Genomic DNA, 72,089 nt, shown 5'->3' with positions numbered 1-72,089 from the left:
CCTCCAAGATCTTGTGCTTCAGCTCCTTCTTCACAAGTCTGACTTCCAAGCTCGTGTGCATCAGCCTCATTGTCATGCCCACGATCCTCATCACCTATCATTCTATCCCTCTTCGAGGAACACTCGAGCTTAGGTTTCTAGACCTAGGTGCAGCCTCTCTTGGCTTTACGAGTCTGAGATCCATGCGTTATGAATCTTTCGATGTTTGTGGTTGCATCATTCTTAGAACCGGCTTTTGGGCCATCCATTCCATCGAGTCTAGGTTTCGGCCTAGATTCCTTCTTTTCGGTCATTGAAGGCCGAGACCATCCTTTGCACGATTTTAGTAGCCGTGATTTAACATAACATGAAGAAATAATAGAGAACTCATTGCGGCTAAATCCCCGAACCGCGAGATCGTATAAGGGGCATTCAACCATCTACTTCACTTACTTGAAACCCAGCCATCATTCATTCCTATGGACTCTCGAGGCCATGATACTATGCTCTGTATCGGTGGGGTCGGTTGGTGTCGCGTCGGTTTATATTTTCTTGGGATAGCGCCCTAGCAAGCTTGGTTTTCTCATAATCTACCCGTCGGCGATTTTCAACGTGAACAAACAAAATCACACTAAGAAAAAATGATGATGCATATGATTTGTTCAGATTTCTACTTCTACTCATTTCACCATGCGGCTCTTTGGCCAACTGCTCCATCTTACTTTCCCAAGAGAACTCTTTTAGCTTTCAAAAGCATGCTTTTATATCCCTCCTTCTATCTCTCTACTGTATTCCTCTAAAATATAAGCGCATGTACTTTTTCGCCTATATTAAGCCATTTACACCAATCGCCTCATTCCAAATACATATTTTCATCAATAAATCATCTATTCAAATATAATAATAAATAAAAACCATAATAATTTATAACTTCAATGAAAGTATAAATATTTTAAAGTATCGATTTTTACTTTATGAAATACCCTTTCAACTTAAAAAAAGTATGCATCTATATCCCTCTATATGTCTATTTAATTATCAGTTTTTAAATGCATTTTTTCATGAATAATATATACATATACATATATACACTTAATTATAAAAGTGCAAAATTGCTTTTGGTTTATCCACATTCGTTATTTTTCATTTTACCCCATTTTATTTGTCTTTTCCCACTTTTATAATTCCTAATCTGACCCTTATATCTTTTCATAAAAAGCTATCTCTTGCGCAAAATAAATCTCATCATGCCCTTGCACTTCCTAACATAAGGTAATGGTGCCCCTTCATGGAAAGCCATTTAAATGCCATCAATTCTTGAAGTAATGGTATGATTTCATTTCATTCAAAATAACAATCGAACTACCAACAAGGGTTGGTTCAAGGGATTCGGCGCTTGTTCCCCTTAAGCAAGGTCTTGAGTTTGAGTCTCGTGAATGGAGAAAATCCTTGATTGTGAGAGTTTTACCTCTTAGTGGATCGACCCGAATCGAACTGGATTAGTCGTGGCCCGTCAGGCTTCCGGATACCAAGGCACATACCAAAAAAAATAACAACTGAATTGCACTCACTTTTCTTGAAAGGGACAATGAGAAATTTTGTTGTCTTGCAACATTTACATGGAAAGTATTCTTCTTCCAAAAAGGGACGATCACGTGACGAGTAATTTAAGCAACTTTTTCCTAACGTTTCGCAGATATGGAGGACTCTTTGTTTGAGAGGAAAGCATTTTCTTTAAGGAGAAATTGTCACTCAAAAAGATATAGAAGATCAAAACTCGATGAAGACATGCAGCAACAACCAAAGATTAACTTTTCACAGGTTTTACCCCTTAATTGGCCGTAATTCTATTTTTCAAAAAAAAAATTTCTTTTAAAATGTTTACAGAGAGAAATAATGGTGTGACACAGTACAATGAAAATTTATTGTTCAAAACACAAAACCGTCCATTTTCCATTTCTCTCTCTATTCTATCCCTCTCTCCATCCCTCTTTGTCTCATCCTTCCCTTTCTTTTGGCCAAGCCAGTATTATGGACATTGGCTGGGGGACGTGATCAAAAGTGAATGTACACATGCAATTATATATGTATGTATGTCTTTTGAAGTCAATGATTAAATAGATTGATGTATTTTTTAAGTTTTTTAATGAAGTACCTTTTCGATATCTCTAGTTAGGAGATTTTTTTTATCAATTTCAAGGAGCTTACTGAGGAGAAAATATACAATTTTTATTTCCATTTTTAAAAATTTTTCAATCTTATTTAACATAATTTTTCTTTATTTATTCATTACTTAGAAACGACTGGTATATTTTATTCTTATTTGTTAGTTGGCTAGTCTTTTATTAGTTGTAAAAATTAAACTTTAAAATGCAACGAGTGCTTATCCATCTTTGGAGGACAAACTATTTAATTTTTTCGTAGATTCAATCAGTTATAATTAATCAACCGCATATTTTCATTTTCGAAGAGTTCATTGCATTGATAGAATGACGAAATAATATGTTTCCCCGGAGAAAGCTTTTTTTATTTCAACTTGCACCATTTGATATCCAAAATCTTAATGGATTCTGACAAATCTAGGTACGAGCTTAGGTGATCTTCAAATACATTAGTTGCATGGATGTACATGCTTTCAATAGATAAAGGTTGTTCTGGGTAACGAACGGACATTTGGTTACGGGAAGATTGATTTCAAAATCTATATTTTGTTATGGTATATCCCGAAATGATTATGATGGGTGATATGGATGGAGAGTCATTATAGAGAAACTTTCAGCATTTTTTTTGGATTATTATCCATATAAATTTTATCTAAAACGAGTTCAAGAGTTCTCGATGAAATATTCACCAAAATTTTACCGAATAATATTTCATATTTTATAAATAAAATATTGTTCAAACAATTTACCGATGAAAATTTTGTTGAAAATATGTAGAAAAGTTCTCGCCAAAAATATTTTTTCAAAAATAAAATATATGTTGATGAAATTTCCATCAGAAACATTAACAATAAAGTCGCTCATGGATTCATATATTTCTTGCAGAAAATTAATTTTCTTGGAATAAGGTCGCTCGCCATAAGGTTTGTAGACACCCCATTTTGGCCCGGGGCATGAAGAGGGGATCGTATGAACAGAAATGAGGTTAGTGGCAAAATGATCAAGTCAACCCGAGCCCAATCAGGGAAACCAGCAAAAAGGGCTCAGAAATGCTTAACAGAGCAAAGCACTATAAACAGAGCAAGAAACATATGAAAGACAAACAAAAATCGATTCGGTCGAACATGATCAATGAATGTCAAAAGAGAGTCAACGGTCAAACTAGACAAAGTCAAAGTTAAGGTTGACAATCGGAAGACCCGACCATTAGTAACACTGGTGGCATGTACTTTTTCGACAATTGAAAACTGATCGAGTCCAGCCAAGGGCAGTCAAAGGGTCAATTGGAGAAGCCAAATCAATTGAGATCAAAATTAGTCAACATTGGTCAATGTTAGTCAACCATTGGCCAACAAGGTAACCACATCAAGGCCAATCGGGCAAATTACTCATCTGGATTCGGATTGAATTGGAATTTTTTTGGTAGATAGGGTACGTCGAGATATCCACTCTAGAATTTTTTGGTGCGCATAACTCATTGCAGATCCCAAGATATGATTTTCTGAAGTTCCCAATTAGGAAAGTGAAGGCCCAAAACACTCCTTCTCTGCACTTTAGGACTTGATGGAACCACCTAGATTAATGAAACAATTCATCCCGAAAATGTTTTTCTATTAAAATCTAACAAGTCATTGACGTCTGGGCACAAAAATCACCCCAAAAGCTTATCGAAGCCGGGAGATAAAATTCCTGGAAGTTGGGATGTCAGGGAGGTGGATCCGAATTAGCATAGTTTAAGATATAAATACATATTTTGGGTTTGATTCGGGTCCAAATGGCACAATTCTCGAGGCTAAGACATGCGTAATTGAGCTAAGATTGATTTAATGGGTATCCCACCCCAATAATTTACCCGATCCGGGTGAACGAGAATTTAAAGTGAATTATGCGCATAGTGATGAACGGTAGACGGACTCACGACATCGGGGGAATAATTCCTCTAAAATCACTCAAGTCATATTTACATGCAAAGCCAACTTCCATGGATTCTTGACTCCTTGAGCTACATGCCTATGAAAAAATATTGGGGTGTTATGTAGAGAATTTAGCCCAGAATTGTCGATTAATTCAAACCTATCCAGAAACAACCCTTATGGAGGAACAAATTTTTCCACACGCTTCGTGAAATTGAAACAAGCTGAAATTTGCATGGCGCGTGCCTTACACATGAAAATTTTAGATAAAGATGCCATCTTGGGTGGGAGCAACTTAGTCTTTTCCTTTAATTCGCTGAAACCCCTCTGCCCTAATCAGAATCACAGACAACCCTTAGATCAAGGCCCTTCGCTCTAATCACCATCAATCCATCATATTTAAGTGGAAACTTACCCATTCTGCAGGGGAGCAGCCTCATTCCATCCCAAGTCTGAAAATATAGATTGCTCAAGGAGGAAACCCTCTCTTCTCCTTTCTTTCACGTAGAACACAAAACAGCCACAGCTCTCCCTGGCTTTCTCCACCCGTGGCCATTCAAGGCCAACTACGGCCACCTCCACCACCCATAGCCCACACGACCATCACAGCCAAACTCCTCTCCACCTCCCTTGCCCTCTTCCGGTGGTCATTGGCCATGCATCAGCTCATAACCAACCGTCTAAGCTTGGAACCGAGAGCTCCTTGGAGGCTTGCTTCATCGATTCTTCCCAGATAATCACCGCTTCTCCCTTTCTTCTCTCTTTGCTTTGTTCCTAGGTATACATTGAAGGCTTGAAGGTGATTAGAGGACCAAAGAGGAGCCGTGGACAAGCCTTGCAAGCTGCAGTCATCCCCAAGTCGAGACAAGGTCGGGAGTCCCGTAGTGTGGTGCTTCTCTTGCTCGACTCCTAAGACCCCCTTAAGAGAGGTATAATACTCTTACACTTAGAAACCATGTTTAGGGTCTTGATTGAAATGATGACGTGATGGTATGGGGTGTTTGATATGCAGGATAATGAGCTCTATGTTTAGCCGAAGCTTATTATGTGTAAAGCCGAGACTAATTTCCACTTGAACCTAAAATCGGAATTGTATGAGCTAGAATGCACCCACATGAACATTGGCCTAACTATATTTGGCTTAATGAGTAAGAAATCGGGTTAGAAATCAACTCATGAGCATGAATCGGATTAAAAGAGGGTCTCGGCCCCTTGTACAGTTGGTCGAATGCTAATAAAGAAGGAGGGCTCGGCTTAATATGATCATTGATGAATCGTTTGTAGAAATTATGTTTAGGATAGGTTTGATTGATCCCGGTGTTCATATGGTTGGAATGAAACTCATTGTGTTCTTCATGTTCGTGTTCATGTTCTTGAGTTGTCGGGCATTTGATGAGTTTGAGTTAATATGGATGAGTTAAGATCTTGAGTTGTCAGATATAAGTGTTTGTGATATTTTGATCCATAAAAGCATGTAATAGGATAGATTTAATTGTTTGTTAAATCGGACTCACACGAACCGGTCAAATCACTTATATTTGGTTTAATGGACTTAAAAAGAAATGGAACCGGTTTAATGTTTAAGATGGCCTTGATTTAATGAACCCGCTTCAATTGTGTTGTGTGATATGGGCCCGAATCCATATATTCGAATGAGAGCATTATATTTGAAAAAATGGTCCAAACGCTCAAACCATTTTCGAAATAACTAAGTCGGTTTAAGTGAGACCTGGACATCGTGTTACGGTAGACTCGAATCAACTCTTCGAGACCCTCATTGGATAAATTAGAGTCAGTTAGTTTCTATTTTAGTACAACGACTTCCGGTCACAAACCGGATAAATCCATCGAGCTTATATCGGGCCCCAAGCCCATTTGAATTCAATGGGCCGATCCGTACCAGTCTCTGGCCCTCAAAAGGGATCCAAAACCATTGTCTTCAAAATCACATAGACTCGATGAGATTGAGTGAAAAAAAAATTAAATTGGACCGAGAGAAATCGGAAATTAAGTGGAGGGGATTCGCTTTGGGTTTGTTAGGTTCAAAATGGATAAAAAAACCATATTGAAAATAGGTGGACTAGGCTAATAAATGGATGCGGGTTTGAATATGAATTAAATTTTTAAAAAAATTGCATAAAAATAGTTGGGCTTTAATTGAACAAATGGATGTGGGCTCACTCAAAGGCCCATTCCCATTAAAATTATGTAAATAGATCATGTACGGAAAATTAATAAAAAGATGCATATAGGAACACTAATAATGGGCCTAGTCAAATCATAGGAAAATGAAAGGGCTCGGGCCTATATAAGGCCCAACCCAAACTAAATTGAATCATCATGCATATTCATATAGGATTTGGCCCATAAGGAAGCCCATAGTCCATTAAAGTATGATTCATGCATATTCCAGCCCAAACCGGGCCCATGAATATATTTGCATATAGGTTACAAGCCCAAAGCGAGCCCAAACTACTTAATTTCTATTAGACCCGTGAGAGAATGTGCGGTGATCTAATTAACTCGATGAATGATTAAAACCGGCAAACATTAGATAAGTAGAGGATCGAAAGGGCATACGACTTGGAGATCGTGTGTAATAGATACCCCGAACCTATTCTTTGGTTCAAGACCGATCAATAAAAACATAGATGGTATAGTTGGGTACAAATCCTCTATCTTTGGGCGACTAATCGGCCCGGGATTCCAACAACCCCAAACAGATAGTGACGACTCCCTCACATCGATCAATCTAGTCGGAGAGTGACCCAAGCTCCATTCTATGTACGGATCCAACGTTCGCATTGTTCCTGAGATCACGCCCCAAATTTGATTTCCTATATGGACTATCCTTGCTTCTGTTGTATATGTATGTATATGATTCTGTTGTATATGTATGTATGTATATTATGTGCTATGATGTAATTGTAATGCAATTATACAATTCTCGTGCTAGGGAAGAATAATCTTTGGATGGACTAGTTGTCATCTTCTTCCCTGAAATTTTGCTATCATTCCTGAGATCACGTCCCCGATTTTCCTACTTAGACTTTCCTTCCTTCTTTTGTAAGATGTAATCGTAATGCAATTAACATAATTCTCGTATTGAGGAAGAATACTCTTGGATGGACTAGACTAGCTGTCTACTTCATCCCAGAGATCTCGTCATTATTCCTGAGATCACGTCCCCGAATTTTCTTGATTTGTTTTCTTGGTAATCCTTGGTTCATTTCATCTTTATCTGTGAAGATGGTTGGGTCGTGGAGCATTTATGTGATGTGAACTTGAATACAATTGCCCATATAACAATGTTCCCTACGTGATTGTAGCAGGGAATTAATACCTTATTTTACAAATGCGTAGGATGCGTATGACACCTTATTTTCATATATATGAACAAGTTTATCATCAAAATAACATTACAAACTCCGTGATGCATTTATATATGCAATTCCAATAGTTATGTGTATGTGTATGATGGTTGAATCGAATGATTCCTTTATGGTTAGGATGAACTTTCGTTATTATTCTGCCGGGATACAGGACATAAATCACCGAATTCAGGATTTGGGTCATTCCCTTTCAATCGCTTCGAAGTGCTTGTTAAAATTCATAAAGAGACTTCAGCATACCTCCATAAGAGGGAAAAAGAAAAGAATCTCACCGATACAGTTCGTCTTAAAATAAATAACCAACAAAATAGTGGAGTACATATTGATTAATTCCGAGGGGAATCATGGAGCGTTCGAAAGGGTATTGTTGTCGGCAACATCATGTGCTGTTGAAGTTACTAAGGTCGCAGCATTTTACACAGAATTGGGGTAGAGTACCCGAGCAAAAACAATCAAGTCCTGGGGGAGGCTTGAATTCATCGATGCAATCTTGCGTTGTATTGCATGGGGTTGCCGGGCAAAAAGCTTCCGCCTTCATCCCGATTAACGAATGGCCTATCCAAAAGAACAATGTGACAGCACTGTGAGCATATATATATATGTGTGTGTGTGTGTGTATGCATATATTAGAGTTGAGTAATATATATAATCCTTTTGAAATTTGCTCTTTCTATATCAAGTATGCATAATTGCAACCGTAAATAGCTAATATATACATGTATCAACAGAAGCACAGTGGTCGATTAGTGTACCTGGCAGAAATGCATGATATTTATCTCATTCTAATTAATTTAAAATTATTATAAGCATGAAATATCTACGTACAACAAGTAAATAAACGCTTAATTGCTTGTGATAAATGAAGAATGAGGGATACCTGCGATCAATAAAAAAACAACCAAGAGTTGTGCAACCAACTTCTTCTCCATTTTGCTGTCGTTATTACCCAAGGCCGTTTTTGTTTGCATCAAATTGGGAATGGTGTTGTGCCTTGCTTCTGGTTATGTATGGCCCTTTTATAATGCACGCGAGCAATAATTACTAGCTTTGTTACGTACACATGCAACCTTAATTAGAATCCATATATAGATAGGCAAAAGCTTACTGTTTTTTCTTTGGCCACTACACAGAATCTTATTTGATTGCAACATTATCTTCTGAAATCTTCTCATTCCATTTCAATCAATGTAATGCAATTTTGCTACCCATATATTCGTTCAGAAATATTTACTTTAATGCTTTAATATATAGATTTAACTATTCATACATGTCTATACTATTAGATTTAATCATCTATAAATGTCTATACTATTATAGAACCAACATTTGAATAACTTTCCATTTCCGAAAAATCCATAACCAAAATAAATATAATCAAGGACAGACACATAATTGAGGACATAATAATAATTTCATTTAAATAACTACCCATCTTTATCCTATTTTTTCTCCCACTCCCTCTTCTCTTACGTACTCTCTCCTCTCCCCTCCTCTCCTCTCCTTCAATAACTTCTAGCGTCCCATTTTTTTTTCCTCTTTCTTTTTTTCATTTTCTGGTTACAAACTATGAGTATAAAGATGGTTGAATGGGTTCGGCCAACTATACATTTTATTCACCTAATCCCAAAATATAGTGACAGCGCCTAGCATGGTTTTGAAATCTAATATATATAGAAGGGGGCAATCCGCGCTACCCGCAGAAACAATACATAAGAAATACTACAAAATTAAATGAGTATTTGTCGACAACTTACCTCAGAAGAAAAGAAAACAAGAAAGAAAAAAAACAAAAAGAAAATATCCTACGTGAATTCATCTAAAAAAACTCCATTGTAAAGATGACGAAGTAAAAGTTTGGGAGGAGTCCACCGAAAATAGGGGAGGAGGAGAGAATGGTGGAGAAAATAGGGCAATTTCAGAAATAGAAAGTGAGGCGAAGGGGGTTGTTCATGCTTTATAATAGTGGATATATATATATATATATATATGCATGTATATATTGTTATTGATAGAGAAATATACATTTTTTTGTTAAGTTAATAAAATAAAATAATAGGATAATTCCTTTTATTACAATATGAGACAGGTGTAAGTTTTTATTAGTTTTCTTTAGGTGATGACATATGAGGTATCTCCAAATTCTATTTAGGCATTGATTTGACCCTAATCATGAGATATTTATAGTAAGTTTCAAACTCTTACGTTGAAGGTAAAATCTACATAGTGGTAGCACAACTTACCAACCGTAAAAAAATGAATTATTTTTCCATGATCACAAAGATTATATTTTTTTTTCCTAGATACAATTGGTAATTAAACAACCTATTGTTTGGTATGTACCACTCAGCACTAGGAAGCCTAATGGCTCCCAATTAATCTAAATTCAAGCTAAATGGACCACTAATTAAAGGATAGACCTCTTGCATTTGTGATTTTCTCCATTAATGAGGGTTGAACTTGTGACCTTATTTAAGAAAATAAGCATCCAACCCCGGAACAAACATAAGAAGGTTACTAAATAACATACCAATTTCAGAAATGGATTAGATGTTTTGCCATATTGAGAAAAACTAGTGATGCTCCGGAGCATACTTGCTAGAAATAAAAGAGTAAATAAAGAAATGGTCAAACTAATGTTTTCCCACCACTTAACGACGACCCAATAAACGACAGCCTCAGAGATTTTTACTACCAACCTAAAAATAAACTTGGTCCTGCCTTACAAGAGCAATGTAATAAAGCTCCTCTCCGTTCTCATCATCAATTTATGCTTAAGAATTTCGATAACAAGTGAAAAACAGAAAAGTTTCATCAATGGCCAAATCGTTGAACGCAATCGTCCTCCTGGCCTCAGCTGTCTGCTTCTTGTCCCTCCTGGTCGAGACCACTCTTGCCGATTCTCGCTTCTTTGTGGAGGGCAGGGTCTACTGCGACACCTGCCGCACGCAGTTCGAAACCAGAGTCAGCGAGTATATGGAAGGTATGAGCAGGAGCCGCAAAAACAAGAACATATTGATTTCGATGTACCATTCGTGAAATTACGGCTTCGGTAATGGAGGATTAGCAAAACTCTCATTCCCTGAATGGTCGACACAGTATATCTTAATTTAGGAAGTTATCGCGAAGCAATCTAATGTAGCAACTACTCTGATATTTTTTTCAGGGGCCAAGGTGCGCCTCGAGTGCAGAGATCGTGAAGGCGGGAGCCTGACATACAGCGTCAACGGCACCACTGGTGCAAACGGAACATACCACCTCCCGGTGGACGGCGAGCACGAGGACGAGATATGTGAGATCGTACTCGTAAAGAGCAACATGGAAGGGTGCGATGAGGTCAGCCAGGACACGTACTTGAGGAAGAGCGCCAAGATCAATCTCACGTCCAACAACGGCATCTCCTCTCCCGTTCGAATTGCAAATCCCCTCGGTTTCATGAAGAAGGACCCCCTCCCGGAGTGCGCTGAGGTACTCAGGGAGCTCGGCATGATTGCTGATAGTGTTGCATAAACAAGGGCACATAGACATCATCGATGCCTATATTTTTGTATATAAATAAATTGAGTAGATTACTACTATCGCCATCCGCTTATTTATTAGTAACCGTTTTTATCCTGACATATTTTTGCCACCAATTAGCCCCAAGCGTTGGCATTTCGTCTACCATTTATACCCTTCTGTAACGAAAAAGTAACAGAAAATATAATACCGTCCATGAATTTTCTGTCACGGAGGTTAACGAGTATAAATAGTAAATGGAATGCCAACGTTTAAGGCTAATTGATGGCAAAAATATGTCAGAAACAAAAATGATTACTAATGAATAAATGGATGACAACAGTGGTATTCTACTCAAATAAATTAGTATGTTGTATGTTAGTTAGGAGAAGGGGGTTTTTGTACCCAAATAACCAAGCATTTGGAAGCTTGGATTTGTAGAGCGGGCAAAATTCAGTCCTCTTACTCTCTACTTCGTGGTAGTCGATATTCAGTTCTTTTACTTTTTACTTCGTGGTAGTCGATATGCTAATGTAATGCTAGCATGTTGGCCGTTGTTCCTCGTATGTACAAGAGTTCCAAGTTTTCACTTGTGTATGTCATTTTTCGAAATCCCCTATATTACTCTTAGGTATTCTATGGTCAGAGTGAATAATTTCCCTTCGGTTTCAAACGAAAACAAAGACAGTGTCGTGATAGAATGATCGGAAGTCATAAAAAAGATAACAACTCAAACAGCTTCTTCCTCACATGAATGCTTAATCTGATGGCTGATAAGCGTCATCCATCAAAATGGATCGCAGTACAAAATACGAGTTAGCCAGTTTCCCTATTAAAACACCTCAAAGAAAAGAAAGGGGAGAGTTCAAAGCCGTGAGCCCCCGGCAATTCCATGTTTACTTCTCCGATGAGTTTGGTCCCCGCTTCTTACCGAACCCAACAACTGTCCACAAGAAAGAAAAGTTTAATGGGATAAGAAAGCTTTATCTTTCGATCCATTACAGATATGAATCAATAAGATAAAATTGCCTCACATGTCGTCGAAGCAACATCATGCAGGTCAATGGGGAAAGAGAAGAAAAGAAAGAGCAATATCATTTCACAAACATTGCACAGCACAACAGTGGTAGGTATGCGCAAATGCATTTCATAAAGGCCGACTCAGAACCAGTGAGATATTGGAACCCAAACAGACTATTCCATCTCTCCGTTGATTAGTTACGAAAGGTAAGCCTCGTTTTGTCAACACTTTGCACAGTTAATAAGTTCGAGATTAGCCTCTTGTTTGGATTGCGGGAAATGGAGGAAGCGTGAAGGGGAGTTTGTCTAGGATCCCCCCATTCTGTTGACTACCCTCATCTTCGTTTCCCTACCTCCGTATCCTCCGTTAAGTCCGGACCGAATAACAACAAACTCAGATATCATGTCCAAGGCCACCTACGAATCAGCATACTCAATCGACATTTCAGTTCATCATTGAAGTATGAGCATAAACAGGGGCAACAGACAATACATATATATAACATAAAAAATACGAGGAAAATTTTTAACTTTTTGCAGCAAAAACTTCGACATATGGATTTCCATCTAATCTAATCAATGGACACATAACATTAACACATCCTCCTAGTCAGTGGACCACATCGGAGAAGCACAGCAACCTAAACCAGAGATTCTCAACATATGTCCGATTCTGAGACAGAGATTACTCACCAGCGGTGACGAACCGGCGGTTGTACTGCATGCGCTTGTGGGCGCGGCCGCGAGGCTTCTTCTTCTTGTCCTGCTTGGCCACCTTGGGTGTCTGCCCCCTCACCTTCCCCGCCCGAGCCAGCGATCCATGAACCTTCCCTGCAAAATGCAAAACCAGAGTCACAGCCTCAACATATGTACTCCGTCCATCATTCCGGATGTTCGAACGTCGAATCGAAGTCCCCGTCGGTAAACTTACCCATAGCTGATGCTGATGATGGTGCTGCTGGTCTGGTCTTCCCCGCCGCTTCGATCCGACTGAGAACTGAGAGCAGACAGAGGGAAAGTTAAAGGATGGGGTGAAAGAGTGCGTCAGAGTTAGGGTTATGGTATGTAATAGCTCCGACTCGGAAAGGTGAGTGCGGGCCTGAGATTGGGCCCATGGAGATTTTAATGGGCCTTTCGTCCATAGGTAGGATAACAAACATGAAATTTCAGCCGTTACTCGTTCAACGTAAAAATGAAATTTTAGTGAAGTTTCTGACGCCAAAGTTTACTTGCATATCAATCTTTTTGTTGGTATTTTTTGGTTGAATTATGGTCTCCAAGATGTAACATATCACTTCCAATTAAACTAGTGATTTTTAGTCGTATATTCCATGGGATTTTGACTGAGTTACTTATTCTCAAAATTAGGAAAAAGAATACATTTACAATTTTCATATAATACATCATAGTTCTATTTTAGAATTATGCAAAAATTTATTTTATTTAAGTTGAAAGTACATACCTTTTTCCCAATTTATTTTTATTTGGATAAGTACTTTTTAGATTTAATATAAACATATTTATAAAACGAGAGTGCTTTTAATATGATCAATAAAATATGACTACATATAGCATAAATGAATATAAAGTTGCTTATATTTGAAAGCAAATTGGAAGGTTAGCATAGATTTTAATAAAACACATATTTATAAAATCAATTATCAATTATAACATATAAAAGCCGGCAAGTGGAGACGTGGTTGCGCCACGTAAGTCAAATCACAAACCCTCAGCTCCATATCAACTAACTTTTTAATTTCGGTTAAATGAACTCTTACAACATTTCATTTGCGTTATATCTAACATCTTTCTTATATTTGTCTATATCCTTTGTATGTAATAATATTTCTTGATAATTGAAAAGATTTCTCAAAGTATGTGATTTGTCTAAGTTTAATGTTGCTATGCATCCTACAAATAGGATACAAGAAAATTCATTTAATACATCATCTTTTACCGATCACTGTAATTTTCTTTATATTAAAACCTCTATGTGATACTGCCCTCTTCATATGTATCTATCTATATATATTTTATTTCATTTTCATAAGACTATTATATTAGTTATTTGTCGTATGGACATGATTTCTAATTTTTTCCTCTCATTCACAATATATTTATTGTGTACATTCGATAAAATACATAGTTTTAGGTTCATTATTCTATGTGTATTCATTCCTAAGTTGGAATATGCATTAATTATTTAAGTTTTTATATAAAAAGTGATTAATTATTATCACAAAACGCCTGAGTAAGACTATTATATGTATTTGTTTGTCATGGTCATGATTTCTAATATTTTTACTCTCATCAAAATATTTTTATCATTTGCATTCGATAAAATATATAATTTTAGCCTCATTGTTCTATTTATATTCATTCATCTATTGTAATATGTATTAATTATCTAATCTTTTGGTATAAAAATTGACAAATAATTATCGCGCAATGCGCGAGTATCAACTAGCTTTTATAAGAATAATATTGACAGTAACATCTCCTTTTCATTCCCCGTGTACAAAACTTTGATTGTATTAACAAATCTTTTAATATCTTTTTTAATTAAAATAAGCTATAGTTGCCTAATAATTAGCGTTCTGATATTTCAAAAAATATTGATAAAAGCATTATTAGATGGATGTATATTTATATAATAAACAAGTTTTTGCTCGTGCAGTTCACGGGTTCGCTAATAGACTCATATCTATATATATAAACTTATATGGTTTTTATTGACTTCACTCTAGTAATAAAATAATTAATTAATTTTAGAATAATTGAATCATTTTAAAATTCGCATTATATATTCTCCTACTTATTTTCTTTACATAAATGTTTAGAATATTTTTGTCAATTCTTATCAATATTCCTCAAACTGAATATTTTAAATATTTATTTATTAATATTTTGTGCTTTTATGACCATCTTTCTCAATTTCATTAAAGAAACAAAAATTATTATTAAACAGTCAACTCTAGTGTCACATAAATTATGAGTGAATATTTTTTATTCCCTTTATAATGTGAACTTAGTTACTTTCAATCTTTTAAGTTTTTCCCGATGCATTTTTTTTCAGTTCTGGTCATTTGTATTTTGATTTCAAAATTTCGATAATATAAGTCATGAAATCAGTGTCATAATTATGTATAAATATGAGGGTAGGAAGCTTATATACACGTATGCATGTCCTTATTAAAGATTTGTTCATTTTGCTTTCAATTTGATTTTCTGAAAGGCTTAATTGATAAAAAAAATAGAACCCCACATCAGTGATAGTTAAATCCATAAAAAAAATTGTCCTATTGTGCAAAACTCACTCAAGATATCCAAAAGGCATGCTAAAAATTAAAATTCAAGTATATTTATTTTGCTTGTAATATATATATATATATATATATATATATATATTAATATTTATTGCACGTTGCAGGAAGGATTTCTCTTCACCGTTCCGTGCCCATGACCATGAAGATTAGAGTGAGTAATTTGTTCCCCTCCTGATTTAACTCGCCAAATGATTAGATAGTTGTTAGTTGTAAAAATAAAATACAATAATCAGACTATATAGAGATACTACATTAAAATAGATACAGTTTTACTTCACGAAAGAAAAAAAGAATAAGCAAAATTTAGAATTTCACTAAAAAGTTGTGAACTAGTTATATAAAAATGTAAAACGAACTTATATAATGTAGAATAAGATTTGTAAAAATATCTAAGTAACTTTTTTTTATTAAGTTTTGGTACTTGCTTGTAATATTTTTTTTATGAGCGCATTCAACTAAATAATTAGTATATATTTAATATGGCAGTTGTTTTTGGCTTTCCAGAATAAATAGTTCCTGTCATTTAATTTGATAGGAATAGGGGGGAAGGAGGAGGGAAGAGTGATAGTGGAAGATCAGGATGCAGAATTATCATCCATTGGAGCAAAGAAAGGTGTGCAGAAGGCTGTGGAGAATCAGATTGAGAGGTATGGTATTGCCTAATTTGGGGCTCTTATACCATCAAAGGTTGGATAGAACGTATGGCTCAATCCTCACTCAACTTGTGAGGTAGACTGTATTCAAATATATATAGGCACTGCATGGAGATACCTAAAGGAAATACATAAATGTGATCAATATATACATGCCTAAAATACAACAAATAAAAATGGTATACTATGATTTCGTATCATCTCTTTTATTAGAAACAACTGCGAAAATGTTGTTTATTCGGGTACGATGAAGAAAAAACAGATCAAGGTGAAAAGAAACATGACAATTTGTACAGGGAAAGAAGGAGACTCAGAGAGAGCACGAACCGAGAGAAGAGCAATGAGAGGGGGCATTCCATTTTAAACACGTTGGTGGAGATTCGTAAAATTTTTATTCCTGAAAATTTCCGCTCTTGACGGGGGAAGAATGCTTCTGTCTTGAGGAGATAGCCAACCAATAGGATGAAGGTATGAACTACTATTTAGAAACTCCCATAACAGGACCGCCATATGTGGAGAGTGGTAGAAGAGAAAAAGTGGATGCATGATGGAAGCGGCGGTGGCCAAATCAGTCCATTGGGGCAGGGTAGGGCAGGCAGGGGGCGGGGTAGGATGTTTGTCCTGGGCTCAGCGTTACAGGCCTAATTGTGTATTGTCTTCTAGGAATCATCTACCACAATTGGCAACCGATTAGTCACTTTACATGTAAAAAAAAAAAAAGCATGAAAAGCGATCTACGTTTTTTTTTTTTTTTTAGAATAATTAATAGCTACGGATAGTTAATAGATATATCAAGGTTGCCTAATAAATTATTTAATAAATTTGAGCATAACGAGTTCTAGTACAGTATTAAAATAAATTGAAAAAAAAATCTATTATGCAAAAGCAAGAAACACCGTTATTAAAATTAATTTTTGAATAGGCAAGTCAATAATAGAAATGTAATTAAATTTAATATATGTACAAAAGATAGAGAATTCCTAAACTGCATTGAGATAATTGAAGAAATCATTTTATGCATACCAACTCTCTCTCTCTATAAATACATATATATATATATATATATATGTGCGCGCGTGCGTGTGTGTACACAGAATTGGAGGATATCGAAGAGCAAATATTTTCAAAGGAAGTTTGATTACCTTACAACAAAAATATTCGAAAAAATTACGTTGGATATAAATATACATGGTGAAATAGAAAAAATAGAGTTAGAGACTCCTGGAGAAAGGAAATCAAGAGAACGAAGAAGGCATTTGTGCGGATGGTGATCCAGCACTTCAAGAAGAAAGGAACAGGGTGACGCGAGATTAAGCACGAGTCGGGAGTCACCACCATCTGTTTTAGATCCGAAGATCTAGGGTCAATGAGTCGCTCGAGTCTAAGGGATATATTTATACCTCCTAGGTCTATTAAGGTCATGGTCTTACAGAAGCAGAGTTTCGGGTTCGACGTCCCATTACGATCGAGTTTTCTCGATTGCCCAAGAATTGGTACTCCACATGTCTATGGGTTGTCATATTTTAACCTGTTTACCCTGTGATTAAGGCCCTGGGATTAAGCCTCCGTACATCTCATACAATTTGACTCCAAAATGGAAAACGGGAGAATAAGGCTGAATGGACGATTTCAAATCACGAGAGGGTGGCTTAAATGCATAATATGCCTTGCTCATTACTTTTAGGTGAGTATGAGATTACTAATGATTAGGCTTAATCCAATTAACAAATTGCAAATATCAATAGGCCTAAGCACTAGAAATGTGACTCAACATGCGTCTTTCGATTTTTTCATGATATATTCAGTCAAATTGAATGTGGGCCTAGACAACATGCTTCTTGAATATCGATTTTACTCTCGAATCGAGTGAATTATCCTAAGCCTAACAGGTTCATTCCATGGGCCACCACCCTCATGATCAAAATAATCCACTTAGCACAATCCTCGTATCTCTCGAGACCTTACACCGTTAAGCCCGGGATTCTTACAATTCTGATCGAACAGAAAGAAATGAGTTTTCGCTCGTTCTCGCCTACCCAACCCAAATACATAAAACGCTAAATCCTCTCGTTTATCTCTCTTTCCAACCTAAATCACTCGAGCGTACATCAAAGAAAGGAAAAATAATTTCAATTTTGAGATTAACGCAGGTGGGCCAATATCATCTCATGCTCACTGTGAACTTGACACATCTCCGTCAAAATCGGATTTAATTACTGAAACTGTGACAAAACGGTTATAATCGAGGATAAAACATTTTAAGTCCAATTTAATTTTAAAAATGGGAAAGGAGACTCGGTTCAGCCCAATGGGCCTTTACCGAGCCATATAGGCTGAAATAGGCGCAACGGGTTGAATCAAGCCTGCATTAGTTGTCAGACTACCACAACGGCCTGGCCCGACCCAAGCGACCCACTTAGGTCCCAAAGGTCCGGTCGGGTCGGGTCTGTGTTGGCTACACAATCGCTTTCCCGATTCAGATCGCACTCAAATTCTCGAGTTCTTCCCAATTTACGTATCAAGTCACAAAAATGTCTATCCTAAACAGTTCGGGCCCGATATCGCGATAAATTAAATCCAATTTTAAATTGAGTTTACATCATTAATCTAGTTCATGTGAGAGTGATTTTTTCAGGAGTTTAGGGGAGTTTCTTCAAAATTATGATGCTCCGTTTGGTTTCGCAGTTAAAATCACAAAAATTTTAACTTTAACTGTAACTCAACACACTACACAATAAAAATATACATTTCCCAAGTCAAAAATTTTAACTATAATTTTAACTCAACACACTACACAATCATTTGTCCTTTTCCACAATCAAAATCAAAATTACTTTAACTCTGAAGCCAAACACACCGTTTAGAAAATATGAGGCGATGCTTCTCATAATTCTGATGAGTTACAAATTCTGTTTCGAACGTATGATGTCTTTATGTTTTGACTATGCGCGTTTAGAACTCGGAGTAGAGTTTCAACGTCTGATTTCGAATCAGAACCCATTGCCAAAATAATGAGGAACACACCGGACTAAAAAAATAATTCCAGATAGCTCTATTAATTGGGTTAATGAAACCGTTTCGAGTGTCCAAAATGTGATATACACACCTACTCTTGGTGCGAGATCCTTCTCCGGCATAAAGATATGCCTCCCGCTGTGGTCACTAAAAATCTATTTTCGGATTTCGATGAAGGAAGAAAGGCAATTTCTGATTTTCCAATTAAAATGGAAGAATTTATTTTTCCTCCACTTAAATCCATGTGGGTTCTTTCGACATTCCTCTAAACTAGGGACTTCGTGCGGAGGAAGGAATTGAAAAATAAATGAAGACCTCAAGAGTTTGATGGAATGAACAAAAGTGGAATTTCATTCACTAAGAGATGCAAACCACGAATAAATGTTGATAAAAAAGAAATTCAAATCAAAGAGTCTTCGAGGATGGTCTACATGGGACGAAATGGCTACGCTAATGTAGTTTAGGCCCGAGATCTTCGACTTAGGGACAACCAAACCGTCAAGGACGGGATGAACCACTACCGTGTTGAGATGTCCGGACGAATGACTGCGGGATTGAACTCGAACCTCCTGGACGATTCAAACTAAAAGGACCGATGTCACTGAAGACAAGGTTGGCCACCACTGGTGTATGATTGTCCGAGTGTTTGAAGACGCGTCTTGCCACCAAGGGATCGGTTGCTCGCATCTTGCCACCACAAAAAAGCGTTGGCTCGAACCGTTTACATTACATCTACTTCTAAAATTGGGGCCGCGAGGTGCCAAAGATGAAAGCTACAAAATAATTCTGTTAAAGTTGATTGATAAGTGTGTCCATCTGAAGCATTGACCACCCTTTATAGAGGCAGACCTCAGAGCAATTATTCCTCAATTGTGTGTGAATTGCACATAAAGCCGCTTAATGGATAAAAAAAAAGGGCAAAACGTGTTAATTTTGAATGGATAAATCCAAATAACCACCTACGAAGTGGTTTATATGAGCAAACTGTGATACTGCTCCTAAAGATAAGGCCACATGTCAAAAATAACACGTCTTGCTAGCCTTGTTGCCTTTCATCTTATCTCAAATTGAGACAATAGGGAATTACTAGATATCACTTTATTTATCTCACATCCAAGATTGTAATCGCATGGGAATTTCCAAGGATACAGTCGAGGAAGCATGATCCAATGTTGCGAGTACGATGACATACTCAATATTTATCACAAAATTCATATATATGTGGTTTGATCAAACGGTTCGATCTCAGTAAAACGTCGCCGTATTGAATTTGGCATCATCTCTGAGTTCGAACCTGGGGGATTGCTCATGGTGAAACGATATTACTCCTTCTAGGAATAATTTAGGCTCGTTTCTTTGGAGAATTATGATTATGTTCATGGGCTTGTAACACAATCAGGAGCTGACATGTGTTTGCGGATGAATTTTTTGGGAAATTAAATTTATATCGGTAATAGATGTCCCCAGCAGAGTGAAAATCGAGCTAGATTTTTACTCCACTAGAAGCGTCAATTCCATGATAAATTTGCAGACGTTCAATTTCAAATTAATGTAATAACGATGGTCCACTTGAGGGGCGGTGACTCTTGGAGAAACATTTCAACTGTGTTTTCAGAACTATTACACCGTAGACGTGCTGCAAAGGGAGTTTCAAAGATGACAAAATAGATATTATTGACTAACATCAGATTTATATCGTTATGAAACTTGAATTAGAATAGTTAGAATTCAAATCCACACATATAAACTCATATATATACATTATGTATATATATCTATTTGCCAGGGAACCAAGCCAGCATGATGAATTCGAAGCATCTAACTTTAAATTCTCACCCATATATAATATAATAATGTTACTTTTACAGTGGCGTTGATGGCCACGTGTATAATGATGAAGGGAGACACTTCTAATCTGAAGTGATTCTTTAAGGAGCTTAGGGGAGTTTTTTCAGAGTTCTGAAAATCTGAAGGGATGCTTTTCACCATTCTGATGAATTAAAGATTCTGTTTCGACCTCTAATGCCTTTGTGCTTTTCCTATACGCGTTCAGAGCTTGAAATAGAGTTCAAACGTCTGATTTTGAATCAGAACACGTGACCGAATTAATGAGGAATTCATCGGACTAGAAAAATAATTCATGATAGCTCCGTTAATTGGGTTAACGTAACTGTTTTTGAGTGTCCAAAACGCAATATACATACCGACTTTTAGTGCAAGATCCTTCTCCGACTTAAGGATATGCCTCCCACCGTGGTCGGCAAAAATCTGTTTTCAGATTTCGGTGAAGGAAAAAAGACAATTTCCATTTTTCGTTTTCTCCGAAAATTGGAGAGTTTCTTTGCTTGCCAATTAGATCCTTGTGGGTTCTTTTGGCATTTCTCTAAACCGAGGACTTCGTGCGGAGGAAAGATTGGAAAATAAATGAAGAATTCAAGAATTTCATGGAATGAAAAAAAAAATGGAATTTCATTCACTAAGAGATACAAATCATGAGTACATGTTGACAAAAAAGAAATTCAAACTGAAGAGTCTTCAAGGATGGCCTACACCAGACGAAATGGCCACGCGGATTTCCCAAGAATCTCTCAATATAATTTCCTTATCAAAATACACTCCCCTCAGGTTTTGCCTAGTGATACTCTAACCTAATCTTGATTAAAATAGACACTCCTCCCTCATTCTTAATAGTAAAATTGATAATCCACCATGTTGTCAATCTTGTCCTAATTCAGAAAAATTATTTTGGTCCTTAATCTTTAACTTGTTTTTCAATTTTATCCTAACTCATACTATTTTTCAACATTGTTTCAAGATGACATAGTTAGTCCACGTTTGGGTCATATTATTTAAATCATCAATATATATGTTGACATGCAAATTTTTTATGGATGAAAAAAGTTTGAAAATAAAAGAATAGATAAAAAAAAAATAATGCTCATAACTACTCTATTCGAGATCATCGGTCATTATTAAGGTGCTCAATTACCTATGGCAGATTATTTGCCATTGGCGAGGCTCTACTTGTAACATTGACATTTTAAATTAGGACCTCTTAAATCTCAAAATTAGGCCAATGTTATAAACCATAAAAACAGTCGTCTGTAATTTCGTGAGTGTGTTGGTGGCATTTACTGCAAAACATGAGTGTTCGATATGGGGATGATCTCTCAATGTCAAATATAATGATTCTGGGTATCAATCACGAGGAGTGGATGTCTGGTCGTTGGACACCCTTACTTTAGACAGTTGAGAGCTCTCATAGTTGTTGACGAGTTGTTCTTTTCTTTTTCTTTTTTTAGTTAATTTTTTTTTATTTTTAAAAACTTTACACATTAATAAGTTTATCGAAAATTCAAATAGTATAATCAAAGCAAATAAATTGTGTAACGTTGAAGATCAAAGTAATTCAAAAGAACAAAGATAATATGAAAGTGAAAAGAAAATAAAGGTTGAGGGTCAAAAGAAGTTTATCTTATTAAGTCAACAAAGTCAATGGAGTGGAATGTTTATTTTGATTAAGAATGAAGCAGAGTTTCATGGCGCAAAACCTCATGGGAGGAAGTGTATTTTACCTAGAATCTTTCTATACTCCCAAAAATATAAAGACTCCTTAATCCAAATATCTACCAGAGTTTCCTAAACTAAAATTGCTTGGCTCTCGCGAAAAATCCCGAAGAGAATGAAAGCTAGTCAGTTCTGGTAAGCTGATCGGGTTTCGCGGGTCCAGATTGGGCTGGTTCAGGTTCGGATCTGCTTGTGCACTCAACTTCAGTCGGTCGTAACTTTAGTCATCCCAACTTGAAACGACAAACCGTTTGAACCTTGTGCTTCTCACTTGCTAAGCTTTCCAATGACATATAATTTGCGCCATTTTCCTCACATTTCACCCAATCAAAAATACCAAGAATTTAGAGGTTGCAAATTTCGATTAACTAACTCAAATTCAAAATTAAATGGATCAAAAAATAATCGAAACTTATAAAATCTATGAAAGCTCAAATAAACAAGAATTAAACTAAAAACCATTAAAATCCATTCTAAGCTCGATAATTTAGCACCAATTAAGCCGTAAATGTGACCCTATAACTCTATTTTCATATTTCATAGAGTTATCATCCATTAATTATTTTTTAAACTTTTTTTTCATTTTCTTGCTTTGGCAAAAATCAACAATTAATTTATGTTAAATAATTAGCAAATGAATAATATCAGTGTTGTAATATATGTCTAATTTCCCCCCTTATAAGATTTAGCATATCCCAATCATGAACATAAAATCACAATTATATATTAACTATTTCAAATTTCTATATTTCTAGAGATACCATGTCGGATGAAGCCTGACTTCAGTAAACTACTAAAATTGATCAAATAAACTTTAGAAATTAATAAAAGCAAAGAATCTGATACTTCATCTAATTAAAGAGCATCTGTTAAATGCTTTCCCAGAGAATTAGTAAACTAATGCCAACCTGTACATTACACTGATGAAATTCGATTTACACAGTGCAATTATCCATCTTTTATATTTCATACACATCTTTCAAAATCTCGATGATCATGGAAATAATAAAACCACAATTGATTGGGTAGATCAAATTTAGCAGCTTTGGTGATCACCGATCATCGCGCTCCGTTGCCTCTTCACAGCCGGCAAAACTTGCTGGAAACTGCCCTGTGCCGACATCAGATGCCAGGTCTCAGCTGCTGCTGCTGCCGCCACAACCCCTTCCAAGTCAAAGTATTGCTGGACCTCTGAAGCTTCATAAAGGCGGGCACTTATGTTCTCCGCAAACCCAGGTAGCCCCGGCCGACAAGGTGGCTTATTTTTCCGACGACCAGCTCCCACGGGCACGTTCCTAAGGGCCCCACCAGCTGTCCAGTACCTTTGGCATCCCCTGCAGAAGTGCCGGGGCTGATTAACGTTGTAGTTGTTGAAGTAGCAGAACTTGGTCTCCATGCTCTTGCACCTAGGGCAAGGGATTATCTTATCGGGTCTCTTCAACTCAGCAGCAATCTCCTGGTCAGACTTTTCAGGCGAACCATTGTTTGTTTTCTTATCCTGTAGAGTAATCGTTGTGCCAAACAGTTTGATTCCAGGGGTAGGGCTCTCCATCGGCAAAAAGGCAACAACAAAAACCGGAAGCTGTTTATGTAATCCTAATAATAATAATCTAAACAATACAATTCTTTCAGTTGGTGAGGTATGTAATGCGATGGTCGATCGGAGGTGAGTATTTTTCCAGGGGAGAGAGAGGGAGGGAAGGAGGGAGGGAGGGAGGGAGAGAGAGGGAGAGATGTTGGTTAAGGAGAGAGGAGGAGGAATTATTAGGTATAAATAGTGAGAATGGGAAGGGAGTGTGAGAGAAAAAAAAAGTGCAGAAAGAAAGACCAGAAAAGGAAAGGGCCAGCCAGGTCAGAGCAGCCAAGAAACAGAGAGGTGACTTGCAAAAGCATTAATCTGTATGAGCTTTCTGTCCAATCATTACTCCATGTCATCAATGCCTTTCTATCTATTTAGGGTTTTGTGTTATATTATCAGGAAAAAAAAAAGATATTATCATGTATCCATACTATATACACACGTAAGCTCCAATACCATCATTTTTGGTGATATAATACACACGTAGCCAGGAAAAATGTTTTACCTAAAGATTAACATAAACAGTAGCTTGATCAAATTAAATCTCTTTAATAGGTTATATGTTTTGAATACTTATTGCTTAAATTGGATACAATACATGACTGATGGTCATGAAAATCACTTGCAGATTCGATCGTTTCTCTTTGGCTGGTACAAGTGTAGATAGATCATAGATGCCATTTCCAAGGATGATAAAATATTGCTGAGTTTCAAGATTGGATTTAGCATATCCTTTAAAATTAACTTCATAAATTCCCAGCAAAAGAAAGAATATATGAACCTTAGGAATAAGTATACTTCTGCGAATCAACTTCATAATTTATTAGTTTTCATATTATTCTCTTTCTTTTAATTTTTTCATCTATTCTTGAAGCATCTCATTAGATTCTTTCACAAAATTCTAAAATTTTCTCTAATATTTTTAGAAATGGCAAGAAAAATGGGAATAGTGCAGTAACACATTTTCATGTCTAAGAACCAAAACATTACAGGTTCAATATACTGGCCAATGGGACTACTGAACCCCATTATTTAGATTTCTATTTCCTTGTATTAGACCGATATGTCTCTCTTATAATAGAAAAATGAGAAATTGCTACTGATTTTTAGATAAATATAAATATAAGGGACAAATATTAATTAAGATATATAGCAGATAAAAGGGAAGAAAATAAAGTGAAAAAGTAAAAGAGGAACCTCACTTGATGGGATGATGAACTTAATATAAAGTGCGACCGGGTTGCATGGAAAAAAGATTTCAGGTGCTTTTTTTCTTTGAAGACTTTGTTCTCTCTGTGCTTTTGCTTTTGTGGGTGCTGCTTTAGACTTTTTATGCCCTTAAAAAGAGATTTAAAAGTGCCCTTTAGCATAATAAATCTCTAGACAAAAGCAAAAAGCTAAGCCAAACCATTGTTGGGCGTATTCGATTCTTCTTTATAATACCTGCTATAATGATAATTTCATTTACTTTTACGTGTGCTAATAATATTCCTTTATCATTTTTTACTTATTTGGAATATAACATTTTCCCGGTTATCTAATTTTACGAAGAGTTAAAATTTTGCACCAATTACATTTGTCCACACGTTCTGTTCGTTATCGATTACATGCATTTGAATTTTTTTTCCCTTTTGATTATAAAAATACCCAGAGCTTCGTACATAATACAGAAAGGAAAATAAAGGGGTATAGCCTCCATTGATGAGAATCAATGGCTAAATATTTTACTTATTAGATACCGATTATGTATATGCAGATAAATTATCCATATCAAAATGACTCTGACTTGATATAACAATTATTTGTGAAACTGATAACCATCTCAAGTTCAAAAGGATTTTTCCGTACCTGGATTTTCCATCTTATGTTATCATAATTTTCTCGATCCATAATGGTAATTTATTAAAAAAATGTGTTTTTTCTAATATTAACCTCTTACTCCTTTTTCTTTTACATAAAATTCCTAATTATTTCTGGATAGGAGAAAAAAGAAAATGACGAATAAACATAGCCATGAACTTCATTACTGCAGAGAGTTAACTTAGAGTGACCCCATATTCTCTATTTCTATTATATTTGAAATAAAAATATTATCTTTAGTAATAATATTCAATCCAAAGATTAACCAATGCAACGTTTCATCTAAAATAAGTTGTAAGAATTAGTTAAAATGGCACACCACGCTGTTAATATATAAATATAATCATCCTATAAAATGTACCGGTGCATAGGAAGAGCGGAATATATCGTATAGGGATTGATTAAGATTAAGAAAAAATATATATTGAATGGAAAGATGAAGTATAAAAGGAGTGTTCATGTCTTCTATTTAGGATATTAAACGTATTAAATTGAAAAAATATCTCATGTTTCGAGAAATGTTTCTAAAATATGCAAAAATATTAGATTTTTCAGAAACTTATATTATTATTATATCATTATATAAAATAATATGTATAGATATCTAAATTTCATAAAATATAATAAAAATTCAGAATGTCAATTCGACATAGAGTTGAGGATTTTGAGCTTCACCTTCTGTGACACAACAACAAGCACGGCTCGCGTTTCGAATTTTATTCATTATTTAATGGACTGACAAGTACAGAGCTGAAGCTAATATTTGTTTAGTTGTTTCATATGGTTTTTTGACCATTTATATGATTATGAGCCATAAGCTTCTTGACAGATGGCGGACTTTCATCTGACATAATTTAATCAAAGATATAAAGAGAAAAGAAAACAAAAAGGTGAATACGTGGGTTAGTTTTATTTTCTAAAACAAAAAAGGGATTAAGTGATGAGCAATGACTTTAAAGTTTGATGCGTCTAAATAATATATTTTTGTTATCATTTTTTTCTATTTTGTTTGGCCATTATTTCTTTTCTGATTAAAAGACCTTCTTTTCAAGTTTCAATGAATCTGATGATAATTAATCTTAATTCGCGTATAATCTTTTAGTTAGATAATTAATTAAATAACAATAAATCCATATAAGATGGAATAAAAAATTTATATAAGTTTATGCTTTTAGGAGTACAATAATTAACTTATAGGAACTGTATTTTTTTTTAATATGATTTATCAACCCTGCTTTAGTTTAGGAGTGTTATTACTAACGGAAAAGTGTTGAAAAATTTTGCTGAAAAAAGTAATTGTCCATTTCAAGGTAAGTTCGAGTATTTGGAAGTCAGTGATTTAAAATTGTTGAAAGCCAAGTAGGTAATTAATTAGATAAAAATCAACGGAAGCAGTTTTGGTAATTACCTTTGGACTTGCTGATAAAAAATCACATTTACGATTGCTCCCCGAACAAATTCGTAAATTATTAAAAAGAAAGAAAAAGAGATATTTAGTCAAGTGACAAAGCTTTTCAGCTGCAATTTCATCAGTGAAAAAGGAGTTTAAATATGGGAGCAACTTTAATAAAGGCATCTTTACAAATAAATTATGGGATAAAAGCAGCCTCATTTCTAGCAACTTTCCCCTTATTTTTATAATGCGGACAAAGGAGCATTTCCCCCCATTTTGATTGGCAGGAGCTGCTCTTTTTCTTTTGGGAATGCTTTGGAAGTCCCTTTATTTTGATGAAAGAAAAGAAATTCAAAAGTAGATTTAAGGGCAATAGGATTTAGTGCTTGCCCTTTTGATAGATGGGGCTCCCCTAGCTACTTCAATATCTAAATCATAGTTCAACCAAAAAAAGAAAAGAAAAAAACATCTATATCATAGTTGTCAAATGAGCAATTATTCTAAGTGGGATTAGCAAGAAAAGAAGAGATTGGATGTTAGAAAATCAAGATTTGCTTTTCCTCTACCATCTCTTATTTTTTCGTGAATCCTAGTATCCGAAAATCCATTTGAGTACCGACTAATCCAATTGACTGGGTCGGTTCACTAAGGGATAAAGCTCTCCCAGTGTGAAATTTTTCTCAATCGAACATCTCTTATGGCAAAACCGCTATCAAATTGAAGATAAAAAGACACCTTTTTCGTGGGGTATTTTGCGCGTCCAAAGGCCAGTATTGGGATGACTAATTTTGTTTGAGAATATGAACGAATTTGGAGTTGGTTTAATTTTTACTTGGTTTAACAGATTTATTTATATATCTATATATAATATTAAAGCAGATGCAATGTGCAGGAAGGTGTTATCTGGGATAAACCTAAGTTATATATGGATGAGTGATTTTTCAAGTCACCACCAATATTGTAATATTGTTGGGCCATCTCAGTTATGGTAATTCAAAAGTCCCTATACTCATTGGAAGTCTAAAAGTCGTAGAGTCATATAACTTACAGAAATTCAAAAGTTTCCAACTCATGAAAACCTAAAAGTCACTAATTCATGGGATGATGATCCCCTATTTTCTACTTGATGAGCATATATTTTACTCTCTTAATTTTCTTAATTGTGGACCTCTTAGTTGCTGGTATATCCACCAAATACTTCTGTAGGAAATAGGATTTGGTGGTAGTGGACTACATTGTTGTCGTCTTTTGTTGTTGTTATTGTTATTAGTTTCTACGTTTTTATTCAATGCTATTCTGATATAACTAGTACGATTATTGAAGGTTGAGTCCAAAGATTTAATAATTTGAGTGTACAGTAGCCAATTGTGAAACCAACAAGGTACTATTGTATATTTTGATATTATCGAGATAAAGTTGTATTTTCATATGTATATATGTAACCATTATTTGAAATTGATATTTGCGGATCAATTAATTGCTAAATATTAATATTATATTTCATAAAATATACAAGTTTTACAAAATATATTGTTCGTTAAGCGGAGCAACTGGGATGAAGTATGTTTTTTACATTAATTATTCAAATTATATTATACATGTGTCATTTTTTCACTTCCCCGCAGTTCTCTGGTGTATGTTAATTATGATCTTTCTCGGTTGAACTTCAATCTTTAGGTTTTGCATGAATTTGCACCAATAATTTCCTTTTAATAGTAAAACAAAAGGGCTTCCATTGATTTCATATATCTAGCCAAACAAAAAAAATTAAACCACAATATATATGAAAATTGCCAAAATAACTTATTGATTGTACTATGAAGGGTTTTTTAAACTGAAATAGTAAAGTCATATTTTACGGAAATTGGATGGATAATCAACAAGTGATCAGAGATGAGGGACAGGTTATAAAATTATACGATCCATATCAAACAACACAGATTTAATCAATAATTATATGTAACATTTAATATAGGATTCATATTTTTTATATAGGACGATGATTATTACGATATTAATGGTTAGGATTAGAGATATGATATTTCTCCAAAAATGAGCTCTCGAATTCTCCTGAGGTATGGTGAGTAGTAGCACCGTGATTCTTTAAAAGGGAGACTCCTTTTTCTTTTTATGAAAAGAGAGAATTCTGACTTATAAGATTAATTTATTAGTAGGCACCCGTTTATGATCCTCTTGGAACTAGCAAAAATGGGAGTGCCCCAAACAATTACTTCAGATATTATATGAATTGATGACTTAAATAATGAACCATAGTGTGATTGTGATTATAATAATTTATAAGAAAAGAATAAGGTAGCAAGCAGGTTAGTTGCTGTTGTGGCCCTTCGTTATCCACTTGCTTTAGATTAATAAGGCAAGGGAAAAAGTCTTCCCTGTATGTCTTTTCTTTTAATGGAAATATCTCAATTTATACTAATCACGTCCAAGTGGTAAAGATGAAGAGAATAGTGAACAAAAAAAAAGTGCAATTGAGGTGGATTGGCTTAGGTAATAAGGTCTCAGTTTATATTAATCACAGGTAAAGATGAAGAGAATACTGAAAAAAATACAAGATTACAACAAAAGGTAGTTCAGTTTAGGTGGTATGCTACATGTTTTCCTTAAATAATGTTTTAAGTTGGGATTTTGTAAATACAACATGATTGGGAGAGCTTTACCTGTTATGGGACTGATCAAATTATGAAAGGGAATACCATATCCACAATACTAAAACACCATCGACATTCGCAGTCGTTCAACACTGCAGAATTATACTGGTAAATAAAAATCTAGAAAAAAATATATTACATATTATACTAGAAATTAAGTGGCTAAATAATCAAATGAAAACTAAGGTATCAAATGAAAAACTTTTCAAAATATATAATTCTATCTCTATAATTTTTTTATATATATAATGGAATAATCAAATGAAAACTAAGAGATCAGACGAAAAACTTTTCAAAATATATTATTGTATCTCTATAATTTTAAATTTATTTATTTATTTAATGGGCTAAGAAATTAAGTGCACTTACTATCAGACTTGGCAATGAGCCAGGAAATGGACCTAAGCTAAATATTAGATATATGAAGATTAGAGTGTGGCTTTCATTCCTTTTTTTTTTCCCTCTACTAAAATAATATCCATATTGCGACAGTTTTCGAAATTTAAAACCGTATTCACATTATAGCTATTATGTACGTTTATGCGTAGCAGAAATTGTGTGGGTATCTGGGAATACGGTTTTTATCTGCATCTTCGTCACGCCTAGCTACTTGCAGGTATCACATAGCCTTGGATTTTTATTTTTTATAGGTAAAAGTGATATATGACTACTAGAAAGAGGATACATAGATATTGGGATAACCCTCAAGGGGCATACCAAATGCCCCTCAATTACACATAACGAGTAAGGAACTGAATTTGAGCAAAAACCAAAATGGCCAAGACGTGGGCATGAGGGTTATCCGTTCTAGAGATCCATATACATTTCCAAGTAGCCTTGGAAACTTATCAGGCGAAGTTCACATACCTTGCTCATATAAGAGAATTATTATCCCCAATTGCAAGTGTGTGGAACCGAATTTCGTCTCGTCGGGCTCGCATGCCTGCGCACGATCGCACGGCTTAGGAGTATTCACCTTATCGATGGATGCGTGATGGAAGCGCGTAAGAAGGAGTCTCCACTACCTGTTTATGATCCGGAGGTCGAGAGTCGGTGAGTTGTCCTGGTCTAGGGGTAAGGAATAAACCTAGTTGTTAAGGTTTATAGTCTGTCGAACCGAGGTTCCAAGTTCGGGGGTTTTGTTACGAGGGGGGCTATATCTCGCACGCTCTGTCGATACTCTAGTTTGTCTAGATTTGTCGTTTTTTATTTGTTTACTGCTTGATAAGGTTTTTGCTCGTCTTGCTTGGTTCGATACTGTAAATTCGTGAAATAAAATGTATTCAGATTAAGAGGCCGAAAGAGGAGTGGATCCATGCGTCAAGGGATCGGTCCTCGCATCTCGACTAACCGAACCATGATGGTCAGTTCACCGCGTGGACCGGGCCTGTGACTCATGTGGTCCCACTCGTCTCAGGGACCCGTAAACCAACTCGATCGATTTCGACACTCGGACCTCTCGCTAGCCGACGGGGATCATTACAAGAATAAATATACAAATAAATTCCTCACAATGTACTCTCAAACAAATACAAATTACATCAAGCGAACCCCAGTTGGTTCACGTTCAATCAATATTCCCCTCACGTTCACTGTGTGTTTGGAAGATCGAAATTGAAATTAACGCAACGCAGGACCGAACAAATAAACAAACAATGGGGTTTTGTTATTGCCGAATTTACGTAAATTAACTGATTATTAACCGGGGTATCTTGACATGCAAATCCTACCCTAAAGCAAACAAGCATGGTGATGGAGAAGGCATGTAGCATTCGGCGTTATTTTTGTGGACCTGACAAACATGAAGTCTGTGATCAAGTCTCAAATGTGTGGGTTATTTTTAAATTGTTCTGTATCATGACAATGTGACGTTAAAGATTATGACAAGAGTGTTTTTGCCTGAAACCCAAAACCTAACCCTTTGCTCGACTATTTACCCGTATTTAATTAAGTCGAGTTTGTAATTAATCTGTTTTCCCGTTGTACGGACCCGAATGTGGACTCTCGTCGGGGCCCGCATACGCACTTTTGGATAGCACGACTTGGGAGTATCCACCTTCCCGTGGGGACGCGTGACGGACATGCGTGAGAGAAGGAGTCGCCACTTATCATTTTACGACCCGTAGGCCGAGGGCGGATAAGTTACCCGGGTCTAGGGGTATGAAACACCTAGTTTGTTGTTAAGGTATTGATCTGTGCGGAACAGGAAAATCTGTGTTCAGGGGTTCATGTTACGTGCAGGCCTATGTCCCGCACGCTCTTTCGGTACTCTGGTTTGCTAGGCTTGCATGTTTTATTATTTACCGCTTGAATTAAGTTGCACTCGGCTCGCACGTTTTGACACCGGAGATTCGGTGAACCAAACGATGTCGGTTGAGAAGCCGAAAGAGAAGTAAACCCGTATGTCGGGGAGTTGGTTCACAATCTTGCGTTACAGTTCATCGAACCATGGAGGTTGAATCCCTGCGTGAACCAAAACCGTGAATTCTTGGATTTACTTTCCTTTGGGCAAGCATTAAACCGATTCGATTAATTCGACTCTCGGACCGTTCGCTTACCGACTGGAATTCTTACAGAATGAATGTACAAAATAAAAGTCTTTACAATACTCTCAAAAACAATAAATAAAAATTACAAATGGCCGAATTCCAGTCGACTCGCGTTCGGTTATTATTCCGCTTTAACTCACCGTGAGTTTAGGGAAACACCGAAAAACTGAAATTCAATGTACGCTCTCACTGAATAGGGCGTTGGACCCTGTGATCGATGATTAGGGCGTTGGACCCTGTGATCGATGATTAGGGCATTGGACCCTAATATCATTCAGCTTAGGGATCAGGCTCGACCCGCATGACAAACAAGTGCGAAAAGATAACAAGTAACAGGTAAATAACAGACAATGTGTTTGTATTCACCGAATGTACGTGGATTAACAAGTTTATTAATCCAAGTGTGTTTTTACAAGCAAATGCCTTATGCTAAGCAAACAATGCGTGCCAATGTTTTAGCATTCGGCTTTAGTTTGAGAACCTGACATATCGGGTGTCCGTAGTCAAGTTTCGTGTGTGTGATTGTTTTTACAGTGATTCGGTGTTGTGACACTGAATTACCATTGAATTGATCCAAACTTGTATTTTGACCATAGATTTGGAACCTAGAGTTCCGCCTAACCATTTTCTAGCATTTGGTTAAGTCGAATGAAATGATTAGTCAGTAATTGTAATTTTGATACAGAATACCCAACTGACATCTTAAACGATGCTAAGATGACGCCAAATCACAAAATGATGTTCTTGCCCTTGATTTGAAAATTTATTTTTCAGAAAAGGAGAACAACACAATACGAATTTGAAAGTATAAGGGTTTTGAAAAGGGCATTAACACCGTTTTGTAATTCGTCGACACGAGTTACAAATTAATGTCCAATTCTTGCAAAGTTGTTTAAATTGAATGAATTAACCGTGTGAACGTCCCGATTAACCTGTTCGTGGAATTAATGCTTAAGGTTATGCTGAATGCATTAATTATGAAAACGATTCGTGACTCAACGACCAAGACGATTCCATAAGGATCGAGGATAATTTGGTCCAATGACCGAAACTACCCTCGTAACCGAATGGACCCGAATGAGTCATCGATACTCGAATCCATGCATGCTTTGTTTTGAAAAGACATTTTCATGCGATATTGCGACGATAATGTAAATTGCAAATTATACAAAAGCCGAGAACGGACTCAAAACGGGAAGAGGAAGCCTCATGCAACCCGTACGAGTCTAAGAGGCTCTCGGTTACTTCTCCTTGGAGATAGCCGAGAGGTCCCATGGCCCGAATGGGGTTCCATGAGGTTTCCCCATCTCGTTTCGAATAATTTCTCACATCTTAAACGACAAACATGATAAATAACACAATTAAACGAAAGTCGGTATTGCCATGATTTGAATAACGCATTCGAACATGCAAACATACACAAACAAGTTATTTTAGGAATCGATAAAACAATACCGACTTTATGCATGTAAGAAAACACGAGAAAACTCAAGAATCGAACTTGGATCGGGCTAAGAAGGTCGTTCTTAACCCGAGGAAAGCAAGCCAAGTCTCGGTTACCTCTTCTTGAGGTAAACCCGAGAGCTCTTTTGCTTATTTCGGGTCGGGAAGGTCTTCTGAGGGTCGATCCAAACGTTTCCCGACATGCTAACATGTTATATGATGACGAGCATGAATAATATAACTTGAAAGTGTATAAAAATTAAGTCTTGCAAGTTAAACATGCATAAAACGCCATATTACTCCATAGCCATGCAAATAATGTAAAAGGTTCTAACTTCTCTAAGTCGAGAATGTTTTACCTAGCCTCGGGATGCAAGGAAAGAGTCAAGGAAGTGTTCAAGAGTTGGATGACTCAGTTGAACGCTTGGAAGGGTGCTTGGGTGTAAGGGCGTGCACGTTCGGGGAGCTAGGCACACGGGGCTAGCGTGCGCAGGCGTGCGGGGCGTGCGGCTGGCATGCACGGGCACGCGAGGCTCGCGGCTATGCGCGGGCGCGGGAACGCGGGGCGAGCGGGTGCACGGGAAGCGCACTGTTCACCCGAGAGCAACGATTTTCGCCCGTAATCCTCCAAATGGCCTGAAACAATAATTTAAAGACTTCAAATGGAAAAACCAAATTCACCAATGAACTCCATGGGTCCAAAATGAGTGGGATATGGAGTTTGAGAAATTTTGAACTTAGGTCAAGATGATTAACACTGGCTTCCGACTTAAGAACTTCGGGTTTTGTTGAGGTTTTCTTTTTGGTTTTTCAAAGCTGAAGCTTGCTGGTTTTTTGGTGTTCTTGGCTATGGAGTTTGAGAGGTTTTCTAGAGGGAGAATGCTTGGAGAGAGTGTGCAAGAGAAGAAGTCATTAACTTAATCACTCTTGGGCAATTTATAGGCAAAGTTAATGAGCAATTAAGTGAAGAAAAGCTTGATTAAGGCAAGGCTGAGGGAGATCCGAATTTTCTAAGCAAGATAAGGATGAATGTCATCCAAGTATTCTTCATGGAGAAGAGTTAAGAGCATTGAATGCATGGATAGTGATGGTTGAGTGCAAGAAGGAGAAAGCTAGATATTTTGCATGCAACTTAGCTAGCTTTGTCTTGAGCAAAAGGGAAGAAGATGTCGTGGGTCCCGCTTGGGTTGGAGTTGAGTTGAGAGGAAGCTCGAATCTCGATTGATCGCGCATTCGAAGCTCGTGGTTCAAATTGAACGTCGAATTGTCAATATATGTGAGAAAACGGATTTAATGAGCCCAAGATTGGCACTTTTCGTGGAAAAATGCCTCGGGTCCGTATGAGGCTCGAAAGCCGGTTTTGCTCATTATAGGTGACCAGAGCGAAGTTGTCCGCTTCTGACAGCATATCTTGTATCTGGATCTCACGTTGGTCATTTTGACATGAATTGTCAAACAACGTGAACAATTGACCCTTAAGCCGGTAATGCAAATGTGGAGCCGGAGATGTCCTAGGAGGTCGAAACTGGATTTCTCATATTGTTTTCTGAGTTGCTTGGGCGCTCCGGAAATCATTGTGATCTCCGTTTGTCGAGATTTGATCTCTAAGGACTTGAAAAGTGTATCTGAGACCTCTAAAGCACTGCTCGGGAGGTCTAGATGAGTTGTGTGATTCATTCCGGTGATTCCACGTTGAGCCTTGGGAAGGCTAGCACTGTATAGGGTAGGCACCTAGCATCAAGTTTCCGTAAAAGGACCTCTGGATATGCATTTCCATTGAAAATGGCCATTTCTGCTCCTCGGAGGTTACTCGGGAAAATGAGAAGGGTTCTACTGTCTGGTTTGCCCAATTGTGAATGTTTGCTGGAGTTTTCAGGGCAATGCAGTACGAACTTCGTTTGTCGTAATTCCGTCAGATCAATCTTCGGTTATGCATTTCCGTAGAGGGGTATGCCCGTTTTGTCACTTAGAAGTCATTTGGAGTGTCTGTGTGGCTTCCAAGAGACCATCTGAAGTATTGCTCGTGCTCCGTATGCTTGTGGGGCATGGCCGCATCTGACATTTGGAATTAACTCTTCTATGAGAAACCAGCATTGTTGGACTTCCATTGAAAAGTTGTCTGTATACAGAAAGTTGTTTTGTATAGAGCAGATGATTCGCAAAATGTGTTTAAAGACACTTTTCATCAGTTTGGCATTGGAGTGGATTTTTAGAGTCCAATATTGGCTATCTTCCAATGGTCGAGCGAACTATCGGAAAATAAGACTGTCCATGTGATATACTGAAAATGCCGGTTTTGAACGTTGTTGAGCTCTCTAGTCACTCCGTTGGCTTCTGATGACCAAGGCCGTTCTTTTGTCGTGTGCATATGTCATCTGCTTGATTTTGCTGACTTGAGGTGAATAGTGATTTCTCACTCTGTGGAGCCTTCTTCTGTGATAATGCTCAAGTCGTGGTATTGTTTGTTATTGATGGACATTGTTTGACTTGTGGACCAAAATGGGGTGTTTACACCCGTGTTTTGACCTATTCTAAGCACAAAACTACACTAGGGTGACGACGGGACAAGAATCGGTAATCATGCCCTTGAACCGGAAAATATGTGTGTGCATGGAAAATCAAGATTACGTGGCACGTATCTCGATACTTTTGAAGTTGTGAATTTTTAAAAGGGCATAGCTAACAGTTTTTGAACTATCGACGCGATTACAGATTATTAATCGGTTCGTGCAATTCATTTAAAGGAGTGAAGTGATTTAATTTAGCCAAGTTTAGTGTCCCAATCATCTCATATGTTGAATTTTAAGTTAATTAAAAATTTGTCGAATACTTTAGTTTACGGATTTCGATCCGTCGGAAGGGCCATTAGTGGGCCGCCCGATAAACTCTAATTTCCGACCGTCTTGGGGTTAAATCCAATTTTAATCAACTTTACGTGATTAAACTGATTCATGTGAGGTTTTGATCAAAGATACATTCAAACATTCCGAGCACACGGATAAGGACAAAACTATCACAATAAAATAGAACACAGTCGCATACAATCTTATATCACCCACGGTCATAAAGCACATTTCATAAATTGCTCAAGGATCGAATTAAAAATAATTTTGAAAGAATAGAGACTGATTTGGAAATTCGGCTAAAAATCTCGGGGACTGATTTGAGACAGCTTGAAAAGTTTCCTAGACTAATTTGGAATGTTTGGAAAAGTTATGTGGCTGAATGGGAATTAGAAAATGGCCTGGGACCTATTGAAACAGACTTTAAAGTTGGGACTGATCTGGAAAAAAGTGAAAAAGTGTCACAGGGACTTGACTGAAACGAATTAAAAGTTCTTTGGACTGATTTGAATGACCTGAAAATTATGTGGCTGAATTGAAGGTGTTAAAATGACCCTGGACTTGATTGAAATTATTTTTTTTAAAGTTCAGGACTGATCTGAAAAGAGGGAAAATGTCACAGGGACTGAACTAAAACAGATTGAAAACTTTTAAAAACCAAGTTTGGAATAATCCCGCTCATCGACAAGGTCTACAAACGTTCATTTCACATTATGACCATCCAAACGAGACCCTATGCATGCTACTAAGATCGAGATTCCGTACCTTATCCTAGGAGGTTCGTAGAATCGATTAGCTTGGAGGATCCTTGACTACCGTGGACCAAGGCGGCCTTCAAGTCGAGACTCAACCTAAGCCTAGGTAAGTCTCCACGTCGTTTTTTAGCCACATTGCGGTCGTCCATCTATCTTGTTGTCTTTCCACCTTTCTTCTCCTCCCATGATATGCAAGAAAACGAAAAGGAAACGAGGAGAAGGGACGAGGTAGGAAATGATGATTCTAGATGACTAGAACCAACAAAAGGGGCAAATCAAGCACCAAATCAACATTCCCTTCACGTGTCATTCACGAATTAATTAAGTCTTCTCATGCTTTATCATGCATTTTATCATCCTCATTTCACCATCGGCGTGAGAAAGAGTAAGTTATGTGGGCCTAAACGTTGAAACATCTTTCTTACTCCTCATATGTGATCAAAACAAGCCTCAAAGATTCAATATCAAATCTATCCAAGGCTGAAAAAAATGTCGTACATTGACATCAAAAAGGCCAAGATGATGCAAGATGTAATGGGAAGTGGCACTAAGGTGTCTAGACGTGAGAAGGACTTGTAACATGATATAAAGAGAGACAAAACGGTCCTTTAAGCTCCTTAAATGGTCTTGACCAGAATGTAATGGTCCCCTAAGTCAAACATCAAGCAAACCATTCTCCCTCAACATCAGGCAAATCTCAATCTCCGTCATCATCGCAATTCAGTCATGCATTTAGATATAGCATTGAGCCCACAAGATCATGACGAAACTATTCCAAATCGGTCGAACAAACACCAAGCATTTCAGCCGATAACAAAAGCTCGTCAATAAATTGTCAAAGTCGAGCTAAACATGCCCAAATCAGTTAAAGGAATAACATGCATATCAGCCCATATAGTAAGCTCGGTTTAAAGTCAACGAAATCATGCCAAACAAGCTCGAAATTATCAAAGAACTGTAATATGATTCAGTCACCGCCTAAGATGTGAATTCGAGATTTTAGAATCGAGCAAATCTCCACAGAATCACCAAAGAAAACAAACTACAGCTTAACATAGACTTCAAACCAGAAAGATTGAGCAAAACATTCCTTAGGCGGCCGATAATTGCTGCACGACTCAGCTTAATGACAAACATCCAAACTCGGAGAGAAGAATCTCACTAAACCTCACCATTTTGGCTCGCGGATGGGCTCTAGAGATGCTGCTCAGGGGCTCAAGGCTAAGCTCGTGGGTACTCAGATCTGCAAAAGGAAGGAAAAAAAAATGACGGCACAGCAGGAGGTGGCCACGTATTGTACAAAGAACGAGAAGAAAAGAGAGAGAGATCGAGACTTAGCTTAGCTTGGGGAGTTGCGAGCTGAAGCTCACGCGTGAGCTGAGGAGGAAACTCAAAATCACCGAGGAGGCGACATCGGAACTGATGGTGCTGGCCTGGGCTTCTACGGAAAGAGGAAGAGCTCGCAGGTGAGCTGTTCGAGCTTGATGGCGGAGCATGGTGGAGGACGAGGCTGCGAAATCGAGTTCCCAGAGGAGGGAACTTTGCTAGAGGAACGTCAAGGAGAAGAGCCGCTGTAGAGATGGTGTCGCGATAGACTAAAAATCCTCAACATGCCGATAGGCTGGGGCCAAGATGAAATCGTCGTCATCTCAGGTCATCGATGCTTCCAGCACCAAGAAGAAACGGAGAATGGATGGATGCTTGAAGCCGAGGAGCAGCAGGGGATGGCGTTCATGGAGAAGTGATGGTGGCGTGAGTTGTTGTTTTGTGTTCTTAGGGAGCCACCTGAGCTGAAAGAAAACGTGAGGAAAAGAGGGAGTCCGAGAGAGAACTCGAGCTAAGGGCAAGGTCCAGTTGAGAGGGCCAGAGGGAAGCCAGTTTCAGCTGAGGGAGTTGAGGGATCATGAAAGAGCTGAGAGTTTTTTTTTTCGGGAGTGTTAGCCAGCTGGGAAGGAGACAGAGAGTGATGTTCGGCGGTTAGGGATTTTTGAAGGAGGAGCGTTAGGGGTTTTTCGGAGAGGGAGTTCTTAGGGTTTTTTTTTTCGGGTTTTTGAGGTTCAGGAAGAAGAGGAGAGTGAGCTGGAGGTTTCCTCTTTTGGACCAACCGAAAACCAAGAAAAGAAAAGAGAAGAAGCAGAAGAAAAGGAAATGGGGGGGGGGGGGGTACCTCTTAAAATTTGAAGATCGTTTGACCTCGAGAAGTGCCCAAAACAATTTTTCTTCGACAGTTGGCCCGAACTGAGAGATTTGGTTCTGATCTGCAAGAATATATTCGATTTTGTACTAATCTAGCCGAAAACATCTCCTTTTTTTTTCCTGAATCTTTAGTGAATTAGGAATTCAATAACGTTGGCCATGCTTGAAAATACGAAGAATTGATTTTTTTTATGGATTTTCTCCCTCGATTGGCAGAGTCTGTCCCGATTTAACAATTTCATAACTCTCTCTCCATATTGAATCTTGGAATGAATGACCCGTCAAATTGAACCTAACTCGATTTTCTAGGTCAAGCATATGTAATTCACCATTTTAGGTTCAGGATGGACCGTGATATGATGCGTCGAATCCCATGCTTGAGCTGCTGTATTCACTATTTGGGCGCCCCAGCTCCCACGAATTTTATCTTTTTGCTCGAATGGGCTATCAACGTTATTTTTGCATTGAAATGTCCCTGACTCACCAAACCTTGATCTAAAATATCGAACTTGGTTCTAGGATCCACGAAGAAAATGATACAGAGACGTGATTTCCCCTTTGTCCACTGCCTTCGGTTTGAGTATTGATAATTCGTACCTTACTCTTCAGGATCAATGGTATGTGCCGCAAAATTTCATAGATTGCCCTCGCCATTTTTTGTTAAAGCTCTGGAGTCCTAGTCGAGAACCTTGTTGACGTCTTGTCTTAGAGCCGATGGAACAAAATGGGGTGCTGACAGCTTGCCCCTCTTTGGTTGCGTGCTCGAATAGATGATGTAACCAAAGACTACGAGAAGCACCCCGCTTGGCCCCCGTGACCACTTCGGACATTCTCCCATTAGCCACTTGCTCTCTTGTTTAGAATGTATGGGAGTGAGTCATGCAAGTGCAACGGGCCTGTCTGTGGGAGGAAAAAAGACAAAGGAGTCATGGCAAGGAAAAGAGAAAGTGTGAATTTGTAACTCAAAGCAGCGGGTGCGAGACTGAAGCCTATAAAGCAATAAATGTGGACGCAAAGTCCAAATAGCAGTAAATGGGGACGCGAATTCCAGAAAGCAGTAAATAGGGACGCGAAGTTCGGAAAGCAGTAAATGTGGATGCGAAGTCCAGAAAGCAGTAAATGTGGACGCAAAGTCCGGAAAGCGGTAAATATGGACACGAAGTCCAGAAAGCAGTAAATGTGGACATGAAATCCGGAAAGCAGTAAATGTGGACGCGAAGTCCAAAAAGCAGTAAATATGGACGCGAAGTCCAGAAAGCAGTAAATATGGACGTGAAATCCGTGGACACGAAGTCCGGAAAGTAGTAAATCTAGACGCGAAGTCCCGAAAGCAGTAAATGTGGACGCGAAGTCTGAAAAGCAGTAAACGCGTACGCAAAGTCTGAAAACAGTAAATGTGGACGCGAAGTCCAGAAAGTAGTAAATGTGGATGCGAAGTCCGAAAAGTAGTAAACGCAGACGCGAAGTCCGAAAAGCAATAAACGCGGGCATGATGCGAAAGTACAGGGAATGCAGAAGCAACGACTAGTGTTAGTTAATGGCGCAGGGCGCCGGAAAGGGGAGATTCTGATTCGTTGGATTTGAGTTCAGATTAGGCTTATGAAGGCGTAATGGTAGGCGCTGTTCGCCGCTCGTTCGCCACTCGTTGCATGATTGGGGATTGGTTGGATGACGGCGTTGTGTGCCTCCTTGAGGGCCATCCATTCGGGTTGAGATTGCATCCGCTGGAAATGACAATCCAACCCCCATTTCGGGGCATGTCTCGAGCTTGGAGAGTTTGCTTGTCGTTGGGTCAGAGCTTTGCTTAGGACGCTGTCCCGAGAGTGCTGAGTCGTCGGATGCCGATGTTGCTATTGGGGCAGTCATGCGACTTGTTGGTGTCGCCTTGCTGAAGGTTAGGGACCCACGAGGAGCGATTGGTTCGCTAGGGGTGCGCCAGTTGTGTGACGAGGGGCTCGAGCTCTAGGGTAGAGCGCCTACGTACCTCGAGGAATTGGAACTCAGACTCTACCGTAGTTTTTGCGCTTGCAATACTTGTGATCCTTACATCATTAGTAAGTCATGGGGGTTATTAGCGATGCATAAACATAGGTAAAAGGAAATTTTGCGACGCATGCTCTTCAATTTCGGGTCGCCTAAGTGACCCGTGGAGAGTCTTTGCTTTACTGAAGTGAATGGGTCCCACTTTCAGAGGCCCGATATAGGGCCTCCGAGGCTCCTGTTGGCCATGCATGGGCATATCGAGACGTTCTCAAAGATGCCCCAACGATTCTACCGATTATTCGACGCACCCGTCGACTTGGGACTGTTCCCTTCAGGGTGCCGTAGGGCAGCTGAGTTTGTAACCCGCATGGGGATTTCTATTCAGATTTGGTTAGACCTTGGTCTAATCATTTCTAGAGTGTTATGACTAGACTCCCGGAAAAAATGTCTAGGATTTTGGCTTTATATTAATCGATTGAATGGTGACTGTGACCCGTTTCGAGTTATGTAAATGACAAGGCGAAAAGAGAAAGCTTGGGGAGCACGTTGTCCCAAGCAAAAAGGATACACAGGTTCACGCCTGCCACGAGATGTACCCCCACTTTTGTCCTTATGCTGTGTAGGCTGCGCCGAATTGCTCGGACAGCGTGCTCGGTTGCCCACTGTAGCTGAGGAAGAACCCGCCTTGGAAAGTTATGTAGGAAAGCTGATCGGGGATCGTGTTGGAGTAGACAACCTGGTCATTCCCTTAGGGATCCTTGGTCCGCGCAGTGTACGAAGGCTCAAGGTGATTGTTTTGTTTATCTCTCATTTTACTCTCCTTTTGTTACGGTCACCCGCCTCGGGGTCGTACCTCTCAACCTAAAGGGGATGAGCTCTCCTTTTACCACAGCCGCCCACAAGGGATTTTCCGGTCGTGCCCTCTTTTGCATTAACTTTTGCCTAAGCTACCCTGAAAATGGGTTTTTGACCAAACGGCTTGGTTTTTTGTCTCTTGAGTTTGCAAGGGTGAAGGGTCCGAAGGATTCGTCTTTCGAGTGTGTGGTGTTTTGTCTCCGTCGAGGAGTTGCGACTTCTACTTCCCTTTTCATCGGGGTTTGTTGATTTCTTTTGGATTTGGGTCGCCGATGCTTTTGGTGAACCTCGGCGTTGCCCCGTTTTTGTGGGCGGGTTTTTCCCGCTTTTTTTCGCTCTTTTTTTTTTCTTTTTTGCAGCTGGGGTCTGTTTTATACCCCGTGTATTTGTTTGAAAATCCTCGACTTTGCATCGCCGAGGCCGCTTTGGTTTGCTTTGCCCCGCGGAGGCTTGATGCACTTCGTTGTCCTAGCCCAATTTTGTGAGGGCTGGTTTTCTCAGAAGTTTGATTCTTGTGCACTCGAAAGCCGAACTTCGCGTCTTTTGTCCTTGCAAGCTTTACAAGTCATTTCCCCTATTGTCTAAAAATAAAACAAAATTTCCCCAGGAGTGTGGGTGACCGAGGTTGCCTCCGCGTGAATGTTGGACAAGGATGCCCCGGTCTCCATTATTGACGTGGCCTGTGGTAGGTGCCTTGTGCGATCGCCGTTCTCGATCGTGTCTTGTCGCTCCCGTGGAGGGTGCTCTTTGGAGGATAGAAGCTCTTGAATCCGAATGTGTTATATCTCGGGGCTTGTCGTTGCATGTTGTTGGTGGTGAGCTTTTGTAGTGGTGAAAACCGAATTTGCCCTGGGGTATTGCTCGATCTCGACGGAAATGCTCGCGCCGATGTTAAATGGTTTGCTCAATCGTCTCCATCTTCGGCTTCGGAGGGGGGTACCTCTTAGTCGAACCCTTTTTCTATCGAGGTAAAAGGTAAAGGGCCCGATAGAGTTCTCGAAGATGTGTGAACCTATGCATCGTTCTTCGCCTATGATTGCCATGTCCCTGTGAAAGCCGACAGAGAAGATGATGTATTAGACGATTTTGTGGTGAAATATGCGATAAGAAATGTAGAGTGGACCCATGAGAGATCCCTTCATCCGTCACGTGGCCCATGGGGTGCTACGCGTGGGGGACACTTATTTCCGAGAGTATAGTCATCACCACACCGGAGTGGCTAGACCATGGTTGGTGTCTGCACCTCATTTTGGCTCACTTTTCCAAACAACGATATTAGTAATGGTCCAGATTATGACTTGAGCAGGAATACAAAAACGGCTAGGCAGAGCAAGAAATCACTATTCATCCTCAAGTCGGCAAAATTGAGCAGAAGACATGCACATGTGATAGAAGGACTCCAGGGGTAACCAAAGGGTAATAGAGTGACTAAAGAGCTCAACAATGTCCAAAACCGGCATTTCCAGTGTACTACATGGACAATCCTATTTTCCGATAGTTCGCTCGACCGTTGGAAGATAGCCAATATTGGACTTCAAAAATCCACATCAACGCCAAACAGATGAAAAGTGTCGTCAAACGCATTTCACAAATCATCTGCTCTATACAGTACAACTTTCTGTATATAGACAACTTTTCAGCGGAAGCCCAAAAATGCCGGTTTCTCGGAGAAAAGTTAATTCCAAATATCATATGCGGCCATGCCCCACAATCATACAGAGCACGAGCAGTGCTTCAGATTATCTTTTGGAAACCATACAGACACCCCGAATGACTTCCGAGCGACAAAACGGGCATACCCCTCTTCGAAAGAGCATAACCGGAGACTGGTCTGATAGAATAATGGCAAATGAGGTTGACACTGTATTGCCTCAGAAACTCCAGCGGACAGACGCAATTGGACAAATCAGACAGTAAAACCCTTCACGGTTTCCCGAATAACCTCCGAGGAGCACAAAAGACCATTTTCAGTGAAAATCCATATCCGGAGGTCCTCTTTGGGGAAACTTGACGCTGGATGCCTACCTTACACAGTGCTAGCCTTCTCAAGGCTCAATGTGGAACCGTCGGAAGGAATCACACAACTTATCTAGTCCCCCCGAGCAGTGTGTTAAGGGTCTCAGATGCACTTTTCATATCCTTAGAGGCCCAATATCAGTAAATAGAGATCACAGTGATCTCCAGATCGCCCAAGAAACTCAGAAAGTAATCTGAGAAATCCAGTTTTGGCCTCCTAGGACATTGCCGGCTCCATATTTGCATTTACCGGCTTAAGGGTCAAGTGCCCACGTAATTTGACAATTTATGTCAAAATGACAGACGTGGGATGCAGATACAAGATATGCTGTCAGAAGTTGATAACCTCGCTCTGAATGCATAAAAGGAGCAAAACCGGTTTTCGAGCCTCATACAGACATTTGGCAATTTCTCACAGAAAATGCCAATCTCGGACTCATTAAATCCGTTTCCTCGCATATATCGATAATTCAACATTCGGTTCGAAGCACGAGCCTCGAATGCACTATCAATCGAGACCCGAGCTTTTTCCCGGTTTCTCCTCTTCGATTGTAGGACCCGCGGGTTGCCCAAGATGAGTCACCATTTGCTCTAGAAGTTTCTTCTTCTTCTTCAATGCAAGAAGCCAACTTGCGCTCTCTTAGCCAAAATATCTTGGAGATGTTGAAGACAACACTCAATGCTCATCAATGCTCATGAATGCTCTTGGATCATCTTCATCAAGAACACTTGGTCCGCATTCATCCTCATCCTCATTAGGCAAACTGAAATTTGCTAATGGGAGGCTTAAGTGTGCTTAGTTTTGCTCAATTGCTCATTAGCTTTGCCTATAAATAGCCCCAAAGTGATTAACCTAATCACTTCTCCTCTTGCACACTCTCTCCAAGTTTTCTCCCTCAAGAAAAGCTCTCAACTCCATAGCCAAAACCAGCAAGCTTCAACACTTCAAAACCAAGAGAGAAAAACCGAAGAAAACCCGAAGAAAGCTTTGAGTTTCTTAAGTCGGAAGCCGATGTTCATCATCCCGACTTAAGTTCAAAAATTCTCAAATTCCATGGACCACATGTTTTGGACCCAAGGAGTTCATTTATGAACTTGGATTTTTGGTTTGAAGTCATTTGCTCATCATTTCAGGTCATTTAGGTGATTTCGGGTGAAGAACGTGCTCTCGGGTGAACAGTACAACCGTCGCTGCCCGCCAACCACGCGCCCACGCGTATCGCCGCGCGCCCGAGCACCTTCCCACGCGCTTGACCCCCTATCGCGCACGCCTAGCCACGCGCCCATCCTTGCTTGAACGTGCATCCTTTGCACCCGAGCACCCTTCCAAGCGTTCAACCGAGTCACCCGACTCTCAAACACTTCCCCGACTCTTTCCTCGTATCCCGAGGCTAAGTAAATCGCTCTTGACTTAGAGAAGTTAGGGCTTTTACATTTATTGCATGTTTATGGAGTTATATGGTGCACAAAGCATGTTCACTTGCAAGATTTCATTTTTATGCATTTTTACATTATATCATGCACGTTTATCATTGATTAACATGTCAACATGTCGGGAAACACTTGGATCATAGTTAAGAAGAACATCCCGGCCCGGGAAAGGCAAATAGCTCACGGGTTACACTCCAAAGGAGGTGGCCGAATGCTCTCTTGCTCTTTTCGGAGAAGGAACGATTTTCTTGACCCGATCCAAGTTCGATTCCCAAGTTTCCTTGTGTTTTCCCGCATGCATGAAGTCGGTATTGTTTTATCGATTCCCTAAATAACTTGTTTATGCATGTTTGCATGTTTGAATGTGCTAAACAAATCATGGCAATACCGGCTTTTGTCAAAAACGTGTCATTTATCGTGTTTGTTGTTTGAGCATGCGAGAAATGATTCGAAACGAGACGGGGAAAACTCGTGGAACCCGATGTGGGCCATGAGACCTCTCGATTTTCTCCAAGGAGAAATGGCCGAGAGTTTCTTAGACTAGTACCGGTTGCAAGAGGCTTCCTCCTCTCGTTTTAAATCCGTTCTCAGATTCCGTGCAATTTGCAAGTTTCTTTACTTCAAGAACCTCACATGAAATGTCTTTCAAGCAAACATGCATGGATTCGCGAATTGGTGACTCATTCGGGTTCATTCGGTTATGAGGGTATTTTGATCATTTTGACCAAATTATCCTCGATCCTTGTGAAACCGTCTCGGTCATCGAGTCACGAATCGTTTTCACAATTAATGCATTCGGCACAACCCTTAAGCATTAATTTCACGAACGGGTTAATCGGGACGCTCACACGGTTAATTCATTCAATTCAAACAACTTTGCACGAACTGGACATTAATTTGTAACTCACATCAACGAATTACAAAACGGTGTTAATTCCCTTTTCAAAACCCTCATACTTTCAAATCCGTATTGTGTTGTTCTCCTTTTCTGAAAACAAATTTTCAAATCAAGGACAAGAACATCATTTTGTGATTTGCCGTCATCTTAGCATCGTTTGAGATGTCAGTTGGGTATTCTGTATCAAAATTACAATTACCTTACTAATCATTTCATTCGACTTAATCAAATGCTAGAAAATGGTTAGGTGGAACTCTAGGTTCCAAATCTAGAGTCAAAATACGAGTTGGGTTAATTCAGTGGTAATTCAATATCACAACACCAAATCACTGTCAAAACAATCCACACACACGAAACTTGACTACGGATACCCGATATGTCAGGTTCTCAAACCAAAGCCGAATGCAAAAATATTGGCACGCGTTGTTTGTTTAGCATATGGCATTTGCTTGCAAAAGCACACTTGGATTAATAAACTTGTTAATCCACGTACATTTGGTGAATACAAACACATTGTTTGTTATTTACCTGTTGATTGTTATCTTTTCGCACTTGTTTGCCATGCGGGTTGAGCCTGATCCCTAGGCCGAATGATATTAGGGTTCAACGCCCTAATCATCGATCACAGGGTCCAACGCCCTAATCAACACTCACAGGGTCCAATGCCCTATTCAATGAGAGCGTGCATTGAATTTCAGTTTTTTCGGTGTTTCCCTAAACTCACGGTGACTTAGAGTGGAATAATAACCGAACACGAGTCGACTGGAATTCAGCCATTTGTAATTTGTATTTATTGTTTTCGAGAGCATTGTAAGGACTTTTATTTTGTACATTCATTATGTAAGAATTCCAGTCGGTAAGCGAACGGTCCGAGAGTTGAATTAATCGAATTGGTTTAATGCTAGCCCAAAGGAAAGTAAATCCAAGAATTCGCGGTTCTGGTTCACGCAAGGATTCAACCTCCATGGTTCGATGAACTGTAACGCAAGATTGTGAACCAATTCCCCGACATACAGGTTTACTTCTCTCTCGGCTTCTCAACCGACATCGTTTAGTTCACCGAATCTCCAGTGTCAAAACGTGCAAGCCGAGTGCAACTTAATTCAAGCGGTAAATAATAAAACATGCAAGCCTAGTAAACAAGAGTACCGAAAGGGCGTGCGGGATATAGGCCCACACGTAACATGAACCCCCGAACACGGATTTTCTGGTTCCACACAGATCAATGCCTTAACAACAAACTAGGTGTTCCATACCCCTAGACTCGAGTAACTTATCCGCCCTCGACCTACGGGTCGTAAAATGATAAGTGGCGACTCCTTCTCTCACACGTGTCCGTCACGCGTCCCCACGGGAAGGTGGACACTCCCAAGTCACGCGATTTCAAGTCGCGCGCATGCGGGCCCCGACGAGAGTCTACATTCGGGTCCGTATAGTTAGGGCCGCATAAGTATATACTTCCCCGGGTGCGGGTAGGTATGCGCAGCTGTCCTAGGGAAAGCTCGAGGAGCAGGGTCCCACAAGGACAAGCAAGTCGAACGGGCCCAACAGAATCGATGGGACGTCTTTCGAGACTGTCCTAGTGTCCCTTGAAGGGTTCGCTCGTGCCAAGAGCCCATTTGGGAATGCATTAAAATAAAATAGAAGGGGAGCAAAACGGTAGATTAAGAAAGGGGAACGTGTTGCCCCGGTGGCCAATTGGTTGCCACAGTGGAGGGCGGGTCGAAACCATCCTTCGGTTGGAGGTGCAACCATGCAAATGACTTTCACGGCAGGTGGGGTGGGCCATGTTTCGTCTGTTGGGGCAGTTAGTTGCGATCTTTGTGAAGGGAGGGTTAGGATTCGGTGTCGAAAGTCTGAGGAGCCGGGGCAGGGAGTGTTCATTGTCCTGATCGTGGCCGTTCAAGGTTCAAATTGTCTTCTTGTCGGTTATTTCCTTGTAGGCGTCGTGCGAACGCACTGAGGGACGTGTGAAGTGCACTGAGGGTGCGTGCATGGGTACAAAATGTGTTCAAACGACGAAGGAACGCTCTTGGTCACATGGGGGGACGCGCTCGGTCTCGCGGTGGCGCTCTATTGGTTAGTTTCGCTTGTAGTACTGGAATGCGGGGTAGTTGCTATGAGAAATAATAACTAAATGGAAGGCATGCGATGCGTGAATTTTGAAAAGCTAATGTTGTCGTTCATATTGACTTAGAAGGTTCGAAATACAATGCAAATTTTGTAAAATCAAATCCTAAATTGATCTTCCACCACACTCAAGGCACGAGCGAGCGTCGCTTCGGAAAGCATCGGTTCTAGGCTGAGACCTCATAGAGGTATCTATCCTAGGATGTATGCGGACCTCCGCGGGTCCTCTTCGTAGACCTCTCCAAGGAGACGCTCTTTCGAGCCAACCCTTGGTCGCGTCTCTGAAGCTCGGTGTGGGTTTGAGGGTGTTTCTTCTTAGGTTGCAGCTAGTTGGTGAGTTCTTCATCTTTCTCAGCAGCTTTCCGGCGAAGGTAATCGATCCCGTTGTTGGTAAGGTCGACCATGGTGGCTGTGCCTGAATTGGGGGATGTCTTGATAGGTGTGCCGGTCTTGGTTTGCGGAGGCTCAATGGGATCTTCGCGTGTTGACGGACTTTGTCGAAGCGCGAACAAGAGGCCGAGCGTAGCATCCCTTACCAAGATGAAAGAAAGACCAACTTAGGACTCATCAATATGAATGACACCTTAATTTTGTAAAACATATGATGCATGTGTGCAAAGAAAGTAAATGCCAACGGCTTAGTATAAATTATAAGGTACATCGCTCTTGAAACAGAAAAGACTCAAGTGGCACGCAGGCCGACTCGATGGACTGATCGTCGAAGCCAGGTTGGAGGATGGCATGGAGGCTTAGCACAATGCATGGTTTCGGTACTATAGGGACCGTGCTATCTAAGGATGGAGGCTCCCGACTCAAGGGCATGAATTCCTTGAAATCGAGCGGAATTCTTTTCAAGGCCTAAGCGGCAGTCGAACTGCGCGCCGTACCCCTACTTCAAACCCCTATCTAACCTATGCTCCTATTACCGGTCGTGGAACGCGACCCATAGGTACCTAGAGCTATCATGATATGCAATGCGAGTGCATAAATAAAAGTGTGTAAAGTAGATAAGCGGAAAATTGTAGGAAACGGTAAATAAACAAGCAAGCAAAGCTAGCGGGAACGAGCCCGAACCCTCTAACTGTCCCCAGTGGAGTCGCCAAGCTGTGCGCACCCGAATTTTAATCTCGTCGGGGCACGCATGCGTGCGCCATTGCACGGCTTGAGAGTATCCACCTTTCCGGGGACGAACGACGGACGCACGTGAGAAGGAATCGCCACTACCTGTTTACGACTAGAAGGTCGAGGGCTAGTGAGTTGCCCGAGTCTAGGGGTACGGGATACACCTAGTATGCTAAGGCAATGGTCTGTATGGAATCAGAAATTCTAAATTCAAGGGTTCTATTACGTGTGGGCCTATATCCCACACGCCCTTTTGGTACTCTACCTTGCTAGGCTTGCCATTTTATTTATGTACTGCATGATCTAGGGTTGCACTTGACTCGCCCGTTTTGACACCGTAAATTCGAAGAAACTCTCTAACCGGATTCTTACATAAATAAACGTACAACATAAGCCCTTACATTGTTCTCTCAAATAAATAAAAATAAAAATTACAATGATTGAATCCAGATTAGTTCGCGTTCGATCATTATTCCACTCGTGCTCACCGTGTGGTTTTGAAAAGACTGAAAATTAAATTAAGGTGCGCACTCGGTGTATGGGGAAATTGGTTCCCGTGATCAACGGTTAGAGGCGTTGGACCCGTGTAAATCGTATCCTAAGGATCGGGCTTGACCCGTATAACAAACAAGTGCGAGAATGTAACAAGTAAGCACAAATAAACAAACAATGGGATTTTGTTATTGCCGAATTTACGTGAATTAACTGATTATTAACCGGGGTATCTTGGCATGCAAATCCTACCCTAAAGCAAACAAGCACGGTGATAGAGAAGGCATGTAGCATTCGGTGTTATTTTTATGGACCCGACAAACATGGAGTCTGTGATCAAATCTCAAATGCGTCGGTTATTTTTAAATTATTCTGTATCATCACAATGTGACTTTACAGATTATGACAAGAGTGTTTTTGCTTGAAACCCAAAACCTAAACCTTTGCTCGACTATTTACCGATGTTTAATTAAGTCGAGTTTGTGATTAATATGTTTTCCCGTGTTTTGACCCATTCTAAGCACAAAACTACACTAGGGTGACGGCGGGACAAGAACCGACAATCATGCCCTTGAACCGGAAAATATGTTTATGCATGGAAAATATGTATCTCGGTGCTTTTGAAATTGTGAATTTTTAAAAGGGTATAGCTAACAGATTTTGAACTGTCGACGCGATTACAAATTATTAATCGGTTCATGCAATTCATTTAAAGGAGTGAAGTGATTTAATTTAGCCAAGTTTACTGTCCCGATCGTCCCATATGTTGAATTTTAAGTCAATTAAAAATTTGCCGAATGCTTTAGTTTACGGATTTCGATCCGTCGGAATGGCCATTAGTGGGCCGCCCGATAAACTCTAATTTCCGACCGTCTTGGGGTTAAATCCAATTTTAATAAACTTTACGTGATTAAACTGATTCATGTGAGGTTTTGATCAAAGATACATTCAAACATTCCGAGCACACGGATAAGGACAAAACTATCACAATAAAATAGAACACGGTCGCATACGATCTTCTATCACCCACGGTCATAACGCACATTTCATAAATTGCTCAACGATCGAATTAAAAATAATTTTGAAAGAATAGAGACTGATTTGGAAATTCGGCTAAAAATCTCGGGGACTGATTTGAGACAGCTTGAAAAGTTTCCTGGACTAATTTGGAACGTCTGGAAAAGTTATGTGGCTGAATGGGAATTAGAAAATGGCCTGGGACCTGATTGAAACAGACTTTAAAGTTGGGACTAATCTGGAAAATAGTGAAAAAGTGTCACAGGGACTTGACTGAAACGAATTAAAAGTTCTTTGGACTGATTTGAATGACCTGAAAATTATGTGGCTGAATTGAAGGTGTTAAAATGGCCCTGGACTTGATTGAAATTATTTTTTTTAAGTTCAGGACTGATATGAAAAGAGGGAAAATGTCACAGGGACTGAACTGAAATAGATAGAAAACTTTTAAAAACCAGGTTTGGAATAATCCCGCTCATCGACACGGTCCACAAACGTTCATTTCACATTATGACCATCCAAACGAGACCCTATGCATGCTACTAAGTTCGAGATTCCGTACCTTATCCTAGGAGGTTCGTAGAATCGATTAGCTTGGAGGACCCTTGACTACCGCGGACCGAGGTGTCCTTCAAGTCGGAACTCAACCTAAGCCTAGGTAAGTCTCCATGTCGTTTTGTAGCCACATTGGGGTCGTCCATCTATCTTGTTGTCTTTCCACCTTTCTTCTCCTCCCATGATATGCAAGAAAACGAAAAGGAAACGAGGAGACGGGACGAGGTAGGAAATGATGATTCTAGATGACTAGAACCAACAAAAGGGGCAAATCAAGCACCAGATCGACACTCGCTTCACGTGTCATTCACGAATCGATTAAGTCTTCTCATGCTTTATCATGCATTTTATCATCCTCATTTCACCATCGGCGTGAGAAAGAGTAAGTTATATGGGCCTAAACGTTGAAACATCTTTCTTACTCCTCATATGTGATCAAAACAGGCCTCAAAGATTCAATATCATATCTATCCAAGGCTGAAATAAATGTCGTACATTGACATCAAAAAGGCCAAGATGATGCAAGATGTAATGGGAAGCGGCCCTAAGGTGTCTAGACGTGAGAAAGACTTATAACATGATATAAAGAGAGACAAAACGGTCCTTTAAGCAACCTAAATGGTCTTGACCAGAATGTAATGGTCCCCTAAGTCAAACATCAAGCAAACCATTCTCCCTCAACATCAGGCAAATCTCAATCTCCGTCATCATCGCAATTCAGCCATGCATTTAGATATAGCATTAAGCCCACAAGATCATGACGAAACTATTCCAAATCGGTCGAACAAACACCAAGCATTTCAGCCGATTACAAAAGCTCGTCAATAAATTGTCAAAGTCGAGCTAAACATGCCCAAATCAGTTAAAGGAATAACATGCATATCAGCCCATATAGTAAGCTCGGTTTAAAGTCAACGAAATCATGCCAAACAAGCTCGAAATTATCAAAGAACTGTAATATGATTCAGTCACCGCCTAAGATGTGAATTCGAGATTTTAGAATCGAGCAAATCTCCACAGAATCACCAAAGAAAACAAACTACAGCTTAACATAGACTTCAAACCAGAAAGATTGAGCAAAACATTCTTTAGGCGGCCGATAATTGCTACACGACTCAGCTTAATGACAAACATCCAAGCTCGGGGAGAAGAATCTCACCAAACCTCACCATTTTGGCTCGCAAATGGGCTCTGGAGATGCTGCTCAGGGGCTCAAGGCTAAGCTCGTGGGTACTCAAATCTGCAAAAGGAAGGACAAAAAAATGACAGCACAGCAGGAGGTGGCCACGTATTGTACAGAGAACGAGAGGCAAAGAGAGAGAGATCGAGACTTAGCTTAGCTTAGCTTGGGGAGTTGCGAGCTAAAGCTCACGCGTGAGCTGAGGAGGAAACTCAAAATCACCGTGGAGGCGACATCGGAGCTGATGGTGCTGGCCTGGGCTTCGACGGAAAGAGGAAGAGCTCATAGGTGAGATGTTCGAGCTTGATGGCGGAGCACGGTGGAGGACGAGGCTGCAAAATCGAGTTCCCAGAGGAGGGAAATTTGCTTAAGGAACGTCAAGGAGAAGAGCCGCTGCAGAGATGGTGTCGCGATGGACTAAAAATCCTCAACATGCCGAGAGGCTGGGGCTAAAATGAAACCGTCGTCATCTCAGGTCATCGATGCTTCCAGCACCAAGAAGAAATGGAGAATGGATGGATGCTTGAAGCCGAGGAGCAACGGGGGATGGCGTTCATGGAGAAGTGATGGTGGCGTGAGTTGTTGTTTCGTGTTCTCAGGGAGCCACCTGAGCTGAGAGAAAACGTGAGGAAAAGAGGGAGTCCGAGAGAGAACTCAAACTACGGCCAAGGTCCAGTTGAGAGGGCCAGAGGGAGGCCAGTTTCAGCTGAGGGAGTTGAGGGATCGTGAAAGAGCTGAGAGTTTTTTTTTTCGGGAGTGTCAGCCAGCTGGGAAGGAGACAGAGAGTGATGTTCGGCAGCTAGGGATTTTTTAGGGAGGAGCGTTAGGGGTTTTTCGGAGAGGGAGTTCTTAGGGTTTTTTTTTTCGGGTTTTTGAGGTTCAGGAAGAAGAGGAGAGTGAGCTGGAGGTTTCCTCATTTGGACCAACCGAAAACCAAGAAAAGAAAAGAGATGAAGCATAAGAAAAGGAAATGGGGGGGGGAAGGGCAGGAACTGGCAGAGCTATGACTAGTGGTCCATGGGATGACCTAAACATCCAGAATTTTCCTGAATTGCTCATGAACCTTTCGGTCTATGTGATATTTTTCCTTGATCCCTACATGAGTTGGGCACATCCTCGTAAAATTTAAAGATCGTTTGACCTCGGGAAGTGCCCGAAACAATTTTTCTTCGACAGCTGGCCCGAACCGGGAGATTTGGTTCTAATCTGTTAGAATATATTCGATTCCGTACTAATCTAGCCGAAAACATCTCCTTTTTTTTCTGAATCTTCAATGAATTAGGAATTCAATAACGTTGGCCATGCTTGAAAATACGAAGAATTAATTTTTTTTATGGATTTTCTCCCTCGACTGGCAGAGTCTGTCTCGATTTAACAGTTTCGGGCATGGTGCGCTCAAAAATTCATAACGCTATCTCCGTATTGAATCTTGGAATGAATGACCCGTCAAATTGAACCTAACTCGATTTCCTAGGTCAAACATATGGAATTCACCCTTTTAGGTTCAGGATTGACCGTGATATGATGCGTTGAATCCCATGCTTGAGCTGTTGTATTCACTGTTTGGGCGCCCCAACTCCCATGAATTTTATCTTTTTGCTCGAATGGGCTCTCGACATGATTTTTGCATTGAAATGTCCCCGACTCACCAAACCTTGATCTAAAAATATCGAACTTGATTCTACGATCCACGAAGAAAATGATACAAAGACGTGATTTTCCCTTTGTCCACTGCCTTCGGTTCGAATATTGATAATTCGTGCCTTACTCTTCGGGATCAAGGGTGTGTGCCGCAAAATTTCATAGGTTACCCTCGCCATTTTTTGTTAAAGCTCTGGAGTCCTAGTAGAGAGCCTTGTTGATGTCCTGTCTTAGAACCGAAGGACCAAAATGGAGTGCTGACAGTGGGAATGCGAAACACCACGGGGTGCCAAGGTTTCTGTCATGTCCTATAAAGGACCAAACAACCTTTCACGGGCCTTCCCTACTTGGCTCTCTAATCCACTTTCCTAAACGTCCGAATCTATGTTAGAATGACAGAAATACTTCGGTCGGATAAAGAAGGCGATGCAGATAAGACTTACGCCTCCATGGGCTGCCCGTCTTTATCCATGGCTCGGAGTGTTTCGATCACTCTAACCCTAGGTTTGTCGGTAAATCATATATTGATAGCCATGCCCTTAAGTCGAAAAAATGTGTTTGTATAAAAAGAAAACTAGAATGTGTGAGACGGACCGTCAAGGTCAGGAGCCGATGTCAACCGATCCCTTGGACCTGCCAGGATCTGTGGAACCTAAGGGAGCCAAGCGACTAGTCGCTCCCCGCAGAAGTGATCTAAAAAGAACTCCCATATTTCGACTCGAGCAGCCTCAAATCAAGCCCAAACTTGAGTCAGAACACGCGAGTTCTTCCTAGATGTCCATACTATGCGGACCACATGTCTCAGTGTTTTATTAACAATTGTGGGTTTTCAAAAGGACATGATTACCGATTCGTGATTTATCGACTCGATTACAATTTATTAGTCGGTTTGTGAAATTTATTTAAATATCGAGTGGATTAATTAGATGAGTGGAACTCCCTAATTACTATGCATGTGGGATAGATTAAATTAAGTGGATTGTCGAACGCTTTAGTTTGCGAATTTCGAGCCGACCATTGATGGGTCGTTCAATGAGAAATCTAACTCCCTATTTTCCCGAAATTAAATCCGTTTTTAAAATTGACTTTACATGGTTAATTAAAATGATAAGGAACACTTCAAAATACACGAATCATGGGAATACAAAGTCACATCAACATTTAATTTATCAATTCTAAGTTCAAGTGAATCAATTAAGCCAATTCAAAGTTTTTAGTCAATTTCATTCCTTAAGACCGAGTCACCATGAAATTCAATTCGTACGGGCTCGTTCTCATTTCAAACAATCGATTTTAGGTCCAATCTCTTTAAAATATCAAGTTCGTGTTCAAGTCGGTTTGTATCACAACGTGCATATTTTAAGAATGTGAACTTGCTCATTAAGCTGGTTTGTACTTCTTTTCGATCAAAATTCATTTCACGACATCATCAATCATGCAAGCATTGAAGCAACCAAAAAAGAGAACCCTACACGTGCCACTAAGTTCTAAAAGTTATACCTCTCCCAAGCTAATGTTGAGATGAGCCACGTGAAGCTTCGAGTTGTCCCTCAAAAGGAACTCATTATGGGCTGCCCAAGGACACCACGGTAGTGACGAAGATATAGCAGTAACATTAGGAAGTTGCAATGAGCAAAGCGATAGCAGTGTAACAACCTGTAAGGGAAAATGAAGAGAGTAGCAGTGGCAGCGATGACTTAGTGAGCTGCAAAGAAAGGCATCTTAAGCAGTATCATGGACCTTGGAAGAGGCTCGAAAAGTAGCAGCAACACCTCGGGAAGCAAAGGAAGCAAGCAGGTGTGTCAGTGGTTAGCAGCTACAGCTCGGGTGGAAGCAAAAAGCAGCAACGTTAGGGCGCAATAGCAAACAACGACTCGAGTAGCCCCAATGGGACAAAAGCTTAGTAGCAGTCGTATCAAGTGAGGAGGTAAGAGGCAATAGCTGTTGAGCTCTAGGGGCTCGAAGAGCTCAAGGATGGGCCAAGCAACAACAATGGCTACTAGAGTAGTTCAAGGAACAAAGCTGCACATTGTAGCAACTTAGGACGGGTCGGGCAACAGAACATAGGGCGGTAGATACATCATGGGACAGAAGATAGGCGTGGACAACATAGCTGCAACTCAAGGGAAGAAGAGCGGGCAACAACTAGAAGCTCATGGAGCTCGATGAAGCTGTAACAGCAGTAACTTCATGAATAAGGGCACAACAACACCAGAGTTGCACTGGGTATCACATAGCAACACGGCAAGGAGCTCGGGGAGCTCGAGGCAAGAGCAGCTGAACCAACAACAAGAACAAGAGATGGAAATGAGAACAACAACTTCAGGAGTAGGAACCGAGAAGGGTAGTAGCGTGAGAGAGGTGGGGAGGCTTCTGTTGTGGGAAAAATGAAAGGAAATTCAGAATCGTGACGGAGTTGGTTGTGATGGTGAGAATGGAAGAGATGAAGATGGTGACAGTGGTGATGATGTGAGGGCCGCAAGAAAAGGAGATGGAGAAGTAGAAGATGGTGATGATTATTATGGATATTCCAGATTGTGTAATTGTATATTAGGGAAACCAGTATATTTGCTAATTGATGTATTTGGTAGCCTTAGATATTAGCCTAGAATACTTTTCAATTTCCTTTTTCGTGTAATATCGGACGGGCTATTTTACCTGTTCGTCGACGTAATGGAACGCAAGTTGGACCATTCCAATCTTCACATGGTGTACGGACCCAAATGTGCTCTCGTTTGGGCCCGCATGCGCCCGATCGAATCGCGCTGCTTGGGAGTGTACACCTTCCCGGGAGACGCGCGAGAAGGAGTCGCGACTTACCTGTTTACGACTTGAAGGTCAAGGGCCGGTAAGTTGCCCGGGTCTAGGGGTAAATAATACACCTAGTTTTGCTAAGGCATTGATTATTGTGGAACCGAGAAGTCCGAGTTCAGGGGTTCACGTTACGTGCGGGCTTATATCTCGCACGCCCTTTTGGTACTCTAGCTTGCTAGGTTTGCTGTTTTATTTACCGCATGAATTAAGTTGCACTCAGCTTACACGTTTTAACATCGAAAATTCGATGAACTAAACAATGTCTGTTGAGAAGTAGAGAGAGAAGTAGGCTCGTGTGTCGGGGAATCGGTTCACTATCTTCGCGCTACAGTTCATCAAACCATGATGGTTGAATTCCTGCGTGAGCCGAAACCGCGAGATCTTGGGATTACTCTTGTCTGAGCAAGCATTAGACCGATTCGATTGGTTCGACTCTCGGACCGTTCGCTCACCGATCGAGATTCTTACAGGAAATGTATGTACAAAGTAAAGTCCTCGCAATACTCTCAAAATAATACAACAAATTACAAATTACAAATGCTTGAATCCCAGTCAATTTACGTTCGGTTATTATTCCGTTCCAACTCGCTGTGAGTTTAAGGAAAAAAATCGAAAAACTGAAATTCAAATGCGCTCTCAGTGAATGGGGCGTTGGACCCCGTGATCGATAATCAAAGCGTTGGACCCGAGTGCAATGCGTCCTATGAGTCGGGCTCGACCTGCATGGACAAACATGAGTAGAAAAGTAACAAACAACATGCAAATTGCAAACAAGATATTTGTTATTGCCAAGTGTATGTTGGTTAACAAGTTATTAACTGGGGTATTTTGGGCATACAAATGACCTATGCTAAGCAAACAAACGTGCGCAAAACATTTTGCATTCATCTTTGTTTCAAGGACCTGACAGACATGACGTCTGTCGTCAAATCCTTTGTGTGTTTGCTTTTAAAGTTGTTCTGTATTGCGACACTGTAATGCTTACAGATTATTACAAAACATGCGTTTTGTCCAAAAAGCCTAGAACCTAATGCCCTAATCCACTACTGTCCATGTGTGCTTAGATCGAATGCATGTTTAGTCAGGTAATTGTGTTTTGATCCAGAATACCCGACTAAATACCTGAAACTAAGCTAGAATGACAGAAACTCATCAGTTAGATAAGAAAAGGTTGTGCAGATGAACTTGCGCCTGAACTGGTAACCCGTTCCTATCCTAATACCGTTGTATTTCTGTCAAATTAACCCTAGGGATTTGTCGCTAAATTGCAAAATAACGATTTTGCCCTTGAGTTGAAAATTGTTTTCAGAAAAGGGAAACAACGTGATGCGGGCACCTCGACCTGTAGTCGGTGTCGACCAATTCCCTAGATCTTTCAGGGTTGTGCAAGAACCCCGAAAAAGCCAAAGAACCGATCAATTTGACTGGAAGTGATCTAGAAAAATCTTTTGTATCCTGACCTAAATTAACTGAAATCAGGTAGAAACTCAAGTCGAGATATACAAGTCCTTTCTAGACGTCTGTGCAACATCGGACCACGTTTTTCGGGTTTTGAAATATACAAGTTTTGAAAGGGCACTAATGTCATTTGACAACTTGTCGATGCAAGTTATCAGTTAATGGCCAATTCATGCAAGATTATTAATGCCAGGTGGATTTAATCGTGTGAACATCCCGATTAACTCGTTGGTGGGATTACAACTTATGAATTATTGCCGAATGCAGTAAATGTGCAGGTTACAAACAATCAGACAGATCATGAATTGATCCAATGAATGGATTCTGAATACCCAAAAAGCTTAATTTAATGAAAACGATTCATGATACAGCGACTAAGATGGAGTCCAGAAAGGTCGAGGATAATTTGGTCAAAATGACCAAAATACCCTCATAACCCAAATGGCTCCGAAAGAGTAATCGATACATGAATCCATACATTTTGTTGGGAAAACAACATTTTAAAAGGACTTTTAATGCGAGATTTTGTGATGATATTGAGAATGCAATTACACAAAATCCAAGAAACGGACTTAGCCCGGGCTAAGGAAACTACATGTGACCCAAAATGGCTCAAGAGGCTCTCGGCCTCTTTCCCTAAAGGAAGGCCGAGAGATCCCTTGACCCAAGTCGGGTCTCATGGAGTTTCCTCATCCCGTTTTCGGTCGTTTCTCACATGTTCCAACAGCAAACACAATAAATAGCACGTATTTAACAAAGTTGGTATCGCCATGATTAGGGTAACACGTTTAAACATGCAAACATGCACAAATATGTTATTTATGAAATCGATAAACGATACTGAATTCATGGATGCTAGAAAACATTAAAAAAAAATCAAGAACCAACTTGAATCGCGACAAGAAGACCACCCCTAGCTCGAAAAGACCAAAATAGCATTTGGTCACCTGGCTTGGAGGTAAACTGGAGAGCTCTTTTGATTTTTTCGGGTAGGAATGATCTTCTTGACTGCGATTCAAACATTTCTCGATATGCTAACACGTCACACGATGATAAACATGCATAATATAACATAGAAATGCATAAAACGTAAGCTTGCTAATAAATCTAACTTAATACACATTATTCATCCATAAACATGCAAAAAAAAATGTAAAAATCCTCGTTTCTTTAAGTCGGGAATGTTATACCTAGCCTCGGGATACGAGGAAAGAGTCGAAGAAGGGCTGGACAGTTGGGTGACTCAGCTGGACTCTCGGACAGGTGCTCGAGTGAGCAAGCACGGGCATACGGGGTGTTGGAGAGCGCGGTTGGGGCGCTCGAGCACGCAGTTGGGAGGCAGATGTGCACAGAAGTGCGCGCTGGCATGCGTGCTAGGGCGTTTGGGAGCCAGGAGCACGCGGGATGTGGGCGAGCGCGCAGGAGCACAGGCGTGCGTTGGAGCATCAATCGGAGCGTAGCGTGCGCAGGCGTCTGAGCGCGCAGGCGTGCGAGGATGTGCACGCGACTAGGCACTCGAGAGCATGAAATGGACCCGAAATGATGAGCTAACAACTTCAAATCAAAATCTAAGTTCAGAATAAAACTCCAAGGATCCAAAATATGTGGGATATGGATTTTGGTCGAGTTTGGATTTACAACTATAAACTAATCAATATTTTTAAGGGGTATTTACCTAAAATGGCCCATGGTTTGCCCGTTTTGTCAAATCTATCCCATGGTTTACTTTTTGTATCAAATATATCTCGGCGTTATCTTTTCCGTCAACATCTAACGACCGTGCTGACGTGACGCCTACATGACAAGTGTGGCCCACTATCTTTCCACGTGTCACGTCAGCACGGCCATTAGATGTTGACGGAAAAGATAACGCCGGGATAGATTTGATGCAAAAAGTAAATCATGGGATAGATTTGATAAAAAAAAAACATACGATAAATTTGACAAAATTGACAAACCATGGGCCATTTTAGATAAAAACCCCTATTTTTAAAGAGTATGTATAATAAATTATACAAACTTCTACCACGAATAACACTTCCTTGCAACGTGCAGGTGAATGGCTAGTATACTTTAACACGTGAATGATAAGTCACTTTCCTAGGTTTTATGTCCTTACGGTACAAGATAAATTGCAATACGTACCTTATAGATGCTTAACACGGATATGCATATCCAATTGAAATGAAACTAATGTTTGTGCTTTCAATTGCGAAATACTTGAACAAAAACCCCGTAACAATAACATGTAGTCATAAAAAATCTATCCTGTCTAGGAAAAAAAAATACTGAACTTTGAACTCAGATGAAAATTGATCGTTGAAAGGTTAAAATAAATTCTCGCAGAAAGAAAAATTCAATGAGTTTATACCACAACTCGGATGGGCCCGAGATTTGAATTGAAGGAGGCGAGCTCCTTGCAAATAGAATGGTAATTTTTCTTAAAGTTTGGGGAGGGGCAGCGATTGCCCCCTCAGCCCCTATATACTCCATCCGCCACAACCTTTTTCGATTACAAGGGAGACTAATAAACCTAATACATAATATAAATATTAAATATCTAATAAAGGGGTATGGATAATTTCACTGAATATCGAATTTGGGACCTCTTGGTCATCAGGCGAGAAGTACGCAACTCCGTTATACCCCCTCTTGATTCCATCCGCCACAACCTATCAGTATGAGGTTTTATGATGGATGCGGGTCTAACAGCTTATGAGTCAAGTGAAAATTTTACATGATATCATAGCGAGTTACATATCCATTTGAGTTCACATCCCATTAGGTCCAATCCATTATCGAGTGCAATCAAAGTGTGCTTTGGGTTTATTAGCCCGTGGGCGGGAACTCATGGTCATGAAAACAATTAAGGAAAATTCAATAGATTTATTAAAGAGGATTTAGAGCAGTGACGTATGCCCACACTTGATGATCAATACGTATCAGGTTCGATATTTAGATGGGATTATCAGAGTCCCTTTATTAGATATTTAAATTTTTCATTTCATTGTACTATGCACATAATCTCTCTTATAACCGAAAAATTAAATAAATTTATGAGAAATTGAATATTGCGGCCTTTCAACTCAAGTTTTGGGATGGATATAAACCATTGGAAATATTATATCCATATATAAATGTCGAGAGTGAGATCCATCTCGGACAGCCATATTGGTGTTTTGTGCATATCGCATGTGCTGCCAATTCTGATTTTATATTATAAGAAATATAAAATATCGAAACCATCACATGGGCTTGTGACAGTTGTCGAACATTATCCTTTTTTTTTTTGTTTGGGATCAAATTTTGGAAATACAAATCATTTTGATTTTGATTTGCTGCTTTTCCGCTTATATTCCGTTACAAAGCAAAGGAAGTGGCATTATCATATTCTGCGTAACTCTACCATCCGCGACGGTCCGGTGGTTAAAAAACTTACTTCCGGGTGATTTATTAACTCGACATTTGGATTAGAATCCCCTCTAGAAATATGCTTTTCGCTTGGACTTAAGGGACACCGACTTCCGTGAACTATATTATGTCTTTAATAGCGCTATGCTGATGGAAATAGTATTTATGCTGGTTGTTCTGTTTGCCCTACAAATTCACAGTTGAATACGAGCGTCTGAATATTGCGTAACGAGGTGGCAAGATTATAATCACTGTGACCCACTATTTTATCTATATAAATATATATATTTAGCACATCCCTATGTAAATTGTCCGTGATATATAAATTAATCTTTCTCTTTGTTTTTTTTTTTAAATTTTTGATAGGCAACGTTTGATTAAATTAACAGCCCTGCAATGGAAAACCCCCACATGAACTACCGTCTCTTTTGCAGCAGGTCATGCAGAACTGAAACCAGTTATTATCAGAGGACCGGAGTAATTCTTTCGGAACTCATGAAATTATCATGAACTACCGTCTAATCGGGGATGAGAACTCCGAAAATGCAGGTTATGGAATTAAAATATCCATTCTACAGGCACGCGTTTTGCAGACCTTTACCTTTTTTGTTTCATAAATAAAGTTTGAAAGTACTTTATAGGTAATTATAGTTGATCATATTTATAGTTTATCTATTGTATTATAGATAAAAATGAATTTATCGTTGATAATTGTTATTCATTTAGCATTTCTAATCGTATATTTCAATGCAGTGAAAGAAAACTCGACCAATCGGAGATTCAAAGTTGCGTAAATGCTGATGTGATATATTTTCATAAACGAATAGAAAACTCTCATCACACCATATCAGAGAATCTACTATAAATACCTACCGTAGATAGATAGATAGATAGATAGATGGTTCAGTTTTTAGAAGATCGATAGTCTGTTAACGGCCGATAGATTGGATAGATAGAGCACAATATAATATCCTATTTATTGCTGAGGAATCTTAAAGGGCCACTTGTAATAGTTCTGTCTGTTTCTTAATTTGTCAAATGCATCTCTCTTCAATCTCAAGGCATTGACTATTCAATTCCTTGTATTTATTACAGGAAATTAATGGGAGACACTTCGATGTCTGTTGGTCCCCCCAATTTTCACTTTAAGAAATGCTAGTGGCCTAAATAACCACGTTTGAAAGATATTCAGCGAAAAAATAAAAAATAAATAAAAGAAAAACATTTAAAAGCTAATAAATATACGAGTTAGCTTGACTGGATTAGTCAGTACTTAATTGAATTTTCAAATATCAGAGTTCACATTGAAAAAATATACGAGTTGCTTGATTTGGGAAAAAAATTATAAATGGATGTGATTTTCTTTTTAAAATTTCACTGGTTGGATTAATTTTAGAAATACGAGTAAATTGTGTGATTTTATATGCAATTTAGCTAATGCTAGCCCTCCCGCATGAGTGAAGCGCATGGCCCAAGATTATTCTCATGTTTTTATGGTTGTTTTTTCACTCGACTTTTAGAATTTGCTTATATTTTTTTTAAAGAAAATACATAATAAAAGAAATAATGGAAGAAATTTTAAGAAAATAGAGCGGATTTAAATTTTATTTTACTTTTCAATAATTTCTTAAAAATAGGATAGATTTCGACAGTTCGTGTATAAAATAAAGTTTTAACACTGGGTAAGTGGGAACACTAACGAAACGAAATTTTTCTTCAAATATTAGTATAATGTATGCGTACATAAATATATACACATATGCGCACGTACGATCTGGTGGTATCGTCAAAGTTTGATGGCTTTTATATTCTTTCCACAGCCTCTCCTCGACATTTTGGGGTTCAGGAAGGGAAATAGGGTCAGAAATTTTATGGGTTATAAGTGGATCATTTTTCTCAGAGCATAAGCTAACAGTTTGAATTGCAGAGCGGCCCTGCGCGAGCCGAAAAATTCATAGATCGTGTCTAACATGATAAAGGAATCGATGGAATGACAGGATACAAAGCTTAACCCCTACAAATTTATAATTACAGACGGAAAGAAAGACAACCTCAGACATTATTCACATGTACAAATGTACGTTGCGAATAAAACAAAACATCTCCCTCAAAGGTAACTCGAGGTCACTACGTACGTCGAGTGAAAATTCAAGTGTCGCTCCAACTATCGTCCTCCCCATCATCGCTCCCAACAGCCTGAAATCCCGCATTTGAGATGATATTTTCATCAGGTCATGCAACAGACTGAGGACCGACAAAAAGACAATTGTAAAAGAAAGGGTCATGTGTGAAACCTGGCGAATGGCATTCGCTTTCTTGAGAATTGCACACACTTTAACGTTCGCTGTCACTGCCTGTGTAGGAGCAGTGGTCTTCGCAGTAGCAGTTCGTCTGAGGTTGAACGACTGGACAAAGTAAAATCAGTCGCATATGATGTTAACGTGTTAAGTGATCTTGAAAGCAATAAACTGTGTAACTTAGCTAGAACAGGATGCGCTCACCTTTGCTCGGATCTGTTGCAGAAAATCTTCCTTGTCATCAGGCGCCAGCCCATTAGCCCCCTCAGGAAAAGATTCCTTGTTCGCATTTGATTTCTGCTGATCCTGAAGCAGCATTACATAACACGTCATCGTACATAGCTTATATATGTATATCACTCAAAATGTTAAATGTAATACCGGGGAAGAAGGGGGAATGAAGCGGGTTATAAAACCAGAATACCTTTCTTTCCATAGCAACTTGGACGATCTCTTTGACGATATTCTGAGGCCTTACAGGAGTTAGTTTAGGTTGCGGTTGGACATGAGAAGCCAAATGATTTGAGTGGATTGCATTGTTTAGAGCCGCGGAAGCTTCTTTTACATCTTCTGCCACATCAACACCAGGCTTCACACCCCGCCAGTCAGCTGGAGGAAGAGGTGGAGGAGGTGGAGTAGGTTGACCGGGTGACTGCAGTGAGAAATCATTACTCCTTGGTTCAGGCATAACATCCTTTTCTTGCTTCGGGAAAGATTTGATTGCATCGAAGCTGGGAAGGTTGAGTCCCTGACCACTGACACAACCTGGAAACGAGTGGATTGGTTCCACACCATTGTCGGGATCTAACCTTACAGCTTCCTTCGCATGGTTTGCATAACTAGTTGGTGCTGAAGCAGACTCCATTGAGAGCCTGCCCAAAGCATCATGTGCATCGGATTCCCACTGTTCAGAATTTGACTCAGAGTGATTGCTCATATAGTCATTAGAGCTATTAGGAGATGACCGGCAAAACGTGTCGTCATCGTCGTCATCATCAGAATCGAAACCGCCCCCATCAAGTTGGACAGCAGGTTGCGGTACCAATTGAAATGAAGCAAACATGTCTCTAACTTTTTCTCGACTGTTACTTTCATCAGAAAACTTCAAACCAAGCTTGGAAGTCTCGAAGTCATTCACTGGATGGAAAGATATTTTCATGTGCTCGAGTGGAGGTGATGGCGGGAATGAGTTTACAGGTGAGATAGTTTCAAACTGATCCATACAGGTCCCGTCCACAACTGTTTGATGTGAAGGTTCGTGCTGCCCACCAGCTAGAGATATGTCAGAAGAAGGTAAGTCTGGTTTTTCATCATAGACCAGGGAAAGCTTCTTCCGGAAGCTGTTTACAAACAACCTATGACCAAGTCCAAAAACTCCAGATGAATTATCATCATTCTCCTTGGTAGTTTCAGCAGGTGCGGCTTGGGCTGTTGGAGCAATGGGAACCGCACTACCTGGGGCCACGACACTGATTGAACTCGAGCCATGCCCATTAGTGTGACCAAATACGTTGGTGTGATTCGACTGGCAAGAGTTATCTATTCGAGGACTTGGATCAGAGAGTGATGAGACCAGGGTTGTCTTTTTTACAAAAGGACCAACTTCATCATTTTCACCAAGATGCAACTTTTCCCTGCCATCATCGTCTTTTGGCATCGAAGCTGGGACTGAGGGATTGGAATCTACATTAGGATTATCAGTTGGAGCAAAAACTGGCGGCTTTGCTGGTTGAAGTCCCAGTAGACCTCCGTTTGTCCAAAAATCAACGTCAGCAAGCTTGACAGGAAACTCTTGATGCTTGGAAGAGCTGCTCCTGATCTCATCTTGGGATTGAGAGGACCCAGGAGAAGATGGTTCATGTGTAGCAGTTTCTACCTTCGAATCATCAAGAACATAGTTCTGGCAAACACTAATGTCTGGTAAACAATCAGAATTAGCAGATACCACAGCAACTTCAGGAACTTGTTCTTCAGCAGAAATTTCAGAAGCAGCAGCTTCAGGCAAATCTAGAGGCATCCTTTTATCAGAGATGACATTGGAAGCAACATCAGACTCCACATTAGAAGGGTAGTGGTCTAAACTATGTGATGTCAGCTCCTCCACTGCAACCCTTTTTTCTCTATCTTGTGCCTTGTATGAGAACTTCTCCACCTCGCGTTTCGTCTGATAATCGTGATCAGTTTCAGATTCTGATTCGATGGTATTAAGTGCATCCACATAATGGTCTATTTCACTATCAATGTCATCAGTCTGATCCTCATCAGTGATCGGTTTTGAGAGGCTCTCACCGTTGCGTGGGATGTCAAGCTCATCCACTTTTGTAGCAATAAGAGTTTCGTCCTCCCGCTCACAGACATTTAAGTGAGGAAAAACCAACTCTGAAGCTACATCTCTACAGATGTTTCGCTCAATGGTCTGCGTTATTTCAGTTTTCTCCTCCCAAGTGACAGAAGACAAATTGGATGCAGCACATTCCTGCAATGTCCTAGGTGGAGAATGGGAGCTGCTAGATATAGCAGTACTTTCTTCCTCTTGGGAAACCAGACCAACAGAAGCCACATGCTGCATCAGCAGGGCAGATGAACCAACATGATCCACATGTAATGTATCAGCAGTACTTTCAGCCTTGGAACCTTTCTTCCTCATACTGCTAGATATAGTGGCACTATTTTCCTCTCGGGACACTGAACCAACAGAATCCCCGTGCTGCATCTGTAGGGTAGATGAGGACTTGGAACCTTTTTTCCTCGTACTGCTAGATATACTGGCCCCACTATCCTCACAGGACACTGAGCCAACAGAATCCCCGTGCTGCATCTGTAGGGTAGATGAGGACTTGGAACCTTTTTTCCTCGTACTGCTAGATATACTGGGCCCACTATCCTCACAGGACACTGAACCAACAGAATCCCCGTGCTGCATCTGTAGGGTAGATGAGGACTTGGAACCTTTTTTCCTCGTACTGCTAGATATACTGGTGCCACTATCCTCACAGGACACTGAACCAACAGAATCCTCATGCTGCATCTGTTTTGTAGACGAGGCCTTGGAACTTTTCTTCCTCATACTGCTAGCTATACTGGGACTTTCTTCCTCATGTGAGACTGAACCAATAGAATCCTCGTGCTGCATCTGTTGGGTAGTTAAGGCCTTGGAAACTTTCTTCCTCGTACTGCTAGCTATACTGGCACTTCCTTCCTCACAGGACATTGAACCAATAGAATCCTCGTGCTGCATCAGCTGGGCAGATGAGGTCTTGAAACCTTTCTTCCTCGTAATGCTAGAAGCATTGAAACTTTCTTCATCACGGGAAAAGGAACCAACAGAATCCTCATGCTGCATCAGCCTAGAAGATGATGATCTATTAGATGCACGTTCATTGAGTTGCATGTTGTCGCTCTGACTGAAGATACATTCAATGTATCCAGAACCAGATCTAGAATCAAACGAATTTAAGCGATCTCCCATGCCAGAGTCAAATGTCAAATCTTCCATTGAAACAGTCGGAGAAGCTTGCCCATTAGCTAGAGCTGAAGAGAATCGCAGTCTGCACGTAATAACATAATATTTAATCCGAAGCTAATCGCGAGATGTATATAGTATACTTTATATTTTGGCTGCCGTACCTGCTACCGTGGCTGGATAATGAGTTCCCACGTGAAAATTCACCATTCTTCAGCAACGATTTTTTCTTCTGTAGAATTATAAGCCAGTTTAAATCCCCAGTATCAAGTTTACGTGCAAAAAGGATTTCATATCAACATCATTGAATGAAGACTCACAGTTAGCAGAGTAATAATGAAAATGAAAAACAATCACTTAACATTAAAAGAAAGTGGTGATGTCAGTGAAACCATCTAATCAGCCTTTACATAGATATGTACCTTAATTTTACGAGCCTTCTTGTCTCTGCGGATTTTTACAGGATTTGATTCGTCTATTCTCATTGATACTCTTCTGAAAAAGGTTGGATCTGAATATCTCCTCAAGCATGATCCTGGGCCTCCAGTTTCAAATCTAATAGACGGAGACAAATAGGGAAAAAAGGAAATATTCAAAACCCATTCACAATTAGAAGCATAGCTTGTTTTTTTCGTCCAAAGTATTTGCCAAGAACAGCATTACTTGTCGAGCAAATGAAGACGAGGAGGATCACAACATTCTTCATAGGAGTCCATGATAAATCGTGGCAAGTCATTGTCGATAAAATGATGTTGCTCATTTCGAATCCGGGCATGCCAATCAGAACCTGCAAAGCAACTGCTTAACCGTAAGGATTTGAATCATTTGGAAGATGCAAGCAGGATGTTAGAATAATGATGTCACTATAATATATAAAGTATAAACAGATCAATAAGAGTCCCAGTAAACTTAAAATTAATTTCCCCCCACAAGCCGATTTACATGCTGGGATGAGAAGGCTCGAGTCAAAAGTTTATTTTTCCGCTAAAAGTAGATTCACTTCAATGGGAATATGAAGATTATCTACCCTAACTATTCATTCTGATTGTCACAAGTTCTAAGTTATACAAAAGCGAAGAGTCAGTTGTAATCTAACGAATAAATGGAGTTAGGACTAGGTGAAAGCAGTATGTAGGCAAAATGCAGGTTAACTGTGTTGAGTCATAATAATCTAACAGACCGTGCAGTAATCATATGAACTGTGAAATTTCTTTCCATGAGGACAAGGAATGGCAAGAGTGGACGACTCATATTTATAACCCCCAAAGGACAGGACATGAGAAGTCAAAAGCACAAGTCAATCACACAAGTTAAGTTGGAAGCGACAAAATTAAACAGAGCACAGAGCTCCAGATAATGGATTCATACCAGCTGTGTAAGCAAAATGTACGTGGCTCGTTTGGGCCAACACTCTCTTCTCCAAGGAAGGAAGAGCAGCTTCAATGCGTTGAACACGACCCAACAAATTATGACTTCGAGAAGCCGTTGTCATAGCTTGCTCCTGCAAGCCATGAAAAACCTCGGCTGCAAAACTAGAACCGAGATACACTCTATCAGCGTTAAAAGTTGAAACTGAATGGACAAACAAAATGTTCATAAAAGCAACAAAAGTCCATGAAATGGCAGCTCCAAGGACAACGATAGGATCAAAAACAAAACTTTTTTTAGCGAAGGGAAAATGGCAACAACTGAGATTGCAATGGTGCCATTCCTTCCCATTACTGAAGCCATCATCAAGTCAAATTGCAACGAAATAAAGCCATCAAACAACCAACAGCCCCAAAGCAAAAGTCGGGAAAAGCTTATGAGACAATCAAGGGAGCGAAAATCCGCATGTCAGATTCGAATGTTCTATGAAGTAAAGAAACACAGTCAAAGGAAGTTCCATTTTAGCAATTCAGAGCGAATTTGTCGCCAACATCAAGAGCTTCATTCGGTCTGCTTCAGCTAATTGCTGCTCTACAGTACCAACCATTCAATTCAATCAGCAGAAAACTGACTGAAAAAAAGGGCTGAAAATCGATAAATTAGCAGACAGGGCAAGCGGAAAATTACTCAGCGAGATCGCCCAACTGGCGCAAGATCCCGACGAGACCGGCGACGGCGACTCCGTCGAGGACGGCCTTGGGATCTTCCCGGCTGGCCTCGCTGTACAGCTCGGGCTTCCCAAGGGCGTGCTCGTTCCTGAGCTGGAACCTCACGAGCGGCATCCCTCTCTGCCCCTATCTCTGTTTCTCTACCTCTAGAAGCAAAGCCGCAGCCGGGTATGTTCGTACGCTGACGGCGAAGGAGGTTGGAGCAGCGAGGGCGAAGGGGACTGAGCAGTGGCCCCAAGTGAATGATGGAGTGAATTGAAGGAAAAGCGAATCTTGAGAGTAAATGCTGTTTCAGGAGGTTAGGTGGCTAGATTGAAGCAGCTTAACTGCCCAGAGAGAGAGAGTTGAGAGTGACAGAGAGAGATTAAGGAAGACGATGAACAAGAAGAAGACATTGCCAACTCTGCAAGGCACTCTCTCTCCGGACATGGAAGATCACTGTCCCCTCCTCCCCCTTTCTCTCTCTAGCTATCTGCCTGCAGGATGAAATGACGATAATGGGCACGGATATTTAGTGGAAAGACGGGATTGCCCCTCGATAGAATGACGATTTTGCCCTTATGACGTGATCTTCCGGTTGGGACTCTGGAAAGATGCGGGGGAAGAGAGTAACGTGGGCGGCACGACGGTTTCTGTGATTTGACTTCATTAACCCTCTCGTACGATTTCGATAAACTCTCTTTTCCATCGGAAATTCAATGGTTGAGCAGCTGAACCTTCGGTCGACTAAGCGCGAAAGTCTTCGCACTTAATCGGTCTTCTCGTGCGAAATGTTTTCATATTTCAAAAATAATATCTCGTATAAGAGAAATTTCTCATTACGAAACATTGTTCTCGGAGGACAAAAGGTTTTGGCAAGAGAGGAACCATATTCCGTACAATAGAAATTTCAGTGTAAAATCTTGTTTTTGAGGCGTGAAAGTTTTGTGCACTCTTTCCGCTGAAGGTTTAGTGGCTGAACTGTAGAATTTCTGATTTCTAGCATAATTTTTATAAGAAAAATTAAAAATTGGCTTCCAATATTCGTATGAACATAATTATTACGAACGAGACTTGTTTTTTTCTCAATTATAAGAGAGGAAGAAAGGGAATAGCAAAGCAATTTTGATTCTTCGAAATGTATTGCTTTTCCTTTACTTTTTCTTTTAAGATAAAAAATTTGAAGAAAAAATTAATAATTATGCTATTTAATTAAAGATAAATAGAGTTTAGTAGAGTAGAGTAAATGAAGTTGAACTCCAAAATCAAATAAAGCCTACTTATCCTTTTACTGTTTTAGGAGAAAGAGCCTTGGACACTCTCTCATGTATTAAATGTGCATGTTTTCTTGTACAATCTCCTCTAGAGTATTCGACACTTTCGAATCCGGATGATTTGACATCGCTCGGTGATAATCGAACTCGAAAACCTATAAATTGAAC

General features: G+C 39.7%; 4 protein-coding genes across 6 annotated transcripts; 1 reads left to right on the top strand and 3 right to left on the bottom strand.

The window, feature by feature from the left end:
* The first annotated feature begins 10,186 nt into the window (after nucleotides 1-10,186).
* On the top strand, nucleotides 10,187-11,530 carry LOC116206635 (olee1-like protein). Its single transcript, XM_031539423.1, has 2 exons — nucleotides 10,187-10,426; nucleotides 10,610-11,530. Exons 1-2 carry the CDS (start codon nucleotides 10,261-10,263, stop codon nucleotides 10,951-10,953), a joined length of 510 nt encoding a protein of 169 aa, XP_031395283.1. The 5' UTR covers nucleotides 10,187-10,260; the 3' UTR covers nucleotides 10,954-11,530.
* Nucleotides 11,531-11,636: 106 nt separating this feature from the next.
* On the bottom strand, nucleotides 11,637-13,042 carry LOC116206637 (40S ribosomal protein S30). Its single transcript, XM_031539424.1, has 3 exons — nucleotides 12,893-13,042; nucleotides 12,655-12,792; nucleotides 11,637-11,884 (listed from the first exon to the last, which is right to left on the bottom strand). The coding sequence occupies exons 1-3, from the start codon at nucleotides 12,894-12,896 to the stop codon at nucleotides 11,838-11,840; spliced, it is 189 nt and encodes a 62-aa protein (XP_031395284.1). The 5' UTR covers nucleotides 12,897-13,042; the 3' UTR covers nucleotides 11,637-11,837.
* Nucleotides 13,043-23,347: 10,305 nt separating this feature from the next.
* On the bottom strand, nucleotides 23,348-24,257 carry LOC116206850 (dof zinc finger protein DOF1.5-like). Its single transcript, XM_031539670.1, has one exon. The coding sequence runs from the start codon at nucleotides 24,072-24,074 to the stop codon at nucleotides 23,559-23,561; it is 516 nt and encodes a 171-aa protein (XP_031395530.1). The 5' UTR covers nucleotides 24,075-24,257; the 3' UTR covers nucleotides 23,348-23,558.
* A 40,451-nt stretch (nucleotides 24,258-64,708) lies between these two features.
* LOC116207632 (protein SCAR3-like) lies at nucleotides 64,709-71,104 on the bottom strand. Of its 3 annotated transcripts, none has more exons than XM_031540666.1 (9): nucleotides 70,628-71,104; nucleotides 69,941-70,104; nucleotides 69,236-69,359; nucleotides 68,995-69,127; nucleotides 68,737-68,804; nucleotides 65,534-68,657; nucleotides 65,314-65,415; nucleotides 65,107-65,217; nucleotides 64,709-65,008 (listed from the first exon to the last, which is right to left on the bottom strand). In XM_031540666.1, exons 1-9 carry the CDS (start codon nucleotides 70,780-70,782, stop codon nucleotides 64,961-64,963), a joined length of 4,029 nt encoding a protein of 1,342 aa, XP_031396526.1. In that variant the 5' UTR covers nucleotides 70,783-71,104; the 3' UTR covers nucleotides 64,709-64,960. The 3 variants fall into 3 exon arrangements, with proteins under 3 accessions (XP_031396526.1, XP_031396527.1, XP_031396528.1); XM_031540667.1 differs by having other exon boundaries at nucleotides 69,941-70,096; nucleotides 70,628-70,760; XM_031540668.1 differs by lacking the exon at nucleotides 70,628-71,104 and having other exon boundaries at nucleotides 69,236-69,370.
* Between the last annotated feature and the right edge of the window lie 985 nt (nucleotides 71,105-72,089).

The sequence above is a fragment of the Punica granatum genome, chromosome 5, assembly GCF_007655135.1.
Source record: "Punica granatum isolate Tunisia-2019 chromosome 5, ASM765513v2, whole genome shotgun sequence".
Taxonomy (NCBI): Eukaryota; Viridiplantae; Streptophyta; class Magnoliopsida; order Myrtales; family Lythraceae; genus Punica; species Punica granatum.
Note: the sequence above shows the minus strand (reverse complement) of the source record. Positions and strands in the feature narration are given on the sequence as shown.

Excerpts from the sequence above, each read along its gene's own strand:
- LOC116207632 (XM_031540666.1), bottom strand. The coding sequence starts at position 70,782 with ATGCCGCTCGTGAGGTTCCAGCTCAGGAACGAGCACGCCCTTGGGAAG. Across the intron at positions 69,128-69,235 it reads CGTCTTCATTTGCTCGACAA|ATTTGAAACTGGAGGCCCAG; the intron begins GTAATGCTGTTC and ends TCCGTCTATTAG. Across the intron at positions 65,218-65,313 it reads TGCAACAGATCCGAGCAAAG|TCGTTCAACCTCAGACGAAC; the intron begins GTGAGCGCATCC and ends TACTTTGTCCAG.
- LOC116206637 (XM_031539424.1), bottom strand. Across the intron at positions 11,885-12,654 it reads CCGCCGGTTCGTCACCGCTG|TTGTTGGGTTCGGTAAGAAG; the intron begins GTGAGTAATCTC and ends TCTTGTGGACAG.
- LOC116206850 (XM_031539670.1), bottom strand. The coding sequence starts at position 24,074 with ATGGAGAGCCCTACCCCTGGAATCAAACTGTTTGGCACAACGATTACT.
- LOC116206635 (XM_031539423.1), top strand. The coding sequence starts at position 10,261 with ATGGCCAAATCGTTGAACGCAATCGTCCTCCTGGCCTCAGCTGTCTGC. Across the intron at positions 10,427-10,609 it reads AGTCAGCGAGTATATGGAAG|GGGCCAAGGTGCGCCTCGAG; the intron begins GTATGAGCAGGA and ends TATTTTTTTCAG.